General features: G+C 42.3%; 1 protein-coding gene across 3 annotated transcripts; it reads right to left on the reverse strand.

Moving 5' to 3' along the window:
• Positions 1-13,831: 13,831 nt before the first annotated feature.
• LOC138745731 (endophilin-B1-like) lies at positions 13,832-47,594 on the reverse strand. Of its 3 annotated transcripts, none has more exons than XR_011346457.1 (3): positions 22,469-22,637; positions 22,226-22,366; positions 13,832-14,261 (listed from the first exon to the last, which is right to left on the reverse strand). XR_011346457.1 is itself a non-coding variant. In XM_069903005.1 (3 exons), exons 1-3 carry the CDS (start codon positions 47,172-47,174, stop codon positions 14,172-14,174), a joined length of 303 nt encoding a protein of 100 aa, XP_069759106.1. In that variant the 5' UTR covers positions 47,175-47,594; the 3' UTR covers positions 13,832-14,171. The 3 variants fall into 3 exon arrangements, 1 of the variants encoding a protein (XP_069759106.1); XM_069903005.1 differs by lacking the exon at positions 22,469-22,637 and adding an exon at positions 47,103-47,594; XR_011346456.1 differs by lacking the exons at positions 13,832-14,261; positions 22,226-22,366; positions 22,469-22,637 and adding exons at positions 32,052-32,203; positions 47,103-47,594.
• Positions 47,595-72,089: the final 24,495 nt, after the last annotated feature.

Consider the following 72,089-nt stretch of genomic DNA (forward strand, 5'->3'; position numbering starts at 1 on the left):
TACCCTTTCAAAAAAAGAGGCAAGAAATCTCATTGGAGCTGCTCGATACTAATTTTTAAAATGTTGAAGCTGTAGTCCTGTCAATGTAGAATTTGCATTAAGACAAACGCAGCTGTCTTTAGCTATCTTATTGAATCGGCTAAAATGGCATAACATGAGAACAAATGTCCCGGAGGAGTGTGGGCCACTTGTAACATGGGATTCAATCGGAAATGGTTTCACATGACATAAACTCATGACGCAGACTGTTTTCTAAGAATGGAATACAAGAGGAAGGTTGTCTAGGTCTCCAGCAGGATATAGATCACAAGATATAGGAGCAGAAGTAGGCCCTTCGAGTCTGTTCCACTATTCTTCCACTCAGCCCCACTGCCCAGCTCTCTCTCCATAACCCTTGATTTCTTAACTAATCAAATACCTGTCAATCTCTGCCTTAAATAAACCCAATGACCTCAGTTCCATGGATTCATGACCCACTGACAAAATAATTTGTTCCACATCAGTTTTAAATTGACATCCTTTTATCCTGAAATTATGCTCGCTTGTCCTAGAATCTCCTACCATGGGAAACATCTTTGCAATATGTATTCTGTACAGGCCTTCCATTATTTGAAATGCCTCTGAGGTCCCCCTTATCCTTCTGTACCCCAACTAGTACAGTCAAAGAGTCGACAATTGTTTCAGAGAGAGGTGTGTTGTTCAGTGAAGTATTAGGGTGTTTTTTACTCAACATACCAGCATCTGAAGGCTGTTATCTCTTCAGAAAAGCTCTGATAGCTTTAGCATGGAGCAGAGCTGAACCAGGACTTTGCAGGTATTTCAGGGAGTGTGTGGGCAGGGTTTGTTCTGGACCAACAATCTCACCAAATGACTGCTTGAAATTAAGATTCAAACCATTTTGAGGAATACAACAGGAATTGTTCAACAAGAGCCTTGTGTTCCCTGAGGAGTTTTCTTTCAATAGTGGAAATGATTTTTTTTTAAAGTCCATTAATCTTGGGGACGTGGCAGGATGGCGTAAGGACCAGACGTGCCTTCCAGTCCTCTCCTGTCTCTATCTTATTGTTTTGTCTAGAAATGCCCGTTAAAACAATTTCAGTGCTGTTAATTTAACTTATGCTGGTACAATTGGTGGAAAAGAGCAAAAAAAAACGACAACAGATCATCAAAAAACTACATTTTCCAAAAGTTCAAGTTTTGGAGCCTATCTACAGGAAAGACACCGGGACTCAGCATGAAATGGATCCCAGGAGGGAGGTACAGTGTTCGGATGTAGAGCTCTCTGTTACATCGGTAGAGCCCCCTAAAGAGGGCGCCAAACAGCCTTTAGAACAAAGAGTTACTCAAAGGCATTTGTCAACTGTAGAGGTGGCGCTGCAAACTGCATCTTTTGAAATAGAAGAACCTATACTACTTGATGTACTGGGAGAACTTAACACATTATGGACTGGGGAAAACCCCGGCCAGCGTCCTCCAGTCATTGCAGTCATACTATAAGGAAGGAACAGAAGATCCTTTGGTTATGCAGAAGAAGCAGGAATCTGTTGAGCCAAAATCTCTTCCAATTGAAAAGATTTTTGTGAATCTTGAAACTAAATTATCTTATACAATGCAGGGATTATCCAAGATTATGACTGAACTTGGTACTAGGTTTAATACTCTGGTGAAAAGACATTCTCAACAGATGGCTGAGTTTGGAGCTTTTAAGCTTGAAGTGAGAGATAAATTTAATTCGTGTGAAGAAGATATAGATGAAATACGGGATTAAGTTTTTGATGTGACCAAAATGGTCGAAGACTTACAAACTCAAAATAAAAATTTTGTGAAAAAGATTGATTATTTGGAAAACCAATCCAGACGGGACAATATAAAGATTATTGGTTTGCCGGAAGCTATGGAGGGACCAGACCCAAGAAAATTTTTTACTGAATGGATTCCGCAGGTGCTGGGTCAAGAACATTTCCCGGAAGGTATAATACTGGAACGTGCTCACAGAGCCTTGCGTAGAAGATCTATTTCAGGTCAAAGTCCAAGACCTGTTTTGGTTCATTGCTTGAATTATTACGACAGAGAAATAATTTTACGAGTGGCTATTAGAAATGCACAACAGAGAAAATCACCCTTGATGATTCAAAATAATCGAGTTTTCTTCTATGCGGATTTGAGTCAAGAAGTTATGTTCCAACGACGGAAATTCAATCCTGCTAAAGAGTTGTTGTGGAAGAAAGGTTACAAGGCAACCTTTAGATATCCAGCTGTTTTGAAGGTTTTCCAAGATGGTTGCCAACCAAAGTTCTTTGATTCTCCAAAGGAAGCTATAGCATTTGCTCAAGAGCTGTCAATTACTCAGTTTCAACAGAGACATAGTCCGCCACGATCTCTAAGGAGACAAGAGATGGAAGAAAAGATCCGTGCTCCAAGAAGGAATGGTTGTAATGGTGACTCGGCAGTTGGAGCTGATTAAAAGAAGTGTTGTCCTTTTTTTTCTAATTTTTTTTTAGAAAAAGGGATATTAAATAATGATGATGTTAGTTTAAGATGAAGTGAGAGTTGGGGGAGAGAACTGGATGGGCACTATTTCCTGAAAGTCATCTGCTACGTGTGAGTTATCTCACACCCATTTTTTTTTGGGAGTTACCGCATTGCGCGGATTAGACGGGAGGGGGTATTTTTAACCTCCTACCCATTTTTTTTCCTTTTTTTTGTATTATTAGATTAAAGAGTGAAGAGTTTTTTTTGTTTAAATATAAAAAAAAGCATAAGAAAGTATTTGATTGTTTAAAAAACTAAAAATTGATGTGGTTTTTTTTGTAAAGTTTATTCAGTAGATAAGGAATATTTGAAATTTAAATGTGAATGGGATGGATAAGGTTTTTTTAAATATTTTTTCTTTAATTTTAAGGTGAAAGGAGTGGTAATTCTGGTATATATTATTTTGCTATTTTAGTTATAGAACAAAGGGAATAATGGTGAAAGTTATAAATTGAATTGTACAATTCTTAATGAGGCTTGAATTTTGTTTGTGGTTTATGCTCCATTTGTTGAAGATATAGATTTCGTTGTAGATGTGTTTTTATTATTTGGATATCTGAATTTTAACGTAATGATTGGGGATATTTAAATGTGGTATTGGAGCTTTTATTGGATAACTATTCAAGAGTAAAAGGGAAAAATGGTGGAAGAGTACTAAAATTGAATTGTACAATGCTTAATGAGGTTTGAATTTTGTTTTAAGATGGTGGTCTATGTGACTAATATGATGATAGATGTGAAGTTAGTTGATAGTTGGTGAAGGTTTATCTCGATAGAGAAAGTTTATTTTTCATCTTTTTTTCCATGCTACAATTTTTTTTAAAGAATTGATTATTGTTTAAGAATTTTTGATAGATAATGTTACTAATTTTACTAATTTTTTATATTAAGTTTGAGTTAAATATGTTTCACCTTTACTCCATTTGTTAAATATATGCATTTAATTTTGATTTAAATATGTTTTTAAGTCTGATATCTTAGTATTAATTACTTTTCTTTTTGTTAGTATTTTAATTGGTTATGTTTATGTTTTTTTTGTAAGTGGGTTTTTCTTTTTCTCACATATATTATTAACTTTATTAATTCTTCACTCTTTATTTTGGGGGGGAAGGGGGGGTTGGACTAATTTGAGTTGGGTTATTAATGTGTAATAATTATTGGGGAGGGTATAGTTTATTTAGATTACTGATACTGTATTGTAATTTTATTATTTTATTCTTAATTTTTTTAATGTAATCCTATATGTTATTCATGTTATAAAATCTTAAATAAAGTCTTTTAAAAAAGTCCATTAATCTTCCTGATGCAGATCTTTGTATTTAACTTTCAGGTTGCTATCTGTTGTTAACTTGGAGGCCTTTAATGGGTGACGGGGTGGAATCTTTGCTTGAACCAAGCAGTTCGCTTTCAATTTTCCAGCTGTAGGATGCGGTGCAGTTGGTTGCAAGTTTAGCAAGTGGGATTATGATGTGAATCTGCAAGTCACAGCATCATTTTTGTTTTTGAAAATGGAGATGTGAAAATGTTAACTTTGGTCTCCTTGGTTTGCTTAAGTTTACAGAGGAGATGTTGGGTCAAGCTGAGAAGACAGAGTTGGATGCCCATTAGGCGAATCTGCTGGGCAAAGCAGAAAGTACAAAACAAGGGACTGAAAAAATAATGAAACAGACTGAAGTGCCGTTGAACCAAACCCAGGTAAAGAATTTAATTTTGTGCAGCGTACTTAAGAGACCAAACGATTTGGGATTTTCGTGGTGACCTATTTAAATGAACAAAATCTGATTAGAATTGAAGTTCATGGAATGTTTAGAAATTGCCACAAAAAAAATGAAGCATGTAAATTAGATGTTGTAATTAAGATAAATGAACAATACAATGAGCCTGGTGTCACAGTATCTGCCTCCCTCTACCATACATCACCATTAAACCTTCTCCCCAATATGAACCTGATGTCAAATATATGCCAGAATTTATTGTGCATCACTGTTAAACCTTCTCACTACAGTGAATCCGGAGTTAGAAATATCTGTCTAAGTTAACCGTACATCACCTTCAACATTCTTCCCACTCTGAACCTGGGGTCACAGTATCTAACAGAGTTTATCGTACAACACTGATAAACCTTATTACCCCTGTGAAACTGGGGTCACAGTATCTTCCACAATTTATCATAGATCACTGCTAAACCTACTCCCCACTGTGAACCTGGGGTTACAGTATCTTTTACAGTTTAGCGTACATCACTGATAAACCTTCTCCCCATTGTGAATTCGGTGTCACAGTATCTGCCTCAGTTTTCCGTACATCACCATTAAACCTCTCCCCAATGTGAACCTGATGTCACTTTATCTGCCACATTTTATTTTACATCACCGTTAAACCTTCTTCTTACTGTGAAACTTCTGTCACTTTATCCGCCACAGTTTATTTTTTTTTATCACCGTTAAACCTTATTCCCATAGTAAACCTGCTTTCACAGTATCTGCCACAGTTTATTGTACATAACTTTTAAACCTTCTCACTACTGAAAACCCGGAGTAACAGTATCTGACTCAGTCTACCGTACATCATCGTTAAACCTTATACCCACTGTGCACCTGGCGTCACAGTATCTGACACAGTTTATAGTACATCACTGTTAAACTTCTCACAAATGTGAATCCTGTCTCACAGTTTCTGCCTCAGTCTACCGTACATCACCTTAAAACATTATCCCCACTGTGAACCTGCTGTCACAGTATCTTCCACGGTTTATCATACATCAGTGATCAACCTCTCCCCATTGTGAACCATGTGTCAAAGTATCTGCCACAGCCTTCCATACATCACTGTTAAACCTAATTCCCACTGTGAATCTGGTATCTCGTTAACTGACACAGTTTATTGTACATCACAGTTAAACCTTCTTACTTCTGTAAACTCGGTGTCACAGTATCTGCCAAAGTCTACCTTACATCACCATAAAACCTCCTCCCCGCTGTGAACCTGCTGTAACTGTATCTGCCTCAGTCTACAGTACATCACCATTAAACCTTATCCCCACTGTTCACCTGGTGTCACATTATCTATCTCAACATACCATACATCACCGTTAAACCTTATTCCCATGTGTAATGGAGGATTAAAACCATGTACTCAGATGCTTTTTGCTTATGTGGAACTGACGACACTGGGTCCACACGCAGGTCACCTTACTTTCAGAACTAGCAGATGTAATTAAACTCAGCCATGGGGACTTATCTGAAGATACACTTTGAAATGGAATTCCACCGTGAGGCCCAGGGAAAGCAGTTGTCAAATACGACACTCTGAAATTGACGTATTGGTCACAACCTGTCTTGCTCAAGAAGTTTTAATGAGTCCTTGTATCTACGAGATAAACCAGGATATCATAGCATCCTGCTCCATAATAATTAATCTTCTAAATTGTAGAATAGTATGCTCAGCTTTGATTTTGACTGACAAATGTTAGAGGGAGTGGGTGCATGATTAATTGTTTTTGGGGTATAAAAGTCTGTGGTCCTGCTGCTGAAGTTTAGACTCTCCGAGGGGTGGGAACACCCCTTGTCAAGAAGGAAGAACAGCCAGAGTCCGAGCAACGTCCCGGTCGGGGGAGGTGGAGAAGCTGCTACCAGCGCCCTGACAACCTACTACAAGTGTGCAGTTGTTGCCTCGCTTCGGCAGTTGGGACCAGTCCAAGCGTTGATAAGTATAGTTGGGAAGGGCTTGCATATTGTAGTGTGAAATCAGCTTTTGAATTAGTAATAAACATTTGTATAAACTGAACTGCTCTCGGTGTGTGTGTGTCTATTTTCTTTCGGGAGCTAAAACACTGTGACCAATCTAAAATGAACAAAATGAGAGGTATAAGTTTACCCAAGACAATTGGCGCTGCGAGCAGGGTTGGTCTCAAGATGTTTCGCCGAAAGAAAGAGGTGAGCCCTGAGCAGTTCTTGATTCCTGGATGGACTTCCAAAGACGATGGGTTTGGCATGTTGGCCAATACCCTGTCTTTGTTGGGACCACCCATTAGTTGGGATGAGAAGTTAGACTCATCAAGTGCACCTCTGGGAGAGCGGGTTGCCACTCTCCTTCGAGAAAGTAAATTTCCTGATAAAAAGGGAATGCTGACGAATGGTTTTTGGTTGCTGGCCACAGCATTACGCCACTCCGTTCAGCGTGAAGCAGAATTAATTCAAAGAGAAGTAGAATCTCAGTGCAAAAGAAAGCAATTAGAGGAGGAGCTAGAAGTCCTGCGACAATGCTGTTCCATGATGAGCGAGATTGTTCGTACCAGTCAGGACAGAGCCAAAGAATGGGAAGATAAGCATGTCCAAATGATTTGCCGTAATATTAAACTCCGGCAGCAGCTCTGTGCAGATAAGGAAAGGCATGGAGTAGAACCCGATCCATATCGTATTCATGCCATGATAAGGAATGGTGACGATCCTGATGTAATTGAGGATTGGGATGGGAATATCTGGAATGACAATGGTAATAATGCAGATACTCCTCAGCATGTGTCTAACATACTACCCTCTCCATCTGCTGTTCATGCCCGCCCTATAAGGCAGCAGATTTCCCAAACAGACAGAAGGGGGGATGATGTAAGGGTAGAGATGGAAGGGATAGATACCCCGGTTTCCCATGTGGACCCAGGGGAAAATACCCAAACCCCTGCTTATGCTCTATGGCCTACTCCCTCTGTTGGATGGCCTCCACCTCCTCCCCTAGACTGGGTGGAGGACCCTGTGAGCCAAAGTGGGAACAGGGGTCGGAAGGAGTCAATGATCCGTGATTTCTCTGTAAAAGAGCTGGCTGCCATTGGAGATCGATTTAGGCAAAAAGCAGGGGAACATCATCCCCAGCTGCTGAGTCCTCCTGGCCCAGCTGTGCTTTCTGCTCCCACTGCTGCTTCTATCGAGCTGGCTTCTCCTGCTCCAGTTACTCATGATGAGGTAAAACAATGGGTTAAACAGGCTCTTAAAGATAACAATAGCATGTGGTCCTGGAAGCCCCCGAACCCTTCTGAAGCCTGAAGGTGTGGGCAGGATTCCCGTGTCTACTCCATCGAGACACGGCGCACACACGGGGATCCGCGGCCCTACATACCGTTAACAATCCACTGGGGTGGGGGTAATGATCGCCAATACTTGGCTTTGGTCGACACCGGTGCAGAGCACTCGGTGATTCCTGGTAATCCAGACCTCTGGACTGGACCGGCCTTTCGAATAGAGGGGTTGGGAGGAGCGGTCACCCTGGCAAAGGAAATAAAAGTCTGTGCCATGGTGGGTGATAGCCCTTCCCCTGTCTGGTTACATGCCCTGGTGGCTGCTACTGACGAGTGTATCCTGGGTATTAATATGTTGGCCGGTATGGCCCTTAATACTAGCCAAGGGGGATTTGAATTTGGAATTCGAACTATTACAAAAAAACTAGTAGTGGGTCAGGCTAAGTGGGATCCTGTGATGGTGCCAGCCCCCATGAAACCAGTGTGCATTCCACAATATCATCTCCCTGGGGGGCAGGAAGAGATTACTGCCACCATCGATGCTCTGCAAGAAGAAGGGGTAGTGAGGCCCGCAACGTCGCCCTTTAATAGCCCTGTTTGGCCGGTCCAGAAGCCGGACGGCTCCTGGAGAATGACAGTTGATTATCGTTTTTTGAACAAACATGCCCCACCACTTGCTTCAGCAGTTCCGGACATTGTCACTCTTATTGAAAACATTGCTACTGGGAACTCAGGAACATGGTATGCTGTCATTGATCTCGCTAAGGCCTTCTTCAGTATTCTTATAGCTGAGGACTCACAGGATCAGTTCGCCTTTACCTGGAAGGGGCGCCAGTATACCTTCACCCACCTTCCAGTATCGCCTTCCCTCTCAATTCACCATTATATTGATGATGTGGCCTCCTGGAGCCTCTGGCAGAAACAAGAGGGTCGCCGAGTCCCACTAGGATTCTGGTCACGTACCATGCCTGAGGCTGCCACTCGTTATTCTGTTTTTGAACAACAGTTACTAGCCTGTTACTGGGCCCTGCTAGAGACTGAAAGAATGACAGGTGATGCAGATGTTCAATTGCGACCTGCACTTCCTATAATGAATTGGGTCCTGGCTAATGATGCTAATCTAAAGATCCGGCGGGCTCAGCAGTCTTCTATTGTTAAATGGAAGTGGTATATTCAGAGTCGTGCGACCAGAGGGCCTGAAGGGGTGGGCCGCATACACGAACAGGTGGCTTACCATCCTAGGTCAGGAACTCAGTTATCGGAGGAGGGGGATGGTGACTCCAGTCAGTATGCTGAGTTGAAGGCAGTCACTTTACCACTAGATCCCCATGATCACCCTCTTCGCCTGTTTACTGATTCCTGGGCTTTGGCTAATGGACTTGTGGTATGGATGCCTGATTTGCAAAAGAACGACTGGCTGATACATGACCGTCCTGTATGGGGCAAACAACTGTGGCAGCTGTTGTGGGATGCCTCCCACCATCGGGAGATAACTGTATACCACGTTGACGCCCATACTACTGCGATGACAAACATGGCCCAACATAATGCGGTGGCAGATCAGCTTGCCACGATCAGTCGCACCGATACTGTTCCCCTGGCTCGATGGGCGCATGAACAGAGTGGCCACCTGGGGGAGAAGGGATCAGCTATGTGGGCCCGTACCCATGCCTTACCCGTCCATCAGGATGATGTCCGCGAGGTCGTACGTACATGCCCAGCCTGCCAGCTAGCAAAGTCCCGCACCGTTCCGCCTGGTCCGCATGGCCGAATAAGTAGGGGAGCTCGCTCTGCTGCCGTCTGGCAAATTGACTATATAGGTCCCCTGCCAGAATGTATGGGTAAGCGTTACGTCCTGGTAATGGTTGACACCTTTTCGGGCTTGGTCTTTACTTTTCCCACCAAGACAGCTGACCAAGCTAGCACTATTCAAGGATTAAACCATCTACTTTCTCGTTATGATGTACCAGAGGAAATTCAGTCTGATAATGGTTCCCACTTCTCCGGGAAGACAATCTGTGATTGGGCAAATGACAACGATATCCTATGGGTTCATCATATTCCTTATTACCCACAGGCTGCAGGTTTAGTTGAACGGATGAACGGCTTATTGAAGGAACAAATTCGTTTGTTAACACCACAGGGAACTCTGAAGGGGTGGTACCATGTGCTGCAGCAGGCAGTCGACAATTTGAATCATCGCCCTTTAAAGGGAGGTACACCTTTCCATCGGCTTCTTCACGCTTCTGAACTACAGCCTATTCCAGAGGAACGGTCAGTGCCTCCTTCCCCCACCCCCGAACAAGAGAACGTCGGACAAAAAGTATGGGTGGCACCACCAGTTAGTGGCCCTCCCGTAAAAGGGGAAATAGTGACACCGGCCCAGGGTAACACTCGGTGGGTTGCTATTGCGGGACAGGATGACTTGATGTGTTTAAATACTGAACGCTTACGGCGTCGTGAGTGACTTGTGTCAGAATTCTTTGTTCCAGGTTCTCTGTCCTGTGTTCTTGTTGATCTGGCTTAACAGCTGCTTTGGTGCCAGTAATTGGATTTGCAATGTGGAAGACGTTCCCAAGGAATTGCCTGTGGGGGACACGGCCCAATGCGTTACACCAAAGAAGTCCTCGGTCACCCGCCTCAAGTGCAGCTTGTATAAATATGTTATTGCCGATCACGGTTCCTTTGTTTTGTTTGTGGATGGACCGACTGATGGAATCGCCCCCTACTTCTGTGATGATCGTGCATGTATCCACTTTGCATCGTGTAATGCCTCTGCACCGTCTGTAACTAAATGGTGGGCAGATTCCGGGTCCGTGAAGGATTGGTGGCCTTCATCATCAAACATTCCTCCAAATTTATCCGACAATTCCTTTCTTCATGTTTCCTATGCGTACGCTCACCGATTGAATGTTTCTGATTGTTGGGTTTGTACCATAGGCCCTTTGCACTCCGGTTCAGGTATTCCCATGATCCCCATCCCTTTCACCCGGAAGGAGGTCGCTGCATGGAAATATTTTGATCCCTCCACAGGCAGGGTTGAAATTGATAAAACTGAGACTGCGCCTGAGGAGGCCCAGTTTTTTAATATACGTGACATTCTGGGTATTTTTCAAGGATGGCATATTCCGACCCCTCCTTATAATATGGTACCCCCCCATTTTACCGTTTCTCAACATGTGAAGGGTTCTGTCTGCTTCTGTAAGTTCCCTAACAGGTCTGCTGATGCTTTGGGATACAGCGATTGTCCAGCATATTCCTCTTTTATTTCCAAGCACCCGATGAATGGAACATATTGGGTGTGTGGGTCCCGCGCCTACGCATGGTTACCCCTTACCTGGGGTGGTTGCTGCTACCTGGCATATGCTGTGCCCTACATGCATCATATTTCCCGTTTACAGAACCATCCCTCCCTTATGCGTGTGTCCTCTGTCCTGCGGCATAGGCGTGCCCTTTCAGGTGCCGAACTTTTCTTTGGCGCCCTGATCCCAGGTTACGGCGTTGTTCGCCTTTCCCGAGAGGTTCATAAATTATATAATCTAATGAGCTCTATTGCCAATGAGACATCCTTTGCCCTTTCATCTGTCAACCTTAACCACGAGCTTTCTGCAGTTAGGACAGTGGCCTTACAGAACCGTATGGCCCTGGATTTCCTTTTAGCAAAACAAGGTGGCACATGCGCCGTTGTTGGCTCTGAATGTTGCTCATATGTCCCTGATGTATCCAGTAATGTTTCTAATATTGTTCAGCATGTTTCCAAATCTGTTCCTGAGCTTCAGCGTCTGGGTACTGTGGCCCATATGGACAGTATGAGCTTCGGGTGGAATCCTTTCTCATGGCTGACTGCTACATTTGGGGGAGTGGGCCACACTATCCTCCGCTGGTTGCTCGCATCATTGCTTATCTTTGTAATTGTTGTTGTTTTAATTTCTCTTTTTCGCTCCCTTTGTACTCGAATACTGGTTGGGCCTCGCAAATGACAGATTGTGACCAAGGGGTGGAATGTAATGAAGGGTTAAAACCATGTGCTCAGATGCTTCCTTGCTTGTTTGAAACTAACAACACTGGGGCCACATTCAGGTCACCTTACTTTCAGGATTAGCAGATGTAATTAAACTCAGCCATGGGGAGTTATCTGAAGATACACTTTGAAATGGAATTCCACCGTGAGGCCCAGGGAAAGCAGTTGTCAAATACGACACTCTGAAATTGACGTATTGGTCACAACCTGTCTTGCTCAAGAAGTTTTAATGAGTCCTTGTATCCACGAGATAAACCAGGATATCATAGCATCCTGGTTCCATAATAATCAATCTTTTTTAATTGTAGAATAGTATGCTCAGCTTTGATTTTGACTGACAAATGTTAGAGGGAGTGGGTGCATGATTAATTGTTCTCCCCTAAACGCAGGATGGCACGGTATTGCTAAAGCCTTAGAAGTTTCAATAAGTCTTTGTATCTACGAGATAAACCAGGATATTATAGCATCCTGCTCCATAATAATTAATCTTTTTTAATTGTAGAATAGTATGCTCAGCTTTGATTTTGACTGACAAATGTTAGAGGGAGTGGGTGCATGATTAATCGTTTTTGGGGTATAAAAGTCTGTGGTCCTGCTGCTGAAGTTTAGACTCTCCAAGGGATAGGAACATCCCTTATCAAGAAGGAAGAACAGCTAGAGTCCGAGCAACGTCCCAGTCGGGGGAGGTGAAGGAGCTGCTACCGGCGCCCCGGCAGCCTACTACAAGTGTGCCGTCATTGCCTCGCTTCGGCAGTTGGGACCAGTCCAGGCGTTGTTAAGTATGATTAGGCAGGCTTGCATATTGTAGTTTGAAACCTGCTTTATATTTGTAATAAACATTTGTGTAGACTGAACTGCTCTCGGTGTGTGTCTCTATTTTCTTTCGGTAGCTCAAACACTGTGACCAATCTAAAACGAACAAAGTGAAAGGTACAAGTTTACCCAAGACAGAGGCGCAGAGAGATCAGTGAGAATACGGGTAGTTTCAACAGGGTGGGGTCCATCCTGATGCCTGATAACAGGAGGAAACCAATGGGGAAGGAGGATGCAGGGCATTCGATAGCAGGTGGGGCAGGGTGTAGACATTGCAGCTGACTGGAATTGTCAGGGGGATATTGAGACCTGGGAGAGGAGGGGAAGGAGGGTGCAATTGTGTTCTGACGAGAGAGTGCTGAGGGAGAGGCAACATGGGTGGAACCTCAAGGCAAGGGACCCCTGAATTTTTTGCAGGGATGGGCTCTGTAAATAGACTCCCAGATATCCAGCAAAGAGCATCTTTGTCCCCCTGCCATCAGGAAGGAGATATGGAGGAATAAAAGTAGAGAAGCCAGGGAGGGAAATAGCTTCTTCCCACAGGCCGTGAGATTGACAAGGCAACATGAGCTTGATGGGAGCTAAGAATGAAAAGGTGGAGAGGAATATGGACTGATTACAACAGCACAGCCAGCAGGAGAGTGGGGCCGAAGGGCCTGTTTCTGTGTTGTCTATCTGGACCAGCCTTTTGAGTTCAAGCTTTAAAAGACCAAACCATTTTTAAATTTAATATCAACGGTATAGAATGAATCAAGGGACAAGATGTCTGTCCAGCGGCAAGCGTCGAAGGCATTTCCTGAAACAGAGGCTCTGAAACTACAGGGAGGTTCTGGCCGGAATGAGGTCCCGCTTCCTCTGGAAGGAGGAGAGGAGGCAGGGATAATGTGGGGTAAGGGGTGCCTTCCTACATTCACTTCCCATTTCCTCTACACCATACACCTCTTCATTTCCCTGCCCATTCCCCTCCCTCATCACCTCTCCATTTCCTGTGCCCCGCTCGCCGCCCACGCTCCCCTCCCCAACTTAACCCTAACCCCTAACAAACCCTAACCTTAACATTAACACTACCGATACCCTTAAACACTACACCACATCCCCAACCCTAACTCTTATTTCCACCCTGTCCTCTAACCCTATCCCTATGCTGTCCCCTAAACCCAACCTAATCTTACCCACCTTCCCCTAACCCCAACTCACACCTCACCTCTACCTCCTACTCCTACCCCCTTCCCCTAAACTTATCACAAGCCCACTTCCCCGAACTCTAAACCTAACCCTAAACCTCGACCTAACCCGATCCCACATCTCCTAACCCTAAACCTAACTTTACCTCTACCCGTCCCTGACCCTTATCTTAAATCTACCCACCTTCCCCAACCCTAAGCTAAACCCTACCCCTATCCTCTACACCTACCCCCTTCCCCTAACCCTACCCCATACCCGCACCCCCTACCACTACCCCATTACCTACCCCTACCCTCTCACTACCCCCCTTTCTCCTACCCCCTTCCCCTATCCCTCCTTCCCCTGTTAGGGGTAGGAAGGGAAGGGGAGGGGAAGGGGAGGAGGGGAAGGGTAGGAGGCGAAGGGGAGGGGGAAAGGAGAGGGGAAGGGGAGGTGAAGGGAGGAGGGCTAAGTTTCGGGCATAGGTGTGAGGGTAGGTGAAGGGGAAGGTGAGTGGGAGGGGATTGGAATGGAGGAGAGGTAGGGGAGAAATGGGAGGGGAAGTGGGTGAAGGGATATGGAAGAGGTGGGGAATGGAGTTGGCAGGGCCAGAGGGAGAAGGGGAGGGGTTCAGGCCACCATGATGTTGTCCGTTCTCTGTTCAGCTGGGATGCAATGTTCTTCTGGACTCGTGTCTTGTCTCTGAGATCGCTCCTTCTCCTGGGAAGAGAAATATGAGTGATAGAGATGCCGTCTCCGAGGCCTGATCACGATGACTTTGGAGGGCCCCAACTCTTACCCCATCACCCCCCTCCCTACCCCTGCACACTAGGATCTTTCCCATTCCTCTGCTTTACCTGAGGAAGTGTGTTTTGGAGAAAAGCACGATCTATCTCTGCAGAGCTCAGAGCCACGTGTCTCCATCAGGCAACACCCTGGTTCACCATGACATGGCAGCAAGATGTTGCACAAATCGTGGATGGATCAGTCGAGTCCCTTCAGCTGACCCATCTGAACCTACCCCACAACAATATTACTCTTCCCTCCCTCTCACCAGTACCTTCTGTTTTTCTTTTATTCCTGTCCCTATATTAAAATCTTTTTTGTGTCTTTTTTGGATGAGCCTCCAGTACCACCCCTGCCAATGTATTCCAGCCACCCACTACATTCTGTGTGAATAAAATATCCCCCTCACATTTTGTCTAAAGTTCCCTCATCTCACCTTATTTAGATGTCCACTGGTATTTTTGCCCCAGGAATGCACACAATATTCCAAGTGTGGTCTGACGAGAATTTTGTACATCTGCAGCATTACCTCTCAGTTCTTGAACTCAATCCCCTGACTCCTGAAGGACAGCACACAATACACCATCTTAAACTCCCTCTCAATTTGCACAGCAACTTTGAGCGATTTATGGCGCAGAATCTAAATATATCTCAGTCCTGCACACTGTTCATAATCCTGCCATTAACCAAGTGCTCTGCCCTCACGTTCTTGTAATCCGCATTCAATAAAGATATTGGTCTATATGAAGCTAATTTTAATGGGTCTCCAACCTACTTTGGAATAACTTTTATTCATGCCCTTGAAAATGACGCTGGAAATTAACCTGTACCAGTTGCTTGTTTAAGTACATCTGTATTTACAGGATTCAACTCCATCTGTCACTTCTCTGCAAACTGGATGACCTATGACAACCTTCTACACTGTCTACAACATCTCTACCTCTGTGTCATCCCCTGACATACCCACCCTTCCACTCCCATCATCATTCATAAAAATCACAAAGAGCAGGGGTCCCAGAGCAGATCCATTTGGAGAGCCACTAGTCATTGTTCCATCTACTACTACCCTCTGTTTACTGCAGACAAGCCAATTCTGAATCCACACAGCCAAGGCTCCATGGATCCCATGCCTCCCGACATTCTGAATGAGGCCACCGTGACGACCTTGTCAAGCACCTTACTAAAATCCACGTGCAGCACATACAGACCTTGACCTTCATCTATTTCCTTTGACACCTCCTCGAAATACTCAATTTGACTCGTGATGCAGGACCTGCTCCTCACAAAACTATCCATGAGTTTCCCCAGCATGTTTGTGCATTGCCCTCAGACCCAGAATCTGCAGACTTCCTGGCCAGTCCCTCCCTTACCCCTTCCCAGAGCTTCCGCATCCATTACAACATTAAGCATTGCTGCCCAGTACTGCCCAGTACAGACCTTTGTAAACGTTCTCCACAACCAACTAACCCTTACCCGTACCACACCCATAACTATGGGTGGATTAAATATCCAATTAACTTCTTTCTGAAGTAACGCATCAGGAATTTGATGTTGATTCCAATTTTGAATAACTTTTCATAATTCTCGTTCAGCTCCTTTAAAGTTAGATCCATTATCAGAACATAATTCTTTTACTTGACCAGGTCTAGGAATAAAACGGCAAAGAACATTAATAAAAGAGTCTGTATCAAGCAATGACGCTACTTCAATATGAATTGCTCTCATAGTCAAACAAGTGAAAATAACTCCATATCGTTTTTCAACACTTCGTCCGCACTTTACTTGCAAAGGACCAAAATAATCAACTTCCACGGATGTAAATGGGAATTCATCAGGTGAAACTCTGTCATGTGGTAAATCTGCCATTTGTTGTTGTCCAGGTTTTCATTCTCTCTGTTAGTCACAAAGAGATGAAACCTCATTATTTCATTATTAATATATTTAAGCACTGATGTTCTATCAGTTCAAAACACAGGATCTGCTAACTCCATCTGTAATTCTCTTCTTAACATAGCGTCCATTTTGCTCGCCATAATAGCAGCAGTCAATTCCATTCAAGGTCTGGTGACTGACTTTAATGGAGCCACTCTGGCTTTTCCCATTACAAATCCACCATCTACTCGCACTTGGGTTATTTCACAGGACTCAGTAACTGACAGGATCAAAACCACCTTCACTTACATCAGAAAAATGGTGTAACTGAGCAAATGTGGCCACTCCAAAGTCTGTTGACGTCAAAACGTCCAAGTATTTGAAGACGCTCAATCTAATTTTTCCAATCTTGTGCAATGGATTCTGGATTAGTTTCATCCCATCCAAATTTTCTTCTGCACAAAACTGGTATTTGGCCGGGCTGATCATTAGGTTGAATTCGGCCAGTCGGGAGAAGAGGGTGTGCAGGTGTTGTGCCCAGTCTCTGCTAGCGACAAGAATGTCATCCAGATAAATGAACACGAAATTCAAATCCCTGCGCACCGTATCCATGAGGTGCATTATGTCTGGGCGGTGTTCTTGAGCCTGAAAGGCATGCATAAAAATTCGAACATGCCGAAGGGGGAGATGATGGACGTTTTGGGGATGTCATCTGGGTGCAATGGGATTTGATGGTACACGCACACCAGATCGACCTTGGAGAATACTCTCACACCATGCAGATTGGCCATAAAGTCCTGAATGTGAGGGATGGGGTAACGGTCAGGTACTGTCGTGTCATTAAACCGTCGATAATCTCCGCAGGGGCGCCAGCCATCGGAGGCTTTTGGGACCAGGTGAAGCGGCGAGTCCCAAGGACTGTCGGAGGGACGAATGATCCCAAGTTCCTGCAGATGTGAGAACTTCTCTTTCGCTATCTGGAGCTTATCTGGTGGGTTTAACAGTAATGTACGATAAACTGTATCAGACACTGTGACACCAGGTTCACAGTTGGGAGAATATTTAACGGTGATATACAGTAGACTTTGGCAGATACTGTGACACCAAGTTTTCAGTAGTGAGAAGGTTTAACAGTAATGCATGATAAGCTGTGGTAGATACTGTGATACCAGGTTCACAGTTGGAAGAAGTTTTTACGGTGATGTAATATTAACTGTGGCAGATAAAGTGACACCAGGTTCACATTGGTGCAAAGTTTATGGTGATGTACGGAAGACTGATGCAGATATGGTGACACCACATTCACAACGAGGAGAAAGAATATCAGTGATGTGCAATAAACTGTGGAATATACTGTGACTCCAAGTTTACAGTGGGGAGGTTGAACTGTGATGTACGATAAATGGTGGAAAAAACAGTGATGAATGGGTCAACTTGGGGAGAATGTTTAACGGTGATGTACAGTCGACGACTTTGGCAGATACTGTGACACTGTGTTCACAGTACTGAGAAGGTTTAACAGATATGTATGGTAGAATAAGGCAGATTCTGTGACTCCAGGTTTACAGTGGTGAGAAGGTTTAAAAATGATGTACAATAAACTGGCAGATACTGATACTTGGTTCACAGTGGGGAGGAGGTTAATGGTGATGTACAGGAGACTATGTAGATACGTTGATACTGGGCTCAGAGTGGGAAAAAAAGCTTTATGGGAAACTGAGACAGTTACTGTGACACCGGGTTCATAGTGGGGAAAATGTTTGACAGAGCTGTACGATAACCTTTGGCGAATAAAGGGACACCAGCTTCATATTGGGGAGAATTTTTAATGATGATCTACACTAAACTGTGGCAGATACAGTAACACCAGGCTCACATTGACGAGAAGGTTTACTGGTGATGTACGGTAGACTGCCAGGCTCTATATCACCAAGTTCACAGTAGTGAGAAGGTATAATAGTGATGTACGATAAACTGTGGCAGATACAGTAAAACCGGTTTCACAATGGGGAGAAGGTTTAATGGTGATGTGTGGTAAACTTAGGCTGATACTTTAACACCAATTTAACAGGGTGAGAAGGTTTAACGTTGATTAACGGTAGACTGAGACAGAAACTGAGAGACAGCATTCACAGTAATGTGAAGGTTTAACAGTGATTTACTATAAACTGTGTCAGATACTGTGACAAGATGGCGCAGAGGGTAGACGTGTGGTTCCACCCTTCCGCAGTTAGACTATTAAATGCTCAATTTTAAAAGTTGTAAAAGTGATTAAAAATACTGTTTATAGACTTTGGAATAGTGGAGGATCGAAATGGCTGCAAATGTGAAAAAATCGAAAACTCAGTTACAGAAGAAATTACCTTACAAAAGTGTTGAAGAACTGAGGCCAAGTTCAAGTTGAAGTAACAGAGTTGTCGACTGGAGTCCCCAAGCCTCAGAGGACTCCTGCCCGGCTAAGTATTTCGTCGGCGCTAGCTTAGCGATGAGTTCAGCGGTTTCGACTCGTGCACTCGTGAACACAGGCGTGAGGGCGAGCCAGCTGAACGAGGACAGGCACGTGAGCCTGCAGCATTGCCTGGTGGTCAGGAGAGGTACAGTGTAGCATCAGATGACGCACCTGCGCAGTCGGTGGCCCTACCGGGCATGTGCAGTGCGTCAAGGGTCCACAAACCTTTGGAGAAGGTGTGGGCTGTGGGGGAGCCTGAGCGACGGTGAACTGACGAGGTCGCTCACTGTTGAGGTAGGCATGCTGTTGTTGGGTGTCCAGACCTGCAGCCGTACTGGAAGAGGACCTACTGCTTTGGAACAAGAAGAGAGCTCAACTTCATTAGAATTTGAAGAACTGGGGACTGCGGCAAAAGAAGGTCAGCCTCAAAGGCAGGTGATGGATCCTGGACTGGATTCTGTGTTTCCAATTCTGGAAGGGATTGCTCAACTCATGGAAGATATGGCAAATATGTCAATGCAGATGACTCATCAGATGACTCAAGGATTTTCGAAATGAAAACTAAAATGAACACTGTGTGTGAAGAAATAACTTTTATGAAGCAAGATATTAATGTAGTTAAGAGTGATGTTACGAGATGGACACGATCAGTGGATACTGTGCAAGATCATTTTAAAAAGATTGAGGAGGCTTTCTTGAATGCAAGAGTCAAGTGGAGCGTAATAGAGAAAAAATGGAAATAGTGGAAGATCCTTTTGTAGATTGGCGGATTCAGAAGAAGGAATTATTGAAGAAGTTTGACTCATTAGAAAACCAATGTCGTAGAAATAATGTTAAGATAGTAGGTCTTCCGGAAGATATGGAAGGTTCGGATCCGGTGAAGGTTTTGAAGAAATGGATCCCAGAAGTGAAGGGCAGGTAATTCGTTCCAGATGGACTGGAATTAGATCGAGTGAACAGAGCGTTTCCAGGCCAATTACCACGAGCAGTTTTGATTCGCTGTTTTAAATAACAAGACAGAGAGGTGATACTCCGATTGGTGGTGCAGAAAACATGGCAAAATCAGACTCCACTGATGGTTCAAAATAATAGGGGTTTTTTAATGCAGATCTGAGTCAAGAAATTATCAGAAGAGACCGAGAATTTAATTCAGCCTAAGAAGTATTGTGGCGAAAGGGATATAAATTTGCTTTTCGTTATGCAGCAGTATTGAAAGATTTTTATGGGAATTTTCAATCTCAGTTTTTTGAGAATGACCATGATGCTTTAATATTTGCTAATTCATTGCCAGATGTACGAGGAAATGGGTGATCGTCACCATTGTCACCAAAGGGAAGGGTCAATGGGAATGGAAATGGGAAGATTGGAAAATATGGAAAGAATGGGAAAAAAGTTGAATGGATGCAAAGTCTTCTCGATATTGACGATCCAGAACAATCATTGGGACTGGAATCACTGGGTTGAATGTTTTTGTTTCAGGACTTTGTGAAAGTCTGACTGGGGGTGGGTGGCACTGAGTCCTTTAGTCACCTGCTACTTGTGGACTTTACCACACCCAGATTTTTAGGGGGCTACTACTTTTGAGTATCTTGTTTTGGGATTGATGTTTCTCTTTTTTTTGGAATTTTTAAAATAGGTGGGATTCGAATACAGTGAGACTTAGAAGGGGAGTATTATTTTTTAGTAGGATTCACATTTGTGAGAAGGTTTTACAGTGATATAATATGAACTGTGTCAGATACTGTGACACTAGGTTCACAGAGCGAGAAGGTTTAACAGTGATGTATGGTATGTTGAGGTAGATAATTTGACACCAGGAGTAAAGTGGGGATCAGGTTTAACGGTGATGTACTGTAGACTGAGGCAGATACTGTGACACCAGATTCACATGAGAATAACGTTTAATGGTGATGTGCGGTATGTTGAGGTAGATAAAGTGATACCAGGTGCACAATGGGGATAATGTTTAATGGTGATGTATGGTAGACTGAGGCAGATACAGTGACACCAGGTTCACAGTGGGGAGGAGGTTTAATGGTGATATACGGGAGACTGAGGCAGAACTGTGCCACCAGGTTCACAGTTGGAGAAGGTTCAACAATGAGGTAGGGTAGACTGAGACAGTTATTGTGACACTGGGTTCACAGAAGTGAGGAAGTTGAAAAGTAATGTCCGATAAACTGTATCAGATACAGTGACACCCATTCACAGATGTGTAAAGGTTTAACGATGATGTATGGTAGACTGATAAGAGATACTGAGACAATGGGTTCACAACATTAACACAGTTTAACAGTCATGTACAATTAACTGTGTGAGATACTGCGACACCAGGTTCAGAGTGAGGAGATGTTTTAACGGTAAAGTACAGTTGATGTTGGCATATACTGTGACACTGAGTTCAGGGCAGTAAGAAGGCTTAATGGTGATGTGCGTTAAACTGAGGCAGATACTTTAACACCAGGTTCACAGGAGGAAAAGGTTTAATGTTTATGAACGGTAGACTGAGGCAGAAAATGTGAGATGGATTCCACAGTAGTAAGAAGGTTTAACAGTGATTTACTTTAAACTGTGTCAGATACTGTGACATCATGTTCACATTGGGGAGAATGTTTAACAGTGATGTACGGTAAATTGAGATGGATATCGTGACACCGGGTGAACAGTGGGGAAGAGGTTTATCAGTGATGTACGATAGACTGAGATCAATCCCGTGACACCAAGTTCACAGTAGTGAGAAGGTTTAACGGTGATGTACGGTAGACTGAGGCAGATACTGTGACACCAGGTTCACTTTGGGGAGAAGGTTTAACGGTGATATACTGTAAATTGAGATATATACCGTGACACCAGGTTCACAGTGGGGAGAAGGTTTAACGGTGATATACTGTAAATTGGGATATACACCGTGACACCAGGTTCACAGTGGGGAGAAGGTTTAATGGTTATGGACTGTACACTGAGGCAGATTCTATTACACCAGGGTCACAGAGGGGAGAAAGTTTAACATTGATGTACGATTAACAGTGTCAGATACTTTGACATCAGGTTCATATTGGGGTGGCAGGCAAAGTGACACCAGATTCACAGTGGAGAGAGGTTTAATGCTGATGTATGGACGACTGAGATCATTACTGTGACATTGGCTTCACAGCAGTGAGAAGGTTTAACAGTTATGTACAATACACTGTGTCAGGTACTGTGACACCAGGTTCACAGTGGGGAGAATGTTTAATGGTGATGTACAGTAGACTGGGACAGATATATTGACGCTGGATTCACTGTAGTCAGAAGGTTTAACAGTGATGTACAATAAACTCTGACCTATACTGTGACATCAGGTTCATATTGGGGAGAAGGTTCAACAGTGATGTGCGGTAGAGGGAGGCAGATACTGTGACACCAGGCTCATTGTATTGTTCATTTATCTAATTTATATGCTCCATTTTTTTGTGGCAACTTCCAAACATTCCATAAACTTCTATTCTAATCAGATTTTGTTCATTTAAATAGGTCACCACTAAAATCCCAAATTGTTTGGTCTCTTAAGTACGCTGCACAAAATTAAATTCTTTACCTGGGTTTGGTTCAACGGCATTTCAGTCTGCTTCATTATTTTTTCAGCCCCTCGTTTTGTGCTTTCTACTTTGCCCAGCCGATTCGCCAAATGGGCATCCAACTCTGTCTTCTCAGCTTGACGCAACGTCTCCTCTGTAAACTTAAGCAAACCAAGAAGACTGAAGTTAAAATTTTCACATTGGCATTTTCAAACACAAAAATGACGCTGTGAGTTGCAATTTCACATCAAAATCCCACTTACTAAACTTGCAAACAACTGAATCGCATCCAACAGCTGGAAAATTGCAAGAGAGCTGCTTGGTTAAAGCAAAAATTCCACACAGTCACCCCATTAAAGGCCTCCAAGTTAAAAACAGATAGCAACCTGAAAGTTAAGTACAAAGATCTGTATCAGGAATATTAACGGCCTTTTTTAAAAAAATCATTTCCACTATTGAAAGAAAACTCCTCAGGGAACACCAAGCTCTTGTTGAACAATTCCTGTTGTATTCCTCAAAATGGTTTGAATCTTGATTTCAAGGAGAGTCACTTGGTGAAATTGTTGGTCCAGAACAAACCCTGCCCACACACTCCCTTAGATACCTGCAAAGTCGTGGCTCAGCTCTGCTCCATGCTAAAGCTATAAAGCTTTTCAGAAGAGATAACGGACTTCAGATGCTTGGACGTTGAGTCACAAAAACATTAATGATTCCCTGAACAACACACCTCTATCTGAAAACCAACAAGAACCTTCCCGAGTGGTAAATATCAACAAGACATAATATCATGTAACCATTGTGTTTGTGTCGTTTGAGAATTGCATTTCCATTCAATCAGAATTAGAGTTTTGGGTGCCATATTTGAGAAAAGATGTGCTGTTGTTGGAGAAGGTCAGAGATGATTTACTGGAATGATATCAGGAATGAAAGGGTTAGTGTATGAGGAACAATTGTCGACTCTTCGACTGTACTAGTTGGAGTACAGAAGGATAAGGGGGTCCTCAGAGGCATTTCAAATGCTAGAAGGCCTGGACAGAGTACATATGGCAAAGATGTTTCCCATGGTAGGGGATTCTAGGACAGGAGAGCATAATTTCAGGATAAAAGGGTGTCAATTTAAAACAAAAGTGGAAAAATTGATTTTGTCAGTGGGTCATGAAACCCACGTGAGATCATTGGCTGTATTTAAGGCAGAGATTAACAGGTATTTGATACATCAAGGAATTAAGGGTAATGGGGAGAGAGCTGGGCAGTGGGGCTGAGTGGGTGAATGGTGGAACAGACTTGACGGGCCTACTTCTGCTCCTATATCTTGTGATCTATATCCTGCTGAAGAACTAGACAAATCCTCCTCTTGTATTCCATTCTTAGAAAACATTCTGCATCGTGGTTTTATGTCACATGAACCCATTTCAGATTGAATCCCATGTTACAAATAACCCATTGCAAATTCTGCATTGAGAGGACTGCAGCTTCCTCATTTTAAAAATTGTTATGGAGCAGCTCAAATGAGATTTCTTGCTTCTTTTTTTGAAAGGGTTAAAATAGAATCAAATAAAATAGGAAAGGGAAAAGCAGAAGAATTTATGTACAACTGGGAATCAAAATTAATGGTTGGTGATAAAGATACACAATTGTTGAAACATTTGATTAATATATGGAATAAAATAAATGATGTAATTGGTGTAAGTGGATGTACATCACCTAGAATGGCTTGGATTCAAAATCCTCGTATCTTTTTCAAAGGATCATCAATTTCTGGACAGCGGGTTTCGTAAGGGGATAATAAATGTTGAAGATTGTGATGAAAGGGGTCAATTAATGTCATTTGACCAACTGAGAAATAAATATTATATAACTCATAGCAATCTTTTTTTGCTATTTCCAACTTAGAGCATATTTAAAGGATAAGTTAGGACCAACCATGTTGTACTGAAATAGAAATTCCTTATAATAGGAATTGTTAAAAAAAAATTTGATAATGTCCTCTTTATTACAAGTAGGAACCTTTAAATGAGGAGTTCATAAGTTGAGACAAAGGTGGGAAATGGATCTGAATATTGTAATTGATTGGCAAATATGGGCAGATCTATATAAGGATCTCAATGCAAGATATAAATTAGTTCAGTATAATTGTTTTTACATCAGTCATGTAGTAGATGTCAGCAAGGATTTTATTTGAATGCTGCACCTGGAGTCAGGTGACTCAGGCTGTTGGATTTGAAAAGCTCCTCAGGAAGCTGATTTGGCAATAGAGATCACGTGATCCAGGGGAGTTGTATTAATTCACTTCAAATCAGCATTTTGGAACTATTGACCAGAGTTCCACACTGCAGCAGTGAGGAAGGAATTCACAAATAGTTTTTCTTCTACAGTTACTTCTTACACCAGTGAAATTGAATAGAATAAAATCAGAATTATCAGATCAATGTTTTACGTGTGATGAAGATGTCGCAACTTTCTTGCATTCAACTTATCTTTGTCCTAATGCAAGATGTTTTTGGGGGAGAATTACAATATTAATGGAACAAGTTATAGGAGAGGTTTTTCCACAGAATCTGACCTTATTTTTATTAGGAAACATTGAATGAACAAGGCCCAAATTAAATCTATTAAAATATCAATTGAAATTTGTTAAATTAATGTTAGCGGTGATGAGGACATGTATTGCACTTACTTGGAAATCAGATATACATATATTTTTAGGGATGCCAAGATGACATGCAAATATTCAAGGTTGTATTCCTTTGGAAAAAATTACAAATAGCTTGAGAAATATATACTCTATGCTTTTGCAAATTTGGCACATGAATATTCAAATATCAGGCTTCAATTTGTAATAATGCCCTTTCCATCCCTCTAGACATGTGAGATTCTCCGCTTAGTTAATTTTTTTTATTTAGATTTTTTAGATTTCCTTGCCACCGTGAACTCTGGGGAAGCGGACAACTAGTGCAGGGCACCAGAAAACAGAAAGACCACATCCCACCAACATCTCAGAAGCAGAGGATTCAATCCACAGGTCAGTGACCAAGGAAGCAGACCAGTGAGGGTTCTGCAACTGAAAGACCCACATAGGTGGCAGGCTGTTGGTGACTTGAGGAGAGGAACCCACGCAGGCTGCGGGCTTCTGGACATAGCAGTCAAGGAACTCACACCAGGCTGTGAAATGTTAGAGACTGGGTCTAAACTGGCTAAAAGGGTGTCAGGTATCAGACCTGGGATACGAGCGAGTGCTAAATGGTTCCTAATTATGTCAGAGGTTCAAAAGTGGAGCTCACATTGCCAATGACTTGGATGGTCTGTGAGCATTGAAAGAGAATTCACACACACTCAGTGACTTCGCCCAGGGTTTTGGGTGGTTGGGGGTAGGTGGGGGAAAGCACTCAGTCTTTCTCTGACTGCAAGAGGCATTTCAGGTAATTTCTGCCAGAGGGTGCGTCTGTCTGCCTTATAGCAGGAAAAAAGCAATTTTCACTTTTATGACACTTTTTAATTACATGACAGTAAATTGTCTCCTGAAATAGAGAGAGGTTCAAGTTTCAATCTATTACAAACTCCACTCACCAGATTATACCTCTTCCCACTTTTTTTTTGCAAGGACACCATTGATTTTATCACAACTCCTCTGCTGCATCTGTCCTGTGACAGATTATATATTTTACATTTTATATAGAGATGTTTTTGAAAGAGATGGATTGTAGGAGTCGTTAAGGTCACAAACAAACACATACACTTCACAAAACAGCTCTTATTTAAAATAAAAGAGCTTTGCTGAGAGTGAGTCATTCAGGCACCGAGAGCCTTTGCAAAGACAAAACAAGGAGACTGTTTTGCTTAAGAATTTCAAAAGCAGGTGTAAATGGATTATTGTTTTTAAAGCAACAGATGAATGGACTCAGAAGTATGGGTCCAGTGCAGTCATCTGGCTGGTACCAGTTTGCTGTTCTAAGGTTTTGCAAGCAGAGAGGAGAGACCAAATAGGCTTTTTCTAAAAAAAAATGAGAGAGAGAGAGAGAGATGGCAAGATGGCATCTTGTTTTGAAGACAGGTTGTGAGTTCTTAGTTCAGCCTGTTGAAAAACTTTGTTGTCCATACAAGAGGAAATGGCGGGCTAGAAATTATGTTTTACCTGAAATAAGGGAAACAAAAGGTGATCAATGGTGACTTGCAGAAGAGGTTATCATCTGGAATATCCTGATTGGTCAAGTTTCTTTGGCAAGACACCAAAGTGGCTGATCAGAGGGAATCAGTTTATGTGTGTCCAATGTGCATGAAATCCCTCTCTGAAACCAACAAGAACCTTCCTGGAGGGTAAACATTTACTTTTAAGCACCAGAGCTTGGTGAAAATTCATAAATGTTGAATTCTATGCACAGTATAAGAACTGATAGACACTGGTGAACTTGGAGTTGTGTCAAAGAACTTTATACACATTAAATACACCTGCACTTAAAATTAGAAGGCGGTAATGGAAGGCTGTTAATAGTGATAAGTTAAAGTTTGATCCTGTTTTTTTTTGTTTAAAGAAAATTAAAAACAATGTTTGTTTAAGAATGAATGGTGTTATTGTTCAAAATCTTCCTGAGATCGAAAGTATTCTTGGACTGAATAGACATCTGGGCCAAATGGCTATTTAAGGACAATCTGTACATGATTGTACATCCTAAAGTACAATGACTACTTCTATCCACTAAAGATTGTTAAAGAGCAAGAATAGACAATACAATCACGTAAAATTCCCATCCATACAGCACAAAACAATCACACCTCCTTATCGGTCAGGAAGTGCCTACACTTCCCAAGGTGGCTGAGGAGGTCAAGGCCAATGGCTCTCATCCTGAGATTTTACAGGAGCGCTGTTGAGTCTCCTGTCTGGCTGCACCATTGGATGATCTAGTTGCTGTAAAGCATCAGACAGCAATGATGCAGAGTAGTGAGGATCACTGGGGCCTCCCTTTTTCTGTAGATGACATTCACTAGGAGTGTTGTTCAAATTAGGCTCAAGGAATAGTGCAAAGACCATTTTGATCTAGTGAACAGCATCTTTCACCACGTCCATCATCAAAATCTGGACTTACAGGCTGGGGAACAGCTTCTTCCCACAGGCTGTGAGATGGATGAAAAGTATCCTCTAAGTGCAATAATCCTCCAAATATTTATATATGTAGCGGCTACTTCAATAGAGCTACTAAAGCAACACACACATACCAGGGTAGTCAACACAAGACTGCTTTATTCATTCTTTACAGGCTTCTTCTATTTACAGCATGTCCCGGGCTCCATGGGTCAAGGTGCGACATCATTTATGAGTTTGCTGCAGATCCACAGGACCACAGGTTTAAATTAAGCCCTGTGAGTGTCCCGTACCTTCCGGCAGGGGAAATCACAGATCAACGTGCCGTTCCTCGGCACGCAGCACCACGTGCATGCGGTCAATTAAATGGGTGAGTTCCCAGCTGTCTGCCTTATGATTTCATGTGCCTGCCAAAGAACCTTGCCCTCTCGGCCCGCTACACAGCTGCTACACCTCCCCCAGAACCGTCGCCAGAAAGTAAAACAGCAGCTGCATGCACCTTAGGTGGACACCCTCATTGTCTGGGCTGGGGGCATTCAATGGGTGAAGCGGGATCCACATGGGCAGCGTTGTGTCTGTCCAAACTAAACAGCTGTGAATATCCCACAATGTCCAAAGTATACTCAAACCCATCCTTCTTCACCACGCAGAAAAAGCCCTCATACGGTCATTGTAACAGCACTCCTGGGTCCTGTCTGCGCACAAAACAAAATCAGCGTCCAGGAGTGGTGGGGCACGTTCTGTTAAGGGGATCCAAGCCAATGGGTAGGAAAGCTTTGCTGATCATGATACCATGTCGAAGCTGCTGAAGGATGTTCAGATCAGAGTTGGTTGAAAAATGAATGTCCCATGAAATTTTAAAGACCAGACCATAAACCATCTCTGCGGACAATGCAGATATATCTTGCTTTGAAGCTGTGCGCACTCCCAAAAGAGTGCATGGCAACTCATCAACCTAATTGGGACAAGTGAGTCGGGCCTTAAAAGTAGACTTCAGTTGCCGGTGAGAACGTGACTGAATTAATGTGGGAAAATAAAATCTGGCCATCCAGTTGACGATGAATGCTCTGGCCCTTGTCTCAGTGTCACTGGATGGCAACGGGATGACCTCTGGCCTCGCGTGAAATGTTCTACAACTGTTAGAATGTATCTCATGTTTTGAGATTCTGGCAATGGTCCCAGCAGGTCCACATGCACGTGTTCCAACTGCCTGCATACTGTCAGTAAATGTTGAAGAGGTGCCTTAGTGTGGCACTGAATTTTGGCAGTCAGGCAGGAGATAGTCATCCAAACCCATTGCATGACACCTTTTCTCAGTCCATGCTATACATATTTATTTGACATGAGCATGACAGATGTTCTGATGGACAGATGAGATAAGCTGTGTATCTGGTCAATAAGGTGTTTCCTCCAAGATGCAGGAAACATTGGTCTAATGTAGCCCAAAGACATGTAACAAAGTAAGGTTGGCCACCCAGTTGTGCTGCCCCCTGCGGTATGTCCAGGTTAGTAATGGCCGTACTGTATGCCTGAACATCGGGGTCCATTGCCTGGATACTGGCTAATTCAGGAATATCAATGTCACCCTGAATATGATATATAGTCGGTCTGGACAGAATATTCGTGGTGCCATTGTTTTTACCAGATGTTATCCAAGTAGATCTAAGGGAACTCTAAATCTCTGCCCAAAGTGTCTATAACCCGCTGGCAGGTTTGAACACCATTCTTCAACTCAAGAGGCATCCAAAGACATTCAAAAGGCCCAGAAGGGATAATAATCACCATTTTAGGAATATCTTCCTTATGGATGGGATCTGATGGTATCTCATGACAAGCTCAACCATGGAGAAAGCACAGAAATTGTGCAGATGGGAGGCAAAATCTTGCATATGAGGGACGTTAAGACAGTGGGTCTTAACCTGAGATATGGTCCGCTGGCCTTCATAAATCATAGCATAGACTAGAGTATAGCTGGAAAGTGATGCTGTAACTGTTTAAGGCATTGGAGAGGCCAGGTTTGGAGAATTGTTTTCCGTTCCGGTCTCCATATATAGGAATGAAATAGATAAGGTGGAGAGGGTGCAGAAAAGATTTACAAAAATGTTATGTGGCTTACAACATCTCGAGTATAGAGAAAGATTAAGGAGACAGCGACTTTATTCATTGGAACGTAGACGGATGAAGGGGGTTATGATAGAGGTATTCAAAATTATGAAAGGAATAGATAGACAGCACGTGAGTAGACTCTTTCCCCTGAGGGCAGGAGAGGTTGGAACAAGAGGGCATGAGTTCAAGGTAAGGGGCAAATTTTAGGAGGAATGTGAGAAGATGCTTCTTCACTCAGAGAATGGTGGCAGAATGGAATGATCTTCCAGAAGAGATAATTGCGGCAGGGTCCTTTCTGTCATTTAAGAGAAGGTTGGATGTGTACATGGATATGAGGGGGTTGGAGGGATATGGCCAGAGTATTGGAGGGGAAAACTAGTGGAGTTGTTCATGTGAACTGGCACAGACTCGAAGGGCCGATATGGCCTGTTTCCATGCTGTAAACTGTCATATGGTTATATGTGCTGGGCTCCACGGGACAAGGTGGGACATCATTAAGAGTTTGCTGCCAGCGGGTTTGAATGAAGCCCCGTGAGTATCCCGCGCTTTCCGGCAGGAGACTCCAAAAATCGAAAAGATGAATTAACTATTTCCATGAGCCCTCCCCTTTTACGTCTATTTTTCTAAAAGCACTCAGTAATACACCAAGGCAGTAAAATAAAAACTCGATGCTGAGAATACTCAGCAGATCATCTACTGGAAAAAATAATCGGAGTTAAAACCTTCAGGTCGATAATCTTTCACTGGGATTCAGAAAGATGATCAAATAAACCTGATTCTCTTTGCTGAGAAAAAGAAGAGGGGAAATAACAAATTGAATGCGTGGGATGAAAAGCCCGAGCAGCAGAAATGGCAGTGGTGCTGGATGAGTGGAGTCCACTCTTTGATCAACACATCTGTCTGCATGGAGGGGGAAAGGATAAACAAGACAAACACAATGCCGTCACTGTGAGGTTCAATACGACAGCTGCAGAGAATCTGAAATGAAGGAATGGTAAAAATACTTGTTTTTGGATCAATGTGACAAAATTTGACTTGAGAAAAGAAAACAAAATTGTTTTGCTCTGCCAGAACTTTCTAGATCAAGGGGCACAATAAAATAGTCCAGAAGTCAACATTATGAAATTGAACAGAGAAGTTATACAAATCTGCAACAAGAGATAAAACATAGTTACATAATTCCATGAAAGTGGTGTCACAGGACGACAGGGTTCTAAAGACAGCTTTTGTCATCTTGGCCTTCATTAATTAACATATTGAAAATAAGAGTTGGGAAGTTATGGTGAGGTTGGATAAGATGTTGGTGAGGCCACATTTGGAGTATTGTGTGCAGTTCTGGTCACCTAGCGACAGGAAGGGTATTAGTAAGATTGAAAGAGTGCAGAGAAGATTTACTAAGACGCTGCCAGTTCTTCAGGAGTTGATCTACAGGGAAAGGTTGAACAGGTTGGGACTTTATTCCTTGGAGTGTCGAAAAATGAGTAAGAGATTTCTTCAAGTGGCACATGAATGGGAAAAAAGGCTGAGAAAGACTGCAGTGGACCCAATTGTGAAGGAAATATTTTGCTTGAGAAAAATTGTCATTGGTCTATTTCCTCTTGAGTTATGAAACCACGCACAGAACAAGTCAATGAGGTACAATTAAAACAGTGGTTTTCAAACTTTTTCTTTCCAATCACATACCACATTAAGTAATCCCTTACTAACAGAGCACTTCTGGCACAGGGATTAAGTGGAATATGATCCGGGGGGTGGGGGGGGGGTGTGGAGGAGGAGTTTCTTGGTGAAAATGTTTCTCCATCTCCGTTTTAAGCAGACATCCTTTTATTCTGAGGTTGTGCCCACTGGTCCTAAACTGTCCCACGACTGGCAAAATCCTCTCTATCCAGCCCTTTCACTATTCATCAGATTTCAATAAGGTCCTGCCTCATCCTTCTAAACTCAGGCGAGTCCAGACCCAGAACCATCAAATGCTCCTCCAACATTATTCCTCTCATCCCCAGGATCATTTTTGTAAATCACCTCTGGGCCATCACATCCTCTCTTAGAAATGGGTCCTAAAATTGCTCACAACACTTATTAGATCAGGACAACAAGAAGGTGGTCACGGGAGGGAAGACAGCTGCAGGGCTGCCTAGAGTCCACGGATTTGATGGTGTTCAAGGGGTCAGCTGAGGGGAGAGGGGATTGTCGTGGAAGAATGGCATCGGAAAATGACGTGAGAAGACACCTCTCCCTGACTAAACTGTTCAATACTCGAACTGTAGTGACTTTTTTGATTTTTATCAATGTTTTGAACAGTAATTTACTACAGTAGGATTCTGGAAATGAAGAAAGGAAAAAAGCAGTGTTGGGCACTGCCAGTTGCCCCAATAATCACAGAGACAAAGAATGAGGGGAACGATAGGCTTTATTAATCACAAGACTGCAGGCCCGGGTCCAAATGAGGGAAGTGAAGGGATGGAAGAGGTGGCTCGACCTTTATGGCCGGGTCACAGTGGAGGAGTTTAGGGAGGAGTCGAGGAGAGGATGACATCAGGAGGGTGGGCCATCCCATGCCTGTACTGGTAAGTACATACAATACCATTTCATTACCAGCAACTTAGAAAAAACCTAGGTTTTCAACCTGTAAAAAGTGCAGAAGAAGCAAGGCTGACCTTCCAGAAGGAACCTCGGGAGCAGTTAGAGATAGATCCGAATCCTCAACGTGGAACTCGGAGAAGCTGGAAGAAACATCCACATCCTCTGCGCATCCAGTGATGCAAGATGTCCTCAAGTTGTTTGGCCTGGCGGCGGGTCAGGAGGAGTGCGAGGTCTGCCGGAAGATATTGAAGGTTCAGATCCTGTAAAATTATTTTTGGAAATGGATTCCAGAGATGTTTGGAGTCGAGTCTTTTGAGATCGGGCTCATAGGGCGTGAAGGAGAAAACCTTTTCTGGGTCAAATGTCAAGAGCGGTTCTTTTAAGATGTTTGTGATATCAGGATAGAGAAATTATATTGTGGCTTGCGGATCAGAAAGTCGCCTTGATCAAAGCCCTACGATGTATCAAGGCAATAGGGTTTTATTTTAAGCTGATTTAAGTCAGGAGATTATTCAGTGATGGAAAGAGTTTAATCTGGTCAAAGCAGTGCTGTGGAAGAAAGGGTATAAGTTTACTTTTTGGTATCCGATTATATTTAAGGTGATTTATGGGCGAGATCAGTCTCAATGTTTTGAGAGTCCTTATGGTGCATTATCTTTTGCAAATTCCTTCCCAGATTTGAAGGAATTGATGGGGAAAATGCCCGAGGATAAGATTGGGAAGGGAATGGGAATCGGTGAATGATGTTGAAGATGAAGCTCAAGCTCAATGTGGGTGTTATCACTGGGATGACTGATGGGTTTTAATGGTCGGTTGGGGGGTGGTGGTTGACTCTACTACTTCTAAAGTCATCTGCCACTTGTGGTATTGACTGCACCTGGTCCACAGAGGGGGGTCCGACTCTTTGGCTCTTAGGTTTTTACATTTTTTTACAGTGGTTTCTTATTGTTTGAAAGGGGGGTTTGGGTTTTTAAAAAATTTATATCTAATTGTAATTGCTGTGTGAAGTGTCAATCTCAGGAGGAAATTAAGTTATGGCTCATTTAAATTTTGTGACCTTCAATGTTAAAGGACTTAATAATCCAATGAAAAGGAAGAAAATATTGGCATATATAAAGAAAATGAAGGTTGATGTTGCCTTTTTGCAAGAAACTCATTTGTCTGAGAAAGAACATATGAAATTGAAGAGAGATTGGGTCGGACATGTTTTTCATCTTCATTTAATTCGAAAGCTCGAGGTGTTGCTACTTTGGTTCATAAGAAGATACCGTTTCAGTTGGAATCATTCTCTGCCACATTGGGTCTAGAGCTGTTGGTGAATTGTAAATTTGTTGCTGAAGCATGGACTTTGATGAATGTTTATCCACCCAATGAAAATGATGAAGACGCTATTTCTGAAACTTTTTTGAATCTGGGTCAAGCTAATGAAAATATTTTGGTTGGTGGGGATTTTAATTGTGTGTTCGATAAATTTCCAAAACTATACAAAGAACCAAAATGGCAAAATGGATGTTAGACTCAATGAAAGATTTGAATTTGGTAGAAATATGGAGGAAATTAAATCTGACAGAATAACTTTTCTCTTTATTCACCCAGACATTATCCTTTTTTGAGAATTGACTTTTGCTTAATGTTAGTACAATTACAGGGTAGATTTATACATGCAGAGAATAAGAGTAGGATTTTGTCTGATCATTCCTCATTGTTAAGTAGAAGTACACAATCCTTTATCTGGACATCTAAAATCCGGAAAGTTCCAAACACCAGCAAGTAGGGAGAGAGACGGCAGTGCGAGGCAGGAGGGAGAGGGGTGGGGGGAAAATGGCAGCATGACTGGAAGTGATTGGGGGTGGATACAGCAACACAATTTGGGTGGGCTTAAATCTGGGTTTCTGAAATCTAGAAAAATCTGAAATTCAGAACACAGTGACCCCCCCCCCCCCCAAGGGTTCTGGATAAAGGATTGTGCACCTGCACATGTTCTGGTTTGCATAATGTACACACCCCTTATCGGTGAATGTTTAATGGGATGTTATTGAAGCAACCAAAATTTCTAAGTTATATCAAAGACCATATTCAGTCTTATTTGCAAATTAATACATATTCAGTACAAAGTAAATTTGTTTTGTGGGATGTTTTAAAAGGTTATTTAAGAGGTCTGATAATCAATTATACTGCAAGAATTAAGACACAGCATTTGGCAGAGAGGCAAAATTTGGAGAAGGAAATAACAATTTGAGAGAAGGAATTCCAACGAAATTCGACTGTGGATAAAAAGACTTTTTTGATTCAGTTGAATCTGTTATAATATAATGCAAACATATAAATATGAAAAATTAATACAATGATCCAAATAGGGTTATTATGAGTTAGGAGAAAGAGAACATAAGGTTTTCGCTCGGCAATTAAAGACTGAACAGGCATCAAGGACAATAAATGTGATAAGAAATAAATCAGGAGTTACTTTTAAACCTCAGGAAATGAATGATGAATTTCACTCATTTTACCAGAATTTATATCCTTTTGAAGTAAGTCAGGATGAGGGACGTGTTGAGTCTTTTTTAGGTAGTTTGAACGTATCAGTTTTGGACGATAAAGATAGGACAGAATTGGAAGTTCCTTTCAGTGATTTAGAAATTGAAGAAGCGATATTGAATATCACCTGGAGAAGATGGGTTTACAGGAGGGTTTTATAAAGAATTTTATGAAGTCTTGTCTCCTGTTTTGGTGGATGTTCTTAAATAAGCTACAGAAGAGCAAAAGCATTTCCAGAATCCTTTTGTAGACCTAGACTTAGTTATTGCAAAAAAGAAAGAGCCCCATTGAAAGTTGCCTCATATCGACCAATATCTTTATTAAATGTAGTTTATAAGTTAGTAACTAAGGTATTGGCCAATAGACTTGCGAAGTATTTAACACGTTTAATCGAGCCTTTGATCGTGTTGAAAGGTACTTTTTATTTAAAATACTTGAAAGATTTAAGTTTGGAACTTTTTTACCTTGTTAATTTAAAGCCTTGTATAAAAGGCCTTTGGTGAGTATGGTGACAAATGGACAAATTTCAGATACGTTTAATTTAACACACTCCACAAGCCAAGGTTGTCCTTTGTCACCATTGGTGATAGAACCACTAGCCCAAGCTATAAGACAAAATGATAAAATTAGTGGGATTAAAATAAATGAAGAGGAACGTAAGATTAATTTGTTTGCAGATGACGTACAAATATATTTAACAAATCCTCAGTAATCATTATGACATCGACAAACCTGTTTGGTTCAATATGGAAAAATGTCTGGTTATAAGGTTAATCGGGATAAGAGGAACATATTACCAATTACACAGGAAGATTATCCTGCTTGTAAACAGATTACACAGCTTAGATGGACTAAGAAAATTAAATATTTAAAGGTAATGGTTGATGTGGATTATGTGTAAGTTTAACTATGTTTCTCTATTGATAAAATTCAAGCTGATTTAATTAAATGGAAAGATCTTCCTTTGACATGAATGGCACATGTGAATTGTATTAAAAATGAATATTTTTCCTTGAATTCAATATCTTTTTCAATCAATTCCATGTTTGTGTCCAAACATATTTTTTAAAGAGTTATGTAGCAATCAGAATATTTTTATAGAAAGGTTCATTGGCTAGAGTATTGTTGCAAAATTTAACATGGCAATATGCATTAGGGATGACAATGGCCTCATTTTCAGAATTATTCATTAAATTATTAGTTTATTATCAGTTAAAATTTATTAATAGGATGTTCGATGTTAATCAACCTCCACACTGGGTTAAAGTGTTATTAGCACAGATTTCTCATTCTATTATACATCAATGTATATTTAGATGGACTCCTCGTCTTTTGCATTATTATAATGTGGCAGTATGATGACATTTATGTGATACTTGGTATAAAAGAAATCTGTCAATAGCAACTGGAGATAAGGTTTCATTACAAATTCCATTACATCAGGATAAATACATATCCTTCTCTATGGGTAATCTCAGTATTTAAAGATTTGCCAGATGAAAGGTGTTCAAGTGTTAGCAGATTGTTTTGAAGATGGGATATTTTTTCTTATGTTAGGCTTCAGGAAAATATTGAGGTACCGTTAAATTCTTTACTTGCATATTTTCAAGTACATGCTCCAGTAGTGAAGAGTTTTGGGCGGGAATCGAACATGCCTAAGTTAACTAAATTTAAAATTTAATTGTAAATGAGGCAGAAATTGATTTATTTCAGAAATGTATTATTTTTTGCAAGAGAAAATGGGTAATCTAGATTGAGATAAATCAAAGCTTAAATGGGAGAAAGATTTATCCTTAGAATTATCCCAAGAAGGATGGACTACTATGTGTGAAGAGAGTGTGACTAAATTTGGTGAACTACAATTTTCAACATCAGTTGAATTAAACACCAGAAAAGTTAAAAAGATATGGATTTAGTCATTCAGATTTATGTTTTAATTGTGGGACTCAAATTGGTACTTTTTTTTTCCAATTCTGTCTGGTTGTGTGATAAATAAGTCTTTTTGGATAAAAATTAAAGAGTTTAAGGCGGATTTATTAGAGACTACTTTAATGTTAGATCCACTGCTTTTTTTTAAAATGGGGTATATTACAACTTTAACAATGGGTTTAAGAATGGATAAATCTCAAATTGAGTTTATTCGGTTCGCATTAGCATTGGTTGGGGAATGTATTGTTATTTCGTGGAAAAATGATGTGGATTTAAATATGAATCGTTGGCAAAATGAAAACTTGTATTTGTTTGGAAGAGATAACATAATTTATGTGATAATTATTTTTTTTATGTGAAGATGTGGTCTAAAATTTACAGTCTTTTGCCTCTTCTTTCTTAAAGAGTGGAGTAACATTTACAATTTTCCAGTCCAGCCTGGGCAGACAAGGATAGATAGACTTTAAACATGAACATGGTGAGGAATTAGCAAAGCTATTCATTCAAATATACTGCTTACAACTAGGTAATTCAAAATCATCCAAGTTATAGGGTTTCACATGAGAGACGAGGCCAATAGCCGCAGAGATCAAGACAAAGCAGAATCATGAACACCATTACTACCAAGATTTACATTGGTGACATATCAGAGTCAATGCGATACTTTAAGATTAGATACAACACAGTAACAGACCCTTTAGGCCCACAAGCCTGTGCTTCCCAGTTGACCTTCAACACCCCCATACTTTTTGAACAGTGGGAAAAATTTGGAGGCCCCTCCCCCACCCTGGGGAAAACCTAAGCACACACAGGGAGAACATAGAAACTCCTCATAGAGAGAGCAGGATTTGAACCCCATCCCTATCACTGGCAGCGCAACAGAGTTGTGATTGTGCCATCCACTGTCGAACCATGTTGGACAGGAAGAAACTCAAATCAAGAAAGTCAATAAATGGAGAGCATCAATATTTCGTGAATTGGTACGGATTAGTTCAGATTTTGAGAAAAGATGGATGGACAATACTTTGCAACAACATAATGACAGTCAGTACAAAAGAAGCCAGAGCGAGCTTACATGGGAGCCAGGAAGGGAAAGTAGCCACTTCATTGAAATGGAAGCAAGAGAATGGTCTTAGGAGCAAGAACCCATGTAAGAGAAGTTCTGGTTCACGAGCAAGTCACAAAAACCCAATGATGCCTTCCAAAGTGCATTCCGATTTGGGAATACGAGGCATTTATCTCGACTTATTTCCCCAGTTTGGGCATTTTAGATCATTAATATTCCCCGGTATTCTTAAAAATCTGATGATGAGGTGTTACATGTGTTGCTATGAGGTGTAACAATGCAGCTCGCAGTATTTGCACAGCAGATATAATAAGGGATCCACCCTTCCCCCTCTCCTTCATAGTGTCTATTTAAGACAAACATAATCTGCAAAGAAATGATGATGAGATCACGAGATGAAGCAGTAGAACTTCATTCATCTTTTGATTTTATCATCTAAACAAGTTTTAAAAAAATTACAGAGCAGTGAGGGTCTGGGATGCATTGCTGGGGTGGAGGTGGGGGCTGGTACAATAAGGACATTCAAAACACTCTAAGATACATGGATGGAAAAATAAAAGAGGGTAATGAGTGTGAGGTAGGGAAGGGTTAGATTTGTAATGGCACTGATATACCATCGTTTACAAACAATTAAAGAATACCCTCACTCGTTTCTTCCAGAAGACAATGGAGTCGACCTTCTTTATCCTCCTCAGACACAACATTGCATTCTTCAACTCCCGAAAGACCACCCAGCCAAACCCCTTTGACCTTCTCATTGGCTCATTGCCACATTGTAATCCTGACCCTCTCTCTCTACTCCTCCTGCATCGGAGATCCATCATCCATACACTGATGTTTAACACACTCGGACACATGGGCTATTCCTCCAGCGCGATGCTTCAAATACATCATCAGCGGCAAATGGCACCGTTCCCAAAGCAGGCAGATGCATCACCGTGACAGCCCCCTTCCCCCCACCACCTCCAGCCTCCGAGCCATGCAAGGAGGCGACTGAATGGAACTGTCCCCAGTCTAATGGTCTGGAGGGTTGACAGTTCACCTGATCTCGTATGATACTGGAAGACAGGCGATGCAGGGGTACGACTGGTCCTTTTGCTCTGGCCCTGATGCAGAATGTGGACATTCGAAATACACTGGCTTCAACCTGTTGTTGGAAACAGTGTTACCTTTTCCATTCCTGTCAATAACAAAACACTATGAATGGTGTCATAAGACCTGGAAAGAACCATCGTAAATGAGCTAAAGTGGTTTACGAACAACATCATGTCAAAGAAACACACGAGTACAGTGTTGACAATCATTTGGCACATCCACTGCAGAAGATGCTGCCACATAGGAGAACATCAGAGTTATCTCATTTTCTCAAAGAAAATCAAGAAAACTGACCTTTTCATGGAGCACTGTGTTTGGACTCAGATTCACAAACTCACCTGGCAAGGTCAGCATACAGTCATAGACTAGCTCTACCACTAAACATCTATGATCTGCCCTCAGAGCTGTAGTCACGCAAAGGAGAACCATGGGCAAACGTTCGCTTCATGTAGATGATTTGCCACCTGCTGTCAATGGTGCTTTCGATCGTCAATGAAAATGCTCAAAGAAGCTGTTGGCCTGAAATGCTTAGCCGTAATTCAGGTAGTGACCAGAGGATCAGTGAGAGCTCAGACCAATGCTGACTCGAACTGAGACCCTCGATCTGTTGTAATTGTGCCCAGAACACCAAAAGATGGAATCCAATGATCCACAAAAGCCCAAGCAATTGTCTCTGCAGAGATGCCGATGATAGGAATTTCGTCCTTCCACCTGGTAGTCCTGTCCTCACCCGTGAGCAGAGAAGTACATTGCCGAGATGGCGGAAGTGGACCTTCCAAGCCACAAGGTGCATGTGCTGGAAATGGGAATCCAAAACAACAAAATCCCCCAGCTTGAATTTCATGTGCCTGGAGACTTTAGGGCGTTGACTTAGCAAGCAAGTCCTTGCCCATAATCCAACATTCTGTTTAACACGAAGCCAGGTAAGATGTTCCTTAACCAGTTTGATTGATGCTCTTCTACCAGGAAGAGATAGATTGTGAAGAGAAAATCTCCTGCCTCATAGCCACCCACACAAACAGCCTCGTCCTTTCTGTTGGGGGAAAAAAATCACAAACCAACTTTTCACCTGATTCATCCAGCATCACATCTTGAAAATGGAGACCAGAGTTGATCTGGTTTCACTGGATGAAATCGGCATCAGTGTGCCGTGCATGAGCCATGGCACTGAAATCGATGGCAGTAGTTTTATGTAATGTCAAGCCTGAATAGGGCACCAGCCACAGCATTCACTTTTCCTCAGATGTGCTGTGTGTCCAATGAAAATTGTAGGATGAAGTCCAAATGCCGAATCTCTCTGGGCAAATAGAGATGTGTGCTTCTACTTGCAGTATGCAGAAGAGGCTGGTGGTCTGTACAAATGGTCAAAGAATGACCTTCCAATAAAAAACTGAAATATCGAATTGGAAAATGGGATTCATGAGAGAATTACAAAGAAATTTATTTCAAAATTGTATCTACTATTTCAAGAGGAATCTCCAAATCCAAACTTGAATAAATCAAAAGAAGGATGGGAATTGGATTTGGGAACTGAAATTGACTCTTTTTGCTGGTCTGACGTTTGTTGGGACAATAATTATTGTTTTTGATAGATTAGTTAATTATAACTTTATTCATCAATTATATTTAAAGCTACAACAATTAATTTATTCCTAATTTTTCAAATTCATATTTTAGATGTGGCACATAAACTGGTACATTTATACATTGTATCTGGAGATATCTCAAGGTGACATCATTTTGGAAAAATGTGGGCAAGTTTTTGGAACAAATTATCATAATGTTTACCATTAACACCTGAGCTTTTACTTTTGGGAAATGTATATGATTTGGAAGCCTAATTCAATTTCTCAAAGAACAATTAATTATTTTTATGTCGCATTGGCAGTTACCAGGATTTGTATAACAATTCCATGGAAATCTGAATCCCATCTTAAAATTGATTGTGGGGAAATGCAAAATTGTATTCCCTTAGCAAAGGTGACTTATAATATTCGAACTGGGTATGATACATACTTCAAAGTTTGGAAACCATATTTAGATATGGGTTTGGATATCTAATGTATTCACTTCTCCACCCCACCACCACTTTTCTTTAATCTTAATGGTTGAAACTTATCATGTTGGTTTCATTCTACTATTTTATTAATATCCTGCCTTTCCTTTTGGGAGGGAATAGTTATCACAGTAGCTTTGCACCTAGATCTGTATTTTTTATCTTTTATACTTTTTTCTCTTCTCACTTTTCTATACAGTTCAACCATTTATTTTTTTTATTCTATTTTCATAATTGTAAGTTTCATTTGGATACGATTCTATAATTATAGTGAACTGTATACAAAACTATACATATATTTTTTTTAAAAACTGAAATATTTCACTGCGAGATAGATAGCTAAGAGTTCTTGCTGAAATTTACTATATTTTCCTGAGCTGGTGACCACTTGGCTGGAAAAAAAATGTCAAAGTTTCCAATTGCCCACAGACTCGTTGTTCGAACACTGGTCCCACAGCACTGACAGATGCATCTGTGGTAAGAGAGCAAGGCCTTGGGCATTTGATGTACAAGCTTAGTGGCCTTTGTAAGAACAGTGTTCACATCATGGAAAGCATACACGGCATCGTCTTTCAAAGTTAAGGTCTTTTTGAAACAGGCATCAGATCCTTTGAGTCATTCAGCAAGAGGTAATAGAGATGCTGTGGCATTCACCAGGGAACAGCAATAAAAATTCCTCCAACTTAAAAACCATCACAACTGGCCAACCTTAATGGCGGGAAGAAATTCTCAAAATTCACGCATTTCCCATTCATCAGGCAAAATACCATGTTGCACAACTCTAGGTCCCAAAAATACAAGATCAGAAGCACCAGAAACATTTTCCTGGGATTGATCACGATGCCACATTCCTCAGGTCTTGAAAACAATGAGATAAGGTGGCTCTTGTGCTCCTCTTCATCCACACTTACAACCAGGATCTGATCGATCAACACAAGCACCAAAAAAACCCAAGGCCAGTGAATTAGTGGTCCATGAACCACTGGAATGTCTGAGCTGCATTTCATAGACTGAATGCTGAATGGGAGCATCACTGCTGTCTTCGTGACATCCGGAGACTCAAATTGAATCTAATAGTAAGTAGGTACTAGATCTATTTTGGCAAATGCATATTTGCTGTGGAGGTTTGCTGAGAAGTCTTGTAAATTTGGAATATTGTATCAGTCAGGCACGGTGGAATTGTTCAGGGGACGATCATCTCTGCAAGGCCGCCAATCCCTAGTTTTTTTCAGAACCATATGCAACCGTGAAGCCCAGCAGCTGTCAGATCTGTGGAATATGCCCAACTCTTGCCAATCCAATCTTGCGATTTTAAGATAATCTGGGGGTATTAGAAGCCTGCGTCTCAGACCCTGCCTTTATATGGTGGCTTATTGCATGTCTGTACACCGTTACGATGGGGTCATGAGGCAAGGAAAACACGAGTAAGGCTTGGAAAGGGCAGGAATCAGGTTGAAGGTTTGTCAGGCAGCAGGTGGCATTGGAAGGACAACAAATGCAGCTCACTTGCATTCAAGAGCTGCAGTCCACACAATGTTTTTTCAAATACATCATGGAAAAATGTGACAAGAAATTCACTCCCAAAATGGAATTTGCCACATTTACAACTGAAAAACTACCCAAAAAGATGGCAAGACTAAAATAAAGCATGAGTAACCTCTGGCCATGTTTGAATAAGAGAATCATTTGTAGCTGAAAGAACACATGACATATTAGAAAGACTATGTTCATCAAGGATTGGAGGGACCGGCACCGATCGAAACTGACAGAAAATTTTGAACTTTTACATAGAGATGGCAAACAAATAACCTACTCCAACAATTGCCTCGAATGTTTCCATTTTTCTCAGTTGCCTTCGATAATCTCTCTCAAATGAGAACAAGATCCCAAAACAAAGGAGGAGAACCATGCCACCAGGCCCATTGAGCCTGCTCCATAAATACACACTGAGCTTCTCTACACTCCTTCCAATTTCCACCCTTTTCCCCATATCCCTTCATGCCCTCACTAACGAGATACTTGTCTATTTCTTGTTTGAATACTCCCAGTGATCTGGCTTCCACTACTGTATGAGGCATTAAGTTCCACAGCTCCATGACCCTCTGGCAAAAGAAGTTCTTCCCAATCTCTGTTTTGGATGGATAACCTCTAATTTTCTTGTCATCGATTCACCCACCAAGGGAAACATCTTACCCGCATCCACCCTATCTAAACCTTTCAAAATAAAAAATGTCTCCATGAGATTTCTTCTTTAATTTCCGATATCCCAATGAATATAACCCAAGAGCTGTCAAACACTCCTCATACATTATATTTTGCATTCTGGGAATCATTCTCGTCATTCTCCTCTGCACCCTCCCCAACAACATTACATCCTTTCTCAGATAGGGGGCCCAAAACTGCACCAAGACTCAAAATGAGGTCTCACCTGTGCCCCATAGAGCCTCATTAACACCTCTTTACTCTTGTACATATTTCTCTTGAAATGAATGCCAACATAGCATTCGCTTTCTTCATTACTAATTTCACCTGGTCATTAACATCTTCGAATAAATGTTCTGGGTTTAATTTTTTTAAATTATGTTGTGGTTCCTTTTCATCACCTTTTTGGAAGCTGAATTCACAAAATTTTCCAAATATTTTTTCAGCAATAATTCTGTGGTACAGAGGATTACTCATCTTTCCTAGAGGTTAAAAGTTGCATTTTGATTTTGTTGTCTCAACTGAACATTGTACAAGGTGAAGGCCGATTAAAATGGATTCAGTAATGATGGCCTTCAACTTTGCATTATTGCTGTGGCTACACAGCTTGAATGATAAACTGCTGTTTCTACAGGGAATTAACTCATGGAAATGTTCTAAATACATTCATTGGAGATAGACCTCTGTGAAATGTTTACTGCCCATCGACAACAATCCTTGAAAAGAGATGAATCATCACCCAACAGAGCAGCCCAGGAATAGGACATTTGGTGAACAATGTCTGTGGTGACCATGATGCTCATTTAAATTAATCCCATCTGTCAGCACATGGTCCATACACATCACCCATTCCCTCTTGTTCATGTGCCCAACCAAAACCCTCTTAAATCGTGGTGATTTCACCACTATCCTGGCAGCGTGGACCAGACTCCCACCGCACTGTGCAAAAACCTGCCTCACTTCTCTCCTTTTCCCCTCTCATGTTCAATATAGGCATCGTAGTATTTTTACATCTCCCACAGGGGAGGGGGAAGAAGAAATCTACCTTCTCCAGGACTACAATAATTGGATAAATTTCAACCAGGTCATCACTCAGCTTCCAATGCTCCAGAGAAAACTATCCAAACTATCCTCTCCTCAGACCCAATGCTCTATCCCAAGCAACCCCCTGATAAACTCCTTTTGTCATGCAGCAAATAGAATTGCAGAAAACACTCGAAATGGGCCAAAATAACACCAAAGTCCCTATATTTTTCAAGGCATTTGGACAAGTAACTGAGAAAAATTACATTTTAGACACATGGTACGTCAAGATCAGAAGGATTGGAGCATTATTGTTCAAGTGACACAACTTTAAAAAATAACATCTAACTTTATGAAGAATGTGATACAACAACAGGAAAAACGGATGGAATCAGACACATTCTATGAGCATTGGGAAGCAAAGAAAAACGAATTGGTTTTCCATCTCTTCCAAAGCGACCCAATGACCCCGACAGGTCCTCACCGACCTGCGACCGTAGTACCACAATGGTCGCGTCCTGGGAGGGTGCCCACGATGGTCGCAAGTTGGGGTTTTGACCGCGTGTGAGGACCCCTGAAGTCTTAGAGCCTATTTTTAAAATCAAATGATTTGACAAACGAGAACAGAGACACAGGGCACAAAAGACCCAAAATGTACGGATTGACTTTGTGACTCAGGGTCCATTGGCTGGGGCAGCCATCTTAATATCTGTACGCATGCGCCAGACGTCAGTTGGCGCTTGCGCAAACAGTTCACTTCGTGGCCCTCAATCGGCACATGCGTATCTGCAAGATATGCGCAAACTCATCAAGCATGCGCCAACTAGACTTGCCAATCACGTTCCGCGCCCCCTCCCGCTGCAAGTAACACCGCGGCCTCCAGCCTCGCCCTATCGACACCATCAGGCCTCGCACCGACGCCTCAGTTTCACCCAAACACCCCGCTGATACCGGCCGCTCCCGGGTATGGCCCAGCGGGCTGCTGGTTGCCCGTTTTCCCTGGACCACGCGGCTGTGGATCCCGGCGCCGCCGCCAACTTCTTCCCGTTGGGCCAGCGGAGACACGACGGAACCTGAGCAGACGATGCCGCCGCAAACGTCCCGCCTCCCCACAGCACAAGCCAATCAGCCTGCCAATCCGCCCATCAATCCAACCCGACTTCAGCGTCCAATCAAATAGCAGCCTCACCGAATCAGCCCATTGGCTCGCGCAACTGAAGCAACCAATCAGCGAGCGATTGAGCGAACACACAGGTGAACCCAATCAGCATCGCAAGACAGAACACAAAGGCAGTGGAAGGAGCAGGAGACCTTTCGGACCTTTCACTTTCAACTACCCCAACAACTCAATCAAATCCTTGGGAAACACAGGATCACTTTGTCTTGGCTCCAGGATTCCTCTGATCTTAAGAAATACATTGTACCCCAACTGCAAGGGAGACTATTTATTATCAAACTTTCCTTCATATTTATTACCGCTTCCAATTTAATGGAGGACACAAGTGGTTGTGTCAGCCAGCTGGACCGCCTCGGGGAACCTCATGGAGCAGTCAATCATGGTGAGAAGGTAACTCATTCCGCGGGAGGCCGGAAGTGACCCCACAATGTCATTGTAGATGTGGCTGAACCTATGTGATGCTGGCTCGAATGTCTGGGGTGGTGCCTTCACGTATGTCTGCATTTTGGTCATCTGACAGAGTGTACAGGCCTTGGCCCACTGACAACCTGTTTCTGAAGGCTCAGCAAGACAAACCTATTGACCACCATTTTGACAGTACTGATGGCCGGGTGCGTCAGGTTGTGCACCTCATCATAAAACTGCCATCTCCATGCTGTCGGCACAATGAGGTGGGATTTGCCATTGGTATGCCGCAGAGGAGCGTCTACTTACCAGGGTCGATGTTAACATCCTCCAGCCTGAGCCTGGACACTGCTGTCTTGCTTGCAAGAATATCAGGGTCATCCTGCTGTCCCCTGCCGAGGGCTAAATAGTCTTTTCACTGGGACAGGGCCTGGTCAGACTTGATTGCGGGGGTGGGGCAGTGCATCACGCACGATGTGTTGAATGTCTGTAGTGAACTCAGACTCATATGAGAGGAGTCGCTGCTGCTTGGCCGACCACAGGTCCAACACTTTATGGAAGGCAAAAGTTAATGGCTTCTAGTCCATGAAGACACTGAATTGTCTACCTTCCAAAAATACTTTAAGTGCCTGACTGCCAGGTACAGCACCAATTGCTCTCAGTCAAAGACGCTGCATTTGAGTTCAGGTGGCCAGAGGTGTCTGCTAAAGAAGGACAGAGGCTGCCATTCCCCTTCGATGAATTGCTCCAGTGCACCCCCTACTGCTGTGCTGGAAGCATCTACTGTGAGAGTGGTGGGTGTCTCTGGCCTGGCGTGTACCACAAGGGTTGTGTTGGCCAGTGCGTCCTTGGCCTTCTGGAATGCCTCCAAATCCTCATTGTCCCAGGTAATGTTTTTACCTTTCTCCGCATGATGTGGGCCACTACCGGTATCAATCGGTGATAAAAATTAATGGTACCAGTGAATTCTTGCAGCCCCTTCATTATGTGGGGTTTGGGGAAGCACTGAACAACCTCTACCTTTTCAAGCAGGGTTTAGTTCCGTGCCTGTTGATTTGACCCCCAAGGAAGTCGAACGTTTCCAACCTGCACTGGTACTTAGCAAGGTTTATATAGTATGTCCAAATACCTCCAGCCAGGTGCACAGTCACATTCAATAGGGTAGAGAATTCCAAGGATATTTCATTTTCATTGAAGACATTTCTTAAAGTCTAAGCAGCCGATCGGTTATTGGGAAATTGTGACACTTGGTGAGCCTTTTAAATGCCCCTAAGATTTCAGCCTTCACCACCACTCCAGTTCTTGGGCTCGTCCCATGTCCCTGACCTGGTACGCATACATTGCATCCCCTCCCCTTGTCACCCTCCTGTTGTTCCACCCCGAGCCAGTGGTGAAAGTGGTTTCTGTCCCAACAGGTGTTGGGGACCTCAACCAGGGAGCAGACCCGGGAGATGAACCTCAACTGCATCTAATTCACATTCCCGCAGATCAACGCACGACCGTGGGCCAAGGTGAGTGACCCATTGGTGAACCGGAGCTCCGGGGGTGGTCTCCATCCTCTGGGTTCATCCCCAATACTGTCCCCTGTCACCTACCAGGCCCATCTCCAAACCCCCATCTCCCACCAGGCCCATCTCACACACCTCTGCCCTGGCTGGAGCAGTTTCCCTCTTCATGTGGGGGTCCAAAATGGATGGAGTGGGAAGGAGGTCCATGTACGTCGTCAGATTATCATGTTATGATCCCAAAGGACCCCAAAACCCAGCAGCAATAGACATTCACCAGGACAAGTAGTTGAGCCACTCAAGGGTTGATTCGGTGAGGCCGCTATTGGATGAGACGCTGGGGTCGGGTTGGATTGATGGGTGGGTTCGCGGGCTGATTGGCTCTTGCTGTGAGGAGGCGGGACGTTGGCGGCGACGTCGTCTGCTCGGGGTCCGTCGCGTCGCCGCGGGCGCGAATGGGAGGAAGTTGGCGGAGGCGCCGGAACCAGGGAAAACGGGCGACGAGCAGCCCGCTGGGCCCCACCCGGGAGTGGCCGGTACCGGCGGGGTGTTTGGATGGACCCCAGGCGTCGGTGCGAGGCCTGATGGCGCCGACAGGGCGAGGCCGGAGGCCGTGGGGTAACTGGCAGCGGGAAGGGGCGGGGGAGGGGCAAGAAGAAGTTTTGGAAGTCTGGTTGGCGCATGCGCGGTGGATTCGCGACTTGGAGTTGGGTTTGCGCATGTGCGGCTGATACGCACGTGCCGACTGACGGGCCACTCAGCAAAGCCACAAGTCGCGCATGCGCACTGAAATTAAGATGGCTTCCCCAACCGATGGACCCTGAGAAACTGAATCACAAAGTCAATCCGCACATTTTGGGTTTTACGTGTCCTGTGTCTCTGTTCACCTTTGAAAATTATTTGATTTTAAAAATAGGCTCTAAGACTTCAGGGTTCCTCGCACGGGGGCAAAACTCCGACGCGACCATTGTGGTATCTGACTGAACTTTTGGGTCCCATTGCGGTCGCAAGTCGGGAAGGACTTGGGGTCATTGGGTCGCTTAGGAAGGGATGGAAAACCAATCCATTTTTTTTTGCTTCCAAATGTTCATAGAATGTGTCTGATTCCATCCGTTGTTCCTGTTGTAGTATCACATTCTTCATAAAGTTAGATGATATTATTTTAAAAGTTGTGTCTTTTGAACAATAATGCTCCAATCCTTCTGATCCTGACGTACCATGTGTTTAAAATGTAATGTTTCTCAGTTACCTGTCCGAATGGCTTAAAAATATAGGGACTTTGGTGTTAAAAATACAGGGTAAAGATTTCACCAATCCTTTTGAATTTATGATCTCTGGGATTTCTGGACATGTTTTCTATTTAGGTTAGTGTATCATGCAGACCTGTTTGGTTGCAGCAAGTAAGAAGTTATCGCCTTGTAGCATCCGCTGTGGCAGCGCTACCAAATAAAGAGACATCCACCCAAGGTGAGAGTAAACCAAAGACTGGCTTTACTGTTTTAAATTCCCCATGTGTGCTCGCTGGCCCACCCACTTCTGGTGACGTACTCCCTGACTTCCAGCTTTACGTCATTGTGTCATGGCGTCACTCTCCAGCTGTCTGCCTCTACGTGGAAGTGTAGGGCTCCTCAGCCCATACATGGTGCTAGGTGCGGGCTCCTTCTTGGCAGTGAAGGGGAGTCCGTGCCATCTTGGACTATCCGAGTGTTGCAGAGATTTGGCCTCTTTTTGCTCACCTGGTCTCTTGGCATGCTACAATCTCAGTGTTTATAAGCGGGAAATTCTTTCAATGTTTCATTCAACTTTATTACAAAATTCTTCCTAGATTATCTGTGTACCATTGAAGGTTATGGGTTTTCTTGAACAGGGATCATGATTTTACTCATAATTTGGTGAGCCAATGGATGGGACATTTTTTGCTCATGCCCCATGAGAATCGAAATAAAAATGTAGTGACAAAATTAGGAAGGTTTGTTGACCCTTCTTTTTAAGCAGGATGTCATGATGATGTTCATCTTGCATATGATGTGTCAGTTCTTAATGGCAGCTGCCATATTGGCATTGTAAGGAGAGATGGGAAATGGGTCAGGTCCTTGGTGGTCCCAGTAATGCAACGTAGAAAGATGTCATGGGGCTGAATGTAGTTTAAGGAGGGAGAGGGTAGAGTATTAATTTTTAAGAAACGTATGTTGCCAGCCACCTATGAATATTTTTTGTCAAATAGAAACTCCTGCTGGTAGAACCCATTTCCTACTTTGAACATTCCCAATGTCATTATCCAAGCAGATATTGTTCAATCTCACTTCTCCTTCTTCCAAGTTATCTGGATGCAGGCAATTCTTCTGCTGTGCACAGAATTGAACGTTTCTAAATTTCACCAGGTTTTGGTGCTCAAAAGGTAAATGTTTCCCGCTCAGAAGGTTCTTGTAGGGTTTTTAAAGATTTGTTGTTCCAGGATTTCCACAACTGAGGTACCTTCATTAGTCATCTCAATATCTGGATGATGAAACTTGCCCCATCAGGATTTTCCAGATGGTAACTTATTTTTGCAAGCTACTACATAGTTCTATTCCTCTTATTCCAAACAACAGGAGTTCTTTCTTCTGCTCAAGCTGTTGTTAGATAAACAAAACCCACGTGTGACTTTCCTCTAAGCACCCTGCAGAAAAGTACTTGTAGCCATCCTGGCTCCATTTCCAAACAATGGTCATTCATTTTATGACATCAGTTCGACTAACACCAACTTGTGAATGTGAATAACTTTCTCCAGAGATCTTCAATATTTCTTCAGTCTTTCAAATAAAATGTTTTATAATGTATGTTTGTGTATGTATGTAACCTACTCTAAATCTTACCAAAATCCCAAATATTACCAAATTCTCCAAATATATTTATCCATTACAATATCGCGTAAGGTGCATTTAAGAGACTCTAAGACAGGTTTACATGGGTGAAAGAAAAACAGGGTTGTAGCGGACGCAATGCCACCGTCAGTTCACAGACTTACCTGACACGTCACAGGCTAACAGTGCTGGGCACCAAAGTACAGTGAGTGGATCAGATGAAGCCCCTGCCTAAAGGCACGGGGAACAAATGGCTGGTAGCTTTAACCTGCTGGTCCTCTGGACCAGGTGTTCACTAATGTTCTCATTGAGAGGCAGGGAATAAAAGGTCTGTATGTCTGCAATAAACCAGTCTTGAGTTGACTACCTTTGTATGTGTTTTCCTTTATTTAGTAGCATCTACCGCAGTAGCTGCTACAGGGTTTTTTTTTTGTTAATAATATCAAGATCAACAAAACATCGTGGGCCAAAGGGCTTGTACTGGGCTGTAATATTCTGTTATTTCTGTTATTGCTTGATTTGAATATCTGTTGTAAACACTGTGAGACTTCAATAATGTAGCAAATTTGGACAGCAACATTGCAGTCAGAAATTTGTATCTCCTGGTTGACTTGAGTTTTTTACCTTTTTACACAATGCTTTATAGTTCTGGTCAGTAAGAAAATAAATATTGTGCATGTTGAATATGTCATTATGTCTGAAAGTAACACTGGAAAAGAGTCATTAACACCAAGGTAAATAGCACCCTGTAGTGGGTGGTGCAGTTTCCTGATGGGCACAAGTTATCCCTCAGTGGCTACAGTGATGTGAAACTGTGGGTAAATTATTTTGATTTATACATGGCAAAATTAGCTGTTGTTTGTTCCAATTTCAGGTAGATGAGGTTGCAAAGAGGGTAAGGATAGAAAATAGTTGGGGAACAAAACTGGGGCTTGCATTTGATGGTGTGAAAGTCAAAATGGAAACTCAGAATAAGGCTAATCTGATTAAGCAAGCCACTGGCTCTTATACTTCCACCGGAAGTGAATTGAATTTTGAGGCATTTACGGTGGGTAATTTCAAAGTCTGTTGATTGTAAGAATAAATTAAGAGACCTTTTGCCCCTGGCTGTGCTGAAAGATTGTTTTGTTTATTAACTAAATCTTTCTGAGAGGGAGAATAGACTGAAGCTACTTTACTACTCGTTGTTGATGAATCTTGCAGTAGGATCTTTCAACTAATTACAGACTCCTAATTCCTCCCCCTCCTCGGTCATTTTCTCCTGCAATCTACATCATTTACCACCATCGAGGGATTCTCATGCAGGGTAAAGTTTCAAAATCACCTCCTCCAACCATGTCTGTTCTCTCTGTGGCAGGAAACCCAATGCAGAGTAAATGACAGATTGGCTGAGCACCTCCAATTTGATCACAATGGCCATCTTGGCTCATGGTCACAAGCTGTTTTAAGTTCCATTCCATTCCCACACTGACCTTTGTCTTCTGCCTCCTCCATTGTCAGGGTGAGATCAAATCCAGAGGAACCATCTCATTGCATTTGTGACTCGATAGTATGCATATGGAATTTTCCAAAATCATGTAACCTGTCCACCACCTCCCCCCTCCACAGGTTTCACTCTCTCTCCTGCTGATTCGCCCACTTCCCCTCGTATTCTCCCTTCCAAACCGATAACTTTTAAATGTGGGCAGAGAAATGGCAGATGGAGTTTAATCTGGACAAGTGCCTTGCTCTTCGAGAGGACTTGTCATACTGTTGCAAAGAGGGATCTTGGGGTACAAGCGTGAGCTCCTTGAAAGTGGCAACACAAGTGTAGGGTGTTAAAGAAAGTATTCTTCATTGAGCAGGGCATTAAGTATTAAATGTGATTAGGCCACATTTTGAATGTTTTCTGCAATTCTAGTTGCTGCAGCTCAGACGGCAAAGTCCTCCTCAGCGACAAGATCTCCATCCTCAACCGATGGTCAGAACACTTCCAATCTCTTTTCAGTGCCAACCGCTCAGTCCAAGATTCCGCCCTGCTCCAGCTCCCTCAACAGCCCCTAAGGCTAGAGCTGGAAGAGGTCCTCACCCTGGATAAGACATATAAGGCAATCGAACAACTGAAAAGTGGCAAAGCAGCAGGTATGGATGGAATCCCCCCAGAGGTCTGGAAGGCTGGTGGCAAAACTCTGCATGCCAAACTGCATGAGTTTTTCAAGCTTTGTTGGGACCAAGGAAAACTGCCTCAGGATCTTCGTGATGCCACCATCATCACCCTGTACAAAAACAAAGGCGAGAAATCAGACTGCTCAAACTACAGGGGAATCACGTTGCTCTCCATTGCAGGCAAAATCTTCGCTAGGATTCTACTAAATAGAATAATACCTAGTGTCGCCGAGAATATTCTCCCAGAATCACAGTGCGGCTTTCGCACAAACAGAGGAACTACTGACATGGTCTTTGCCCTCAGACAGCTCCAAGAAAAGTGCAGAGAACAAAACAAAGGACTCTACATCACCTTTGTTGACCTCACCAAAGCCTTCGACACCGTGAGCAGGAAAGGGCTTTGGCAAATACTAGAGCGCATCGGATGTCCCCCAAAGTTCCTCAACATGATTATCCAACTGCACGAAAACCAACAAGGTCGGGTCAGATACAGCAATGAGCTCTCTGAACCCTTCTCCATTAACAATGGCGTGAAGCAAGGCTGTGTTCTCGCACCAACCCTCTTTTCAATCTTCTTCAGCATGATGCTGAATCAAGCAATGAAAGACCCCAACAATGAAGACGCTGTTTACATCCGGTACCGCACGGATGGCAGTCTCTTCAATCTGAGGCGCCTGCAAGCTCACACCAAGTCACAAGAGAAACTTGTCCGTGAACTACTCTTTGCAGACGATGCCGCTTTAGTTGCCCATTCAGAGCCAGCTCTTCAGCGCTTGACGTCCTGCTTTGCGGAAACTGCCAAAATGTTTGGCCTGGAAGTCAGCCTAAAGAAAACTGAGGTCCTCCATCAGCCAGCTCCCCACCATGACTACCAGCCCCCCCACATCTCCATCGGGCACACAAAACTCAAAACGGTCAACCAGTTTACCTATCTCGGCTGCACCATTTCATCAGATGCAAGGATCGACAATGAGATAGACAACAGACTCGCCAAGGCAAATAACACCTTTGGAAGACTACACAAAAGAGTCTGGAAAAACAACCAACTGAAAAACCTCACAAAGATAAGCGTATACAGAGCCGTTGTCATACCCACACTCCTGTTCGGCTCCGAATCATGGGTCCTCTACCGGCATCACCTACGGCTCCTAGAACGCTTCCACCAGCGTTGTCTCCGCACAATCCTCAACATCCATTGGAGCGCTTTCATCCCTAACGTCGAAGTACTCGTGATGGCAGAGGTCGACAGCATCGAGTCCACGCTGCTGAAGATCCAGCTGCGCTGGATGGGTCGCGTCTCCAGAATGGAGGACCATCGCCTTCCCAAGATCGTGTTATATGGCGAGCTCTCCACTGGCCACTGTGACAGAGATGCACCAAAGAAAAGGTACAAGGACTGCCTAAAGAAATCTCTTGGTGCCTGCCACATTGACCACCGCCAGTGGGCTGATATCGCCTCAAACCGTGCATCTTGGCGCCTCACAGTTTGGCGGGCAGCAACCTCCTTTGAAGAAGACTGCAGAGCCCACCTCACTGACAAAAGGCAAAGGAGGAAAAACCCAACACCCAACCCCAACCAACCAATTTTCCCCTTCAGCCGCTGCAACCGTGTCTGGTTGTCCTGCATCGGATTTGTCAGCCACAAACGAGCCTGCAGCTGACCTGGACTTTTACCCCCTCCATAAATCTTCGTCCGCGAAGCCAAGCCAAAGAAAGAAGAAGTTGCTGCATGACAAAAGGAATTCATCTGGGGTTTGCTTGGGATAGAGCATTGGGTCTGAGGAGAAGTTGGACAAATTTGGATACTTTTCTTTGGAGCATTGGAGGCTGAGAGATGACCTGGTTGAAATTTATCCAATTATTGTAGTCCTGAAGAAGATAGATTTCTTTTTTCCCGGCCCCCGTGGGAGATGTAAAAATACTACGATCCCTATATTGAACATGAGAGGGGAAAAGGAGACAAGTGAGGCAGGGTTTTGCACAATGCGGTGGGGGTCTGGCCCACATGGCCAGGATAGTGGTGAAATCACCACGATTTAAGAGGCATGTAGTTGGGCACATGAACAAGAGGGAATGGATGATGTGTATGGACCATGTGCTGACACATGGGATTAATTTCAATGAGCATCATGGTCACCACAGACATTGTTCACCAAATGGCCTATTCCTGGGCTGCTCTGTTGGGTGATGATTCATCTCTTTTCAAGGATTGTTGCCGATGGGCAATATACTTTTCACAGAGGTCTATCTCCAATTCATGTATTTAGAACGTTTCCATGAGTTAATTCCCTGGAGAAACACCAGTTTGTCATTCAAGCCACAGCAAAAATGCAAAGTTTGAAGGCCATCATTACTGAATCCATTTTAATCAGCCTTCACCTTGTACAATGTTCAGTTGAGACAACAAAATCAAAATGCAACTTTTAACCTCTAAGAAAGATGAGTAATCCTCTGTACCACAGAATTATTGCTGAAAAAATATTTGGAAAATTTTGTGAATTCAGCTTCCAAAGAGGTGATGAAAAGGAACCACAACATGATTTAAAAAATTTAAACCCAGAATATTTATTAGAAGATGTTTATCACAATAAACATGTTCATGTTCAGTAATGATCGATTCTGGAATGGCATGTGGCAGTGATAAAAGGAATGCAGGATAGATATATTCCAAGGAAAAAGAAATTAATGATTTGGATTGTGGTTTAAATGGTTTTGTGGCCAAATGTGTGGAGGTCACCAAGATAGGGGACAGAGTAGGAAGTGTAGAAACCGTAAAGTTGCAGAAGAATATAAACAGATTAGGAAACTGGGCAAAATGATGGCAGATGAGATTTAACACCAAGAAATTTACTGTTGTACATTTTGGCAGTGAAAATAAACAGGAAGCATACTATTTGGATGGGATGAAAATTCAGACCTTGGATGTGCAAAGGGACCTGGGTGTCCTTGTGCAAGGAAACCTAAAAGTTAATAACCAGGTGAAATTGGTCATGAAGAAAGCGAATGCTATGTTGGCATTCATTTCAAGAGGAATGGTGTACAAGAGTAAAGAGGTGTTGATGAGGCTCTATGGGGCACCGGTGAGACCTCATTTCAAGTACTGTGTGCAGTTTTGGGCCCCCTATGTGAGAAAGGATGTGATGTTGTTGGAGAGGGTGCAGAGGAGAATGACTAGGATGATTCCCAAAATGCAAAGGATAACGTACAAGGAGTGTTCGACAGCTCTTGGGTTGTATTCATTGGAGTAGAGGAAGTTAAAGAAGAAATCTCATGGAGGGATTTTGTGCATTGAAAGGTTTAGATAGGGTGGATGCGGGTAAGATGGTTCCCTTGGTGGGTGAATCGAGGACAAGAAAATTAGAGGTTATCCTTTAAAACAGAGATTAGGAAGAACTTGTTTCGCCAGAAGGTCGTGGATCTGTGGAACCGCTGCTACATACAGTAGTGGAAGCCAGATCACTGAGTATTAAAACAAGAAATAGTTTTGTGTCAGTTTACGGAGCAGATTCGATGGGCCTGGTGGCCTGGTTCTGTTCCTTTGTCTGTGATCTTGTTCTCATTTGGGAGAGATTATTGAAGGCAACGGAGAAAAATGGAACAATTCAGGCAGTTGTTAGAATAGGTTATTAGTTTGGCATCTCTGTGTAAAACTCCAAAACTATCTGTGACTCTGGAGCGGTGCCTGTCCCTCCAACACCTGAGGAACATAGATTTGCTAATATGTCATGTGTTCATTCAGCTACAAATGATTCTCTTATTCAAATATGCCCAGAGGTCACTCGCATTTCATTTCAGCTTCACATCGTTTTGGGTGGGTTTTCTGTTGTAAATGTGGCCAGTTCCACTTTGGGAGAGAATTTCTTGTCACATTTTTCAGTGATGTATTTGACAAAATGCCGTTGTGTGGACTGCAGCTCTTGAATGCAAGTGAGCTACATTTATTGTCCTTCCAATGCCATCTGCTGCCTGACAAGCCTTCAACCTGGCTCCTGCCCTTTCCAAGCCTTCCTCAAGTCTTTTCCTCGCCTCGTGTCCCCATCATAATGGTGTGCAGACATGCAATAAGCCACCATATAAAGGCAGGGTCTATGAGACGCAGGCTTATAATACCCCGGATTATCTTAAAATCTCAAAATTGGAATGGCAAGAATTGTGCCTAGCCCACAGATCTGACAGCTGCTGGGCTTCACGATTGTATGTGGTTCTGAACAAACTAGAGATTGGCAGCCTTGCAGAGATGATCGTCCCCTGAACAATTCCACCATGCCTGACTGATACAATATTCCAAATTTACAAGACTTCTCAGCAAACCTCCATGGCAAATCTGCATTTGCCAAAATAGATCTAGAACGTGCTTACTATTAGATTCCATTTGAGTCTTTGGATGTCACAAAGACAAAGATGCTCCCGTTCGGCATGTTTGTGTTTCTGAGAAAACCATTCGGTCTATGGAATGCAGCTCAGAAATTCCAGTGGTTCATGGACCACGAACTCACTGTCCATGGGTTTGTTTGGTGCTTGTGTTGATTGAGGAGATTCTGGTTGTAAGTGTGGATGAAGTGGAGCACAAGAGCCACCTTATCTCATTGTTTCTAAGGCTTGAGGAATGTGGTACCGTGATCAATCCCTGGAAAGTGTTTCTGGTGTTTCTGATCTTGTATGTTTGGGAGCTAGAGTTATGCAACATGGTATTTTGCCTGATGAATGGAAAGTGCGTGAAATTTGAGAATTTCCTCCCTCTGTTACGTTTGGCCAGTTGTGATGGTTTTGAGGTATGAGGAATTTTTATTGCTGTTTCCTGCTGAATGCCACTACACCTCTTGCTGAACGACTCAAAGGATCTGATCTCTGCTTCAAAAAGACATTATCTTTGGGAGACCATCCTATTTATGCTTTCCATGATATGAACACTGTTCTGACAAATGTCACTAAGGTTGTACATCAAATGCCCAAGATCTTGCTCTCTTACCACAGATGCATCTGTCAGTGCTGTGGGAGCAGTGTTCGAACAACGAGTCTGTGGGAAATTGGAACCTCCGGTGTTTTTTTTCAGCCAAGCGGTCACCGGCTCAGGCAAAGTATAGTACATTTGGGCAAGAACTCTTAGCTATCTATCGCGCAGTGAAACATTTCAGTTTTTTAAAAAATTTATAGTTTTGTATACAGTACAATATAATACCAGAATCGTATCCAAATGATACATTGATCAAAATAGAATAACAAATAAATGGTTGTACTGTCCATAAAAGTGAGAAGAGAAGAAAAGTATAATGAAAAAAAAAACAGATCTAGGTTCAAAGCTCCTGTGATAACTATTCCCTCCCAAAAGGAAAGGCAGGATATTTATAAAATATTAGAATTAAACCAACATGATAAGGTTCAACCATTAAGATTAATGAAAAGTGGTGGTGGGGTGGAGAAGTAAATACATTAGATATCCAAACCCATATCTATATATGGTTTCCATATTTTGAATAATGTATCATACCCAGTTAATATTATACGTCACCTTTGCTAAGGGAATACAATTTTGCATTTCCTCCCCACAATCAATTTTAAGATGGGATTCAGATTTCCATGGAATTGCTATACATCTCCTGGCCACTGTCAATGCAACTTATAAAAATAATTAATTGTTCTTTGAGAAATTGAATTAGGCTTCCAAATCATATACATTTCCCAAAAGTAAATGCTCAGGTGTTGATGGTAAACATTATTATAATTTGTTCCAAAAACTTGCCCACATCTTTCCAAAATGATGTCACCTTGAGACATGACCAGAAAGAATGTATAAACGTACCAATTTCTGTGCCACATCTAAGACATAAATTTGAAAAAATTGCAATAAATTAATTGATATGGCATTAAATATAATTGAGGAATAAATTTGTAATTAACTAATCTATTAAAAACATTAATTACTGTCTCAACAAATGTCAGACAAGCAAAAAGGGTCAATTTCAGTTCCCAAATGCAATTCCCATCTTTCTTTTGATTTATTCAAGTCTGGGTTTGGAGTTTCCTCTTGAAATATTAGATACAATTTTGAAACAAATTTATTTGTAATTCTCTCATGAATCCAAATTTCCAATTCAGTATTTCAGCTTTTTATTGGAAGGTCATTCTTACACAATTTGTACAGATCACCAGCCTCTTCTGCATACTGAAAGTAGAAGCACACATCTCTATTTGCGCAGAGAGATTTGGCACTTGGAGTTCATCCTACAATTTTCATCGGACACACAGCATATCTGAGGAAAAGCGAATGCTGTGGCTGGTGCCCTATCCAGGCGCGACATTACATCCAACAATTGCCATCGATTTCAGTGCCATGGCTCATGCACGGCACACTGATGCTGATTTCATCAGGTGAAACCAGATCAACTCTGGTCTCCATCTTCAAGATGTGACCCTGGATGAATCGGGTGAAAAGTTGGCCTGTGATTTTTTTTCCCCCAACAGGAAGGACTCTGCCGTTTGTGTGGCAGGTATGAGGCAGGAGATTTTCTCTTCACAATCTATCTCTTCCTGGTCGAAGAGCATCAATCAAACTGGTTAAGGAAGATTTTATCTGGTTTCATGTTGAACAGAATGTTGGATTATGGGCAAGGACTCGCTTGCTGGTTCAACGCCCTAAAGTCTCCAGGCACATGAAATTCAAGCTGGGGGATTTTGTTGTTTTGGATTCCCATTTCCAGCACGTGCACCTTGTGCTTGGAAGGTCCACTTCCGCCATCTCGACAATGTACTTATCTGCTCACGGGTTAGGACTGGACGACCAGGTGGAAGGATGAAATTCCTAACATCGGCATCTCTGCAGAGACAATTGCTTGGGCTTTTGTGGATCATTGGATTCCATCTTTAGATGTTCTGGGCACTATTACAACAGATCAAAGGTTTCAGTTCGAGTTAGCATTGGTCCGAACTCTCATTGATCCTCTGGGCACGACCTGAATTATTGCTAAGCATTTCAGGGCCAACAGCTTCTTTGAGCATTTTCATTGACAATTGAAAGCAGTTGCCGATGCATCTACATGAAGCAAACGTTTGGCCATGGTTCTCCTTCGACTGCCTACTGCTGTTAGGGCAGATCATGGATGTTTAGTGGTAGAGCTTGTCAATGGCTGTATGCTGACCTTGCCAGGTGAGTTTGTGAATCTGTGTCCAGGCATAGTGCTCCATGAACAGGTTGGTTATCTTGATTGTCTTCAAGAAAATGATTTGGCAGAGAATGATTCCAACTGAAACGGTATCTTCTTATGAACCAAAGTAGCAACACCTCGAGCTTTCGAATTAAATGGAGATGAAAAACATGTCCGACCCAATCTCTTTTCAATTTCATATGTTCTTTCTCAGACAAATGAGTTTCTTGCAAAAAAGCAAGATCAACCGTCATTTTCTTTATATATGCCAATATTCACTTTCTTTCAATCGGATAATTGTCCTTTAACATTAAAGATCACAAAATTGAAATGAGCCAAAACTTAATTTCCTCCTGAGATTGACACTTAACACAGCAATTACAATTATCTATCTATAAAAAAACCCAAACCCTTCTTTTCAAAGAAGAAAATCCTGTAAAAAAACCTACGAGTATAAGAGTCGGATCCCCCTCTGTGGACCAGGTGCAGCTAATACCACAAGTGGTAGATGGCTTTAGAAGTAGTCCAGTCAACCACCACCCCCCAACCGAACATTAAAACCCATCAGTCATCCCAGTGATAACACCCACATTGAGCTTGAGCTCCATCTTCAACATCACACACCAATTCTGATTCCAACTTCTTTTCCCCATACCCATCCCAATCTTATCCTCGGACATTTTCCCCATTGATTCCTTCAAATCTGGGAAGGAATAAACAAAAGTTAATGCACCATAAGGACTCTCAAAACATTGAGACTGATCTGGCCCATAAAGTAAAGTAAACTTATACCCTTTCTTCCACAGAATTGCTTTGGCCAGATTAATCTCTTTCCGTCACTTAATAATCTCCTGACTTAAATCAGCATCAAATAAAACCCTATTGCCTTGAACCATCATTGGGCTTTGATCAAGGCGAGCTTTCTGAACCGCAAGCCGCAAAATCATTTCTCTATCCTGATATTGCAAACATCTTAAAAGAACCGCTCTTGGCATTTGACCCGGAAAAGATTTTCTCCTTAATGCCCTCTAAGCCCGATCTAAAAAAACTCAACTCCCAACATCTCTGGAATCCATTTCCAAAAATAATTTTACAGGATCTGAATCTTCAATATCTTCCAGCAGACCAACTATCTTAATATTATTACGACAACTTTGATTTTCCAACAAATCAATGTTTTTTAACAAATCTCTCTTCTGGACATCCCAGCCTGTAAATAAATCCTCAATATGATCCATTCTCTCTGCATAATGGTCCACACGGTCCTTACAGTCATTAAAAACTTCTTCTATCCTCTTAAATTGATCTTGTCCAGTGTCCACTGCTGTTAAACTCTTATTAATATCAACTTCAATAGATGTAATTTCTTCACACATACCAGCCATTTTTTTCCTTCATACCAGCAAATTGATCATTAAAAGTTTCAAAACCTTAGTTCACAGAAGACATCATATTTTCATTTTGATGGATCAGTTCTGTAGAGGGGCCTTGAAGTCTGGGGAAGGTATCTGGTGAAACAACAGCTTTCATTGGAGAAGGAGATGTTCTTCAAGCCTTAGGCCTCCCTTCATTGAGTCCAACTGCAGCAAGTAGTAATTCTTGCTCTTCTTCTTCTTGAACCTCTAAGTTGTCCTCCTCCACCTCTTCTCTTCCACATCATACCTGGCAGCCGGACTGTAGATCGGATCCAGAATTTCCTGCAAGTGAGAACATCTCCAGATGCTCCGCTGCAAACAGGCAGTCCCCTTCCCGGTATCTAGAGCTCGCATTCGGGCATTCACCCCCCACTCTCCTTAGTCAAGCCCGGCTCATGTCGAATTCCTTACTTGCGCTCCTCCTGGCCTGGCCAAAAGTCTTGGCACCATCTTTCATCTCCGGATGGCAGAGGTTGCAGACATTTCTTCCAGCTGCTCCCGACTTGCATGTTGAGGATTCAGATCCATGTCTAACTTGTCCTGAGGTTCCTTCTGGAAGGTCGTCCTTGCTTCTTCTGCACTTTTCACAGGTTGACAACCTAGGTTTTTTCGAAGTTACTTGTAATGAAATGGTATTGTATGTACTGACCAGTACAGGCACGGGCTGGCACCACCCCCCCCCCACCGATTACAAGCTCTCCTGGATCCTCCCTGGACTCCTCCCCTGTGATCCAGGCCTTCACTTCCCTCACTTGGACGCGGGCCTGCAGTCTTGTGTGTAATAAAGCCTATCGTTCCCCTCAGTCTTTGTCTCTGTGATAATTGGGGCAACTGATCGTGCCCAACACTGTTTTTTTTCTTTCTTCATTTCCAGAATTCTACAGTAGAAAATTATTGTTCAAAACATTGATAAAGTCAAACAAGACATAACAGTTCGAGTATTGAACAGTTCAGTCAGGGAGAGGTGTCTTCGAACTTCTTTTTCCTACGCCATCTTGCCACGAGACCCCCGCCCCCCCCACCTCAGCTGACTCCTTGAACACCATCCAATCCATGGACTCTAGGCAGACCTACAGCTGTCTTCCCTCCCGTGACCACCTTCTGGTTGTCCTGCTCTCGTAAGGGTTGTGAGCAATTTTAGGCCCCATTTCTAAGAGAGGATGTGATGGTCCAGAGGTGGTTTACAAGAATGACCCTGGGGATGAGAGAAATAATGTTTGAGGAGCATTTGAAGGCTCTGGGCCCGTACTCGCCCGAGTTTATAAGGATGAGGCAGGACCTCATTGAAATCTGATGAATAGTGAAAAGGCTGGATAGAGAGGATTTTGCCAGTAGTGGGAGAGTTTAGGATCAGTGGGCACAACCTCAGAATAAAAGGATGTCTGCTTAAAACGGAGATGGAGAAATCTTTTCATCTAGAGCAGTGATTTTCAAACTCCTCCTCCACACCCCCACCCCCCTGGATCATATTCCACTTAATCCCTTTGCCAGAAGTGCTCTGTTAGTAAGGAATTACTTAATGAGCTATGTGATTGGGAAAAAAAGTTTGAAAACCACTGTTTTAATCGTATGACATTGACTTGTTCTGTGCGTGGTTTCATAACTCGAGAGGAAATGGGCCAATGACAATTTATCTCAAGCAAAATCTTTCCTTCACAATTGGCTCCACTGCAGTCTTTCTCAGCCTTTTTTCCCATTCATATAACACTTTAAGCAATCTCTTACTCATTTTTCGACACTCCAAGGAATAAAGCCCCAACCTGTTCAACCTTTCCCTGCAGCTCAACTCCTGAAGACCTGGCAGCGTCCAAGTAAATCTTCTCTGCACTCTATCAATCTTACTAATACCCTTCCTGTAGCTAGGTGACCAGAACTGCACACAATACTCCAAATTTGGCCTCACCAACATCTTATACAACCTCACCATAAGTTCCCAACTCCTATTTTTAACATTTTAATTAATGAAGGCCAAGATGACAAAAGCTGTCTTTAGAACCCTGTCTTCCTGTGACACCACTTTCATGGAATTATGTAACTGTGTTTTATCTCTTGCTACCAATTTCTATAACTTCGCTGTTCAATTTCATATCGTTGGCTTTTGGATTATTTTATTGTGTCCCTTGATCTAGAGAGTTCTGGCAGAGCAAAGGAATTTTGTTTTCTTTTGTCAGGTCAAATTTTGTCACATTGATCCAAAAACAAGTATTTTCTCCATTCCTTCATTTCAGATTCTCTTCAGCTGTCGTATTGAACCTCACAGTGACGGCATCATGTTTGTCTTGTTTATCCTTTATCCCTCCATCCAGACAGATGTGTTGATCAACGAGTCGACTTCACTCATCCAGCAGCCAATTCTGCTGCTTGGGCTTTTCATCCCACTTATTCAGTTTGTTATCTCTCCTCTTCTTTTTCTCAAAAAGAGAATCAGGTTTGTTTGATCATCTTCTTGAATCCCAGTGAAAGGTTATCAACCTGAAGGTTTTAAAGCCGATTATTTTTCCAGTAGATGGCTTGCCGAGTATTTCCAGCATTGAATTTTTATTTTACTGCCTTGGTGTATTACTGAGTGCTTTAAATAGTAGAAGAAATGTGGGTTGGGTTAAGTGGAGATGATTATGGAGTGGATTTAGAAAAATAGACATAAAAGGGAAGGGAGCATGGAAATAGTTAATTCATCTTTTCAAATTGTTTTTTGAGCTATGATTGTTTTCTGATGTACGCGCAGTGTTCAGAATTAAAAATTTATTGTGATGAACATGTCACAAAATTTGTCATTTTGTTGCAACAATATAGGTGCAAATATTGCTATAAATTACATTTTTAAAAAAGAAATCTATTTGTGCAAAATGAAGAGTAAGTGAGGGAGTGACTGTGGTTCCTTGTCCATTCAGAAATCTGATGGAAGAGGGGGAGAAGCTGTGTTTGTACCATTGGGTGTTCGTCTTCAGGCTCCTGGACCTGTTTCCCTGGTGATAGCAGGGTGAAGAAAGCCTGGCCTGGGTGGTGAGGGTCCTTGAGGATAGAGGTTGTTTTCTTCAGACTCCGCCTCTTGGAAAAGTCCTTAATACGTGGGCCAAGGATGAAAGAGGAAAAGTTTAGTTGAAACATGAGGGGGAACTTCTCCACACAAGGTGGTGGGAGAATGGAACAAGCTGCCAGCTGCATGAGGAAATATGAGCTCAATGTTAGCATTGAAGAATTTGGACAAGTTCAGGGATACGAGGGGAATGGAGGTCTCTGGACTGGATTCTCGTCACTGAGACAAGGCAGAATAAGAGTTGTTCAGTGGGCGCACGAAAACATAAGACAGACAGCTGTGTTCTCAACCATTTAATGGACTGCACTTGGTGCAGTGTGCCAAGGAATGGCACGTCGATCTGTGGAGACTCCTGCCGGAGAGTGTGGGATGCTCACGGGGCTTAATTTAAACCTGCCGGTAGCAAACACTTCATTATGTCCCACCTTGTCTCGTGGAGCCCGGCACATATAACCATATGACAATTTACAGCACGGAAACAGGCCATATCAGCCTTTCGAGTCCATGCCATTTCACATGAACCACTCCACTCCCTAACCATTCCCCAGCCCCATCCCACACTCTGCCCATATCCTCCAACCCCCTCATATCCATGTACACATCCAACAATCTCTTCAATGACAGAAAGGACCCTGCCACAACTATCTCTTCTGGAAGATCATTCCATTCTGCCACCACTCTCTGAGTGAAGAAACATCCTCTAACATTTCTCCTGAAGTTTTACCCCCTTACCCTTAAGTCATGCCCTCTTGTTCCAGCCTCCCCTGCCCTCAGTGGCAAGAGTCTACTCATGTCTTGCCTATCTATTCCCTTCATAATTTTAAATACCTCTATCATAACCCCCTTCAATTGTCCACATTCCAATGAATAAAGTCGCTGTCTCCTTCATCTTCCTCTGTACCCTAGGCAACATTTTTGTAAATCTTCTCTGCACATGGCTTCACCAATGCCTTAAACAGCTATACTCTAGTCTATGCTATGATTTATGAAGGCCAGCATGTCACATGCCTTCTTAACTACCGTGTCTACATGGGAAACCACCTTCAAGGAAATCTGTACCATAACTCAGGATCCCTCTGTTCCTCTGCCTTCCTCGATGCCCATCCCTGAACTGCATATGTCATATTAAGATTATTTTTTCTGGAATGCAGCACCTCATACTTGTCAACATTAAATTCCATCTGCCATCTTTCAGTCCACTTTTCCAAACAAACCAAATCCTGTAATCCAAGAAAACCTTCCTCACATTCCACCAGTCCCCCTATTTTTGTATCGTCTGCCTATTTGATTACCCAGTTAACCACCTCCTCATTCAAATCATGAAAATAAATGATAAACATCAGGGGACCCAGCACCAATCCCTGAGTCACACCGCTCGTCACAGGCTTCTATCCTCACAGACAGTTGTCCACCATGACTCTCTGCTGTCTGTTTTACAGCCACCTCTGAACCATCTCACTATCTATTAATCCCTAGTCACTGAACCTTCCTAACTAACTTTACATGCGGAACCTTATCAAAAGCCTTACTAAAATTCAAATAGATATCGTCAGCCGCCCTACCTTCAGCCACTTGCCTTGTCACCTCTTCAAAACATTCAACAAGATTCATTAAAATGATTTTCTCTTCATAAACCCATGCTGGGTGCCCCTGATCATTCCCTGCCTATCCAGATATTTGTACATACTATCTCTGAGAATACCCTCCATAACTTTTACCACCACCAAAGTAAAACTTACTGGCCGATAATTATTTGGCCTGCACCTTCTGCTTTTTTTAAATAGTGGAACAACATTTGCAACCCTCCAATCCCGCGACACCACACCCTTCTCCAGTGATGTTTGAAACATCACTGTCAGAGCCCCGGCTATTTGCTCCCTGACCTCCCTTAATGTCCTGGGGAAAATCCCATCAGGACCAGGAGACATCCAACGCTATTGACCCGAGAAGCTCCAAATTCCTCTCTTTACTAATCCCTATCCTTTCCATAACTAAGCCATTCACCTCATTTATCTCACATAGTCCAGTGTCTCTTTTGCTCGTGAATACAGAAAAGAAAAAAAATTGTTCAATATCTCCCCCATCTCATACAGCTTCTCACTTACACATAGTCCACCGTTCCCATTTTCCAGTGGACGTACTCTATCCTTAACCCTCTTTGTACTGTTCTCGTATCTGTAAAAACCCGAAGGACTCACTTTCACCTTATTAGCTATGGATACTTCATACCTTCTTTTTCCCTTTCTAATTTCCCTCTTGAGGTTCTTTCTTCAATATAAGTAAGGATCATAAATCTCATCAATCTTTTGTTTCTTATATTGAGCATGGGACTCCCTCTTATCCCGAATCATTCATAATTTTTCTAGAAATCCACAGCTCCCTTGAACTTCTTACATTTCAGCCGATATGGAACAAAATGATCCTGTACTCTCAAAATCTCACCTTTAAATACCCTCCAATTTTCCTCTTCATCATTTCCGGCTAAAAGATCAGCCCACACAACTCTGCAAATCTCTTCTCATTTCTTCAAATCTGGCCTTCCCCCACTCGAAGACCTTCGACTTCAGACATGACCTATCCCTTTCCATAATTAAGCTAAATCTAATTAACCCATGATCACTGGATCTGAAGTTCTTCCCAATGCTCACCTCCGCCACCTGCCCCATTTCATTCCCTAACCACAGATCAAACACTGCCCCCCATCTCGTGGGCATCTCCACATACTGCTGCAAAAAGCAGTCCTGAACACGTTGTCTAAACTCTAAGCCATGCTGACCTCTCACTGACTGTGTTTCCCAATCGATGTTAGGACTTCACTTGCCTCCTTTCCAGACCAATCAACCAAGGATGAAACTTAGTTTTGTCTTGTGTCATAATGGCAGAGGACATGAAATTCTGGTACATAGTAGGTGCATTGGATGCTGCTAAAGCATGTCGTAGAAGAGAATTTGTTGCTAATCCCCTGGCAGAAAACCAGTACACGAGGCGTCGCGCAATTTGTCTGCACATGTACCTCATGCCAGACTGCCAAAATTCAACGGCACACTAAGGCACTTCTTCAACCTTTCCCGGTGGTACACACGCGGTTGGAACATGTGCATGTGGATCTGCTCGGACCATTGCCAAAATCTCAAAACATGAGATACATTCTAACAGTCGTAGAACGTTTCACACGCTGGCCAGAGGCCATCTCGTTTCCATCTAGTGACACTGAGACAAGGGCCATAGCATTCATCATTAATTGGATGGCTAGATTTGGTTTCCCGACCCACATTGCATCAGACCACGCACCACAATTCACCCACAGTCCAACGGCCTTGTGGAACGTTTCCATTGGCAACTGAAGGCCCTACTCACCGGACACAATATAATCGATGAATTGCCATGGGTTCTATTGGGAGTGTGCACGGCTCCAAAGGAAGATGTCTGCATTGTCCGCAGAGATGGTTTATGGTACGGTCCTTACAGTTTCATGGGACATTCATTTCACACCAACTCTGACCTGAACGTCCTTCAGCAGCTTCGACATGGTGTTGTGATCAGCAAATCTTTTCCTACCCACTGGCATGGTTCCCCTAAACAGAATGTGCCCCCAAAACTCCTGGACACTGATTATATTTTTGTGCACTGACAGGTCCCAGGAGCGCCATTACAATGACCGTATGAGAGCCCTTTCCGCGTGATGAAGAAGGATGGGGTTATGTATACTTTGGACATTGGGGGGCATTCACAGCTGTTTAGTGTGGACAGATGCAAGCCTGCCCATGTGGATCCCACTTCACCCTTTCAGTTCCCCCAGCACAGATGATGAGGGGGTCCACCTAAGGTCGATGCAGCTGGGGCTTTAGTTTCTGGTGACAGTTCTGGTGGGGGGGGGGTCGGGTAGCAGCTGTGTAGCGGGCTGAGTGGGGATGGTTCTTTGGTGGGCGCGTGAAAGCATAAGACAGACAGCTGTCTATTTAATGGACCACACGCACGTGGTGCTGCGTGTCAAGGAACGACACGTTGATCTGTGGATTCTCCTGACAGAAGGTGCGAGACACTCACAGGGCTTAATTTAAACCTGTGGTTCCGTGGATCAGTAGCAAACTCATAATGATGTCCCATCTTCTCCCATGGAGCCCGGGACACACGGTAAATAAAAGAAGCCTGCAAAGACTGAATAAAGCAGTCTTGTGTTGACTACATATATAAATATTTAGGGTAACTATCCCATTTACAGGATACTTTTCATCCATCTCACAGCCTGTGGGAAGAAGCTATTCCCCAGCCTGGCAGTCCTGATTTTGATGATGGATGTGGTGAAAGATGCTGTGCACTGGATGGAAATGGTCTTTTTACAATTCCTTGAGCCCTATTTGAACAACACTCCCAGTAAATGTCATCTGCAGAAGAAAGTGAGACCCCAGTGATCCTCACAATTCTGCATCATTCCTGTCTGATGCTTTACAGCTACTGGAGCGTCCAATGACTTAGCCAGACAGGAGACTCAACTGCGCTCCTGTAAAATCTCAGGAAGCATAAATCCAAATGAGTAAATCCATATTTTTTTAACTTTTCTGGTGTTTAATACAACTGAAGTAGAAAATTATAGTTCACCAAATGTAGTCACACTATCTTCACACATAGTAGTCCATTCTTCTTGGGATAATTCTAAGGATAAATCTTTCTCCCATTTAATATTTTATTTACCTAAATCCAGTTTGCCCATTTTCTCTTGCAACAAAGAATACATTTCTGAAATAAATCCCTTTTTTCCCCATTTACAATTACTTTTTTAAATTTAGTTAACTTAGGTATCTTCAATTCCCACCCAAAATACTTCAGTACTGGAGCACGTACTTGAAAATATGCAAGCAAAGAATTTAACAGTACCACAATTTTTTTCCCCAAGCCTATCAAAAGAAAGAGTTGTCCCATTTCAAAACAATCTGCTAACACTTGAATACCTTTCATTTGGCAAATCTTTAAATACGAAAATTATTCATCGAGAAGAATATGAACTTGACATGGAATTTGAAATGAAACCTTATCTCCAGTTTCTGTTGCCAGATTTCTTTTATACCAAACATCACATAAATGTCATAATAGTGGGAAATTATAATAATGCAAAAGATGAGGAGTCCATCTAAATATACATTGATGTATAGTAGAATGAAAAATCTGTGCTAATTTCACTTTATCCAGGCGAGGAGGTTGATTAATTTTGAACATCATATTCATAAATTTTAACTGATAATTAATTAATAATTTAACAAATAATTCTGAAAATGAGGCCATTGTAGTCCCTAATGCATATTTCCATGTCAATTTTTGCAATAATACTCTAGCCAAAGTACCTTTCTATAAAAATATTCTGATGGCTGCATAACTCTTTAAAAAATATCTTTGGAAGCGAACATGGAATTGATTGAAAAAGATATTGAATACAAGGAAAAATGTTCACTTCAACACAATTCACACGTGCCATTCATGTCAAAGGAAGATTTTTCCATTTAATTAAATCAGCTTTAATTTTATCAATAGAGAAACATAGTTCAGCTTACACAAATGTTGATAATCCGCATCAACCATTACCTCTAAATATTAAATTTTCTTCGTCCATCTAAGCTGTGTAATCTGTTTACAAGCAGGATAATCTTCCTCTGTAATTGGTAATATGTTCCTCTTATCCCGATTAACCTGATAACCAGACATTTCTCCATATTGAACCAAACAGGTTTGCAGATGTCATAACAATTACTGAGGATTTGTTAAATATATTACTACGTCATCTGCAAACAAATGAATCTTATATTCTCTTCATTTATTTTAATCCCAATAATTTTATCGTTTTGCCTTTTTGCTTGGGCTAGCAGTTCTATCACCAATGGTGACAAAGGACCACCTTGCTTAGTCATTGATTGATTCAAACAATATCTTTATCCATTAATCAAAGTCACAGTTGAACAATATTTTCAGAAGAAAATCTATTCTTAATAAAACCTGCTGGATCAACATGTATTAAACGTGATAAATACTTTGCAAGTCTATTAGCTACTATCTTATAATCTACATTTAATAAAGATATTGTTCGATATGAGGCAACTTTCAATGGGGCTCTTCCTTTTTTGCAATAACTAATTCTAGCTCTAGAAAAGAATTCTGGAAATGCTTTTGCTCTTCTGTAGATTGTTTAAGAACATCCATCAAAACAGGAGACAAGACTTCATAAAATTATTTATAAAACCCTCCTGTAAACCCATCTTCTCCAGGTGATATTCAATATCGCTTCTTCAATTTCAAAATCATTGAAAAGAACTTCCAATTCTGTCCTATCTTTATCGTCCAAAACCGATAACTCCAAACTACCTAAAAAAGACTCAACACGTTCCTCATCCTGACTTACATCAAAAGAATATAAATTCTGGGAAAATGAGTGAAATTCATCATTCATTTCCTGAGGTTCATTATCTCATCGCATTTATTGTCCTTGATGCCTGTTCAGTCTTTAATTGCCGAGCGAAAACCTTATGCGCTCTTTCTCCTTACTCATAGTAACGCTATTTGGATCATTGTATTAATTTTTCATATTTATATGTTTGCATTATATTATAACAGTTTGAACTGAATCAAAAAACTATTTTTATCCACAGTCAAATTTCATTGGAATTGCTTTTCCAACATTGTTATATCCGTCTCCAAATGTTGGCTCTCCGCCAAATACTGTGTCTTAATTCTTGCAGTATAATTGATTATCACACCTCTTCAATAAGCGTTTGAAGCATCCCACAAAACAAATTTACTTTGGACTGAATATGTATTAATTGGCAAATAAGTCTGAATATGGTCTTTGATATAACTTACAAACTTTGGTTGCTTCAATAACATCCCATTAAACCTTCACCGATAAGGGTCTCTACATTATGCAAACCAGAACATGTGCAGGTGCACAATCCTTTATCCAGAACCCTTTGTGGGGGGGTGGGTCACTGTGTTCTGTATTTCAGATTTTTCTGGATTTTGGAAAGCCAGATTTAAGCCCACCCAAATTATGCTGCTGTATCCACCCCCACTCCCTTTCAGTCACACTGCCATTTTCCCCCCACCCCTCGCCCGCCTGACTCGCGCTCCCATCTCTCTCCCCACTTGCTCATGTTTGGTAAAAGGATTGTGTACTTCTACTTAACAATGAGGAATGATCAGACAATTCCTACTCTTATACTCTGCATGTATAAATCTACCCTGTAATTGTGCTGACATTAAGCAAAAGTCGATTCTCAAAAAAGGATCATGTCTAGGTGAATAAAAATAAAAGACTTTTTCTGTCAGAATTAACTCCCTCCACATTTCCACCAAATTCAAATCTTTCATTGAGTCTTACATCCATTTAGCTATTTTGGTTCTTTGTACAGTTTTTGGAAATGTATCCAACACACAATTAAAATCCCCACCAACCAAAATATTTTCATTAGCTTGACCCAGATTCCAAAAAGTTTCAGAAATCGCGTCTTCATTATTTTCATTGGGTGGATAAACATTCATCAAAGTCCATGCTTCAGCAAAAATTTTACAATTCACCAACAGCTCTCTACCCAATGTGGCAGAGAATGATTCCAACTGAAACGGTATCTTCTTCTGAACCAAAGTTGCAACTCACCTCTAGCTTTCGAATTAAATGAAGATGCAAAAACATGTCCTACCCAATCTCTCATCAATTTCATATGTTCTTTCTCAGACAAACGAGTTTCTTGCAAAAAGGCAACATCAACCGTCATTTTCTTTATATATGCCAATATTCACTTCCTTTTCATCTGATTATTAAGTCCTTTAACATTGAAGGTCACAAAATTTAAGTGAGCCATAACTTAATTTCCTCTTGAGATTGGCACTTCACAGAGCAATTACATATTTTAAAAATCCTAACCCACCCCCCCCTTTCAAACAATAAGAAACCCCTGTAAACAATGTAAAAATCTACAAGTACAAAAGTCGGACCCCCCTCTGTGGTCCAGCTGCAGTTAATGCCACAAGTGGCAGTTGGCTTTAGAAGTAGCAGAGACGACCATCACCCCCCAACCGAACATTAAAACCCATCCGTCATCCCAATGGTAACACCCACATTGAGCATGAGCTTCATCTTCACCATCACTCACCAATTCTGATTCCAATTCTTTTCCCTGTTCCCTTCCCAATTTTAACCTCGGGCATTTTCCCCATCAATTCCTTCAAATCTGGGAAGGAATTTTCAAAAGATAATGCAGCATAAAGACTCTCAAAACATTGAGACTGATCTGGCCCATAATTCAACTTAAATATCGTCGGACACCGAAAAGTAAACTTATACCCTTTCTTCCACAGCACTGCTTTGACCAGATTAAACTCTTTCCATCACTTAATAATCTCCTGACTTAAATCAGGATAAAATAAAACCCTATTGCCTTAAACCATCATTGGGCTTTGATCAAGGCAAGCTTTCTGAACTGCAAGCCGCAATATAATTTCTCTATCCTGATATCACAAACATCTTAAAAGAACTGCTCTTGACATTTGACCCAGAAAAG

This window comes from Narcine bancroftii, chromosome 11 (assembly GCF_036971445.1).
Source record: "Narcine bancroftii isolate sNarBan1 chromosome 11, sNarBan1.hap1, whole genome shotgun sequence".
NCBI lineage: Eukaryota > Metazoa > Chordata > Chondrichthyes > Torpediniformes > Narcinidae > Narcine > Narcine bancroftii.

What these genes read in the sequence shown, in the direction of transcription:
- LOC138745731 (XM_069903005.1), bottom strand. Translation starts at nt 47,174, where the DNA reads ATGGACCTCCTTCCCACTCCATCCATTTTGGACCCCCACATGAAGAGG. An exon ending in CTGCTCCAGCCAGGGCAGAG is followed by an intron (nt 22,367 to 47,102) that starts GTGTGTGAGATG and finishes GGTTTGCTTAAG; the next exon opens with TTTACAGAGGAGACGTTGCG. An exon ending in TGCCGTTGAACCAAACCCAG is followed by an intron (nt 14,262 to 22,225) that starts GTAAAGAATTTA and finishes TTCTCTTCCCAG; the next exon opens with GAGAAGGAGCGATCTCAGAG.